Below are 69,728 nucleotides of genomic sequence, written 5' to 3' on the forward strand. Positions count from 1 at the left end.
GTCCGGAGTATCCGGGTGTATATCCGGAGTATCCGGACAAGAGCGCCTGAAACCCTAAGTTTCAAGAATCTAAGAGTTTGACCATGGGATTTGGATGAAATTTTAGCCAAAGGTTCCTACACATGCTAGGAAGAGATGCTCTAAAGATTTTTCAAAGAAACCTACGACATTGGGAGATCGGGCGATCCGAAGTTCAAAAGTACCTTTGAGACCGTTGAGAGCGCGGGAACTTCAAATCCAAGACTTCCCCGGAGTTTCCGGAGGGGAGGAGAGTCTTCCTTCAAAGATTTACGAGTTCTTGATGCTTGGAAGAGTGAAATCGCTCCTAGGGCGTGAGAGGGAGAGTAGAGAGGAGAGGGGGCGGCGGCTGTGGTAAAAGGAGTGAAGGTAACCGTTTACCCCGACCCCCCACAGGTATATATAGTAAAAACCAGATATCCGGAGTATCCGGCCCCAGGGCCGGAGTATCCGGATAGTCCGGAGTTTCCGGGCCATGGGCCGGAGTCTCCGGCTCCCCCTGAGACTGAGCAGAAAGAAGTTCAAAAGAACTTGATCTAGATGGATTTGGCTAAGATAGATTTTGAAGATCTAATGGTGTGAGAGAAATTACTCAACTTGAGATCAGCCAACAAATAAACAATGGAAACAATGATCTCAAGTGAGTAAAGTGAAGAACCAAGCCTTTTATAAACACAAAATCACCCAAATTTTTGAAAGTTTTTAAGAACTTTTCATTTTGATAAACACTTAATCTATGATCACTCAAGTGTATGCAGTAATTCAAGCTAGGTTACGAGAATCCAAGATGTTAAGTTCACTTCTCAAAGCACAAAACCTTGACTCATCTAGAGGCTTAGTAAAGATATCGGCAAGTTGCCCGTCGGTGCTTACATGTTGTAAAGCAATATCTCCCTTAGCCTCATGATCCCTTAAGAAGTGATGACGAATGTCTATGTGCTTTGTTCGGGAGTGTTGTACCGGGTTGTTTGCTAATTTGATTGCACTCTCATTGTCACAAAATAGAGGAATTGCATCAAAATGACAACCAAAGTCACTCAACGTTTGTCTCATCCACAAAAGTTGTGCACAACACGCACCGGCGGCGACATATTCGGCCTCCGCCGTGGACAAGGCAACCGAGTTTTGCTTCTTGGAGCTCCAAGCTACTAAAGACCGGCCAAGAAATTGACAAGTCCCCGTAGTGCTCTTTCGATCCACTTTGCAACCGACATAATCCGAATCGGAATAGCCAAGTAAATCGAAAGAAGAGCCCTTGGGATACCATAAACCAAGGTTAGGAGTGAAAACCAAAAATCTTAGGATTCTCTTAACCGCCATCAAATGACATTCTTTCGGATTAGCTTGAAATCTTGCACACATGCACACACTAAGCATAATATCGGGCCTAGATGCACAAAGGTAAAGAAGGGATCCAATCATGGAGCGATATACCTTTTGATCCACGGCCTTGCCATCTTCATTGAGATCGAGATGCCCATTGGTTGGCATGGGTGTTTTGATGGGCTTGGCATTTTCCATATCAAATTTCTTGAGCATATCCTTGATGTACTTGGTTTGACTAATGAAAGTGCCATCCTTGAGTTGCTTGATTTGAAATCCGAGGAAGAAGGTCAACTCGCCCATCATAGACATCTCAAATCTCTTAGTCATAATCCTACTAAAATCATCGCACCAAGTTTTGTTAGTAGAGCCAAATATAATGTCATCGACATATATTTGGCACGCAAATATATCTTTATCAACTTTGCGAGTGAAAAGAGTAGGATCGGCTTTGCCTATTTCAAAGCCTTTCCTTAAGAGAAAGTCCTTAAGGCATTCATACCATGCTCTAGGGGCTTGCTTGAGCCCATAGAGTGCCTTATGGAGCAAGTAGACGTGGTTTGGGAATTTTGGATCTTCAAAGCCCGGTGGTTGCTCAACATATACCAATTCGGAGATTGGTCCATTAAGGAAAGCACTCTTCACGTCCATTTGATATAGCTTAAATTCATGGTGAGTAGCATAGGCAAGCAAAATACGAATTGATTCAAGCCTAGCTACGGGAGCATAAGTCTCACCAAAATCCAAACCTTCTATCTGTGTGTAGCCTTGAGCAACCAACCTTGCTTTGTTTCTTGTCACCACGCCATGTTCATCTTGTTTGTTTCGAAAGACCCATTTGGTTCCAATGATATTTTGCTTGGGTCTTTCTACTAAGGACCAGACTTCATTCCGTGTGAAGTTGTTCAATTTCTCTTGCATAGCCATCACCCAATCCGTATCATCTAATGCTTCTTCCACGTTAAGAGGTTCCAAAGAAGAAACAAACGAGTAATATTCACAAAAAGTAGCCAAACGAGATCGAGTGGTTACCCCTTTACTTATACTTCCAAGGATATTATCCACGGGATGATCCTTTTGAATTATGTGATGAACTCTTGGATGTAGAATGGAGGATTGATATTGGATTGGTTCAGCTTTTCTATCATCTTGAGACTGATCTTGATGTTGAATTGATGCCTCAGCTTGAGTGTCCCGGAAACTCCGGCCTGGAGTCCGGATACTCCGGTCAATATGTCTGGAGTCTCCGGCTTCATATCCGGAGTTTCCGGATTTTGCAGTGGATGTAGAGGTAGATGGCCTTTGAAACATCAAAACATCATCATTGTCATTGTCCACTTGTTCTTGAGGTTTTATTTCACCAATCGCCAACTTCTTGATAGCTTGACTTGATGATTCTTCCATTCCTACAACATTTTCAACTTGCTCCCCTTGAGAGCCATTAGATTCATCAAATGTCACGTCACACGCTATTTCAACACAACCAGAGGTTTTGTTGAAAACACGATAGCCATGAGCATTTGAGGCATAACCAAGAAGAAAACCTTCATCAACTTTAGGTGCAAATTTAGAGTTCTTGGGCTTCTTGTTAAGAATGAAGCACTTACTTCCAAAAACTCTAAAGTAAGATACATTAGGCTTTTTACCAAGTAGGAGCTCGTATGCCGTCTTGTTCAAGATCTTGTGAAGATATAGGCGGTTGATTGCATGACATGCCGTGTTGATTGCTTCCGCCCAAAATTTATCCGAGATCTTGTACTCATCTAGCATTGTTCTTGCGGCCTCGATGAGAGTTCTATTTTTCCTCTCAACAATTCCATTTTGTTGAGGAGTGTATGGAACCGAAAATTCGTGACCAATGCCCTCTTCATCTAGAAATTCTTCTACATTAGTGTTCTTGAATTCGGTCCCGTTGTCACTTCTCACTTTTTTGATCTTAGTCTCAAATTCATTTTGAGCTCTTTTTGCAAACTTCTTGAAGGTCTCTTGCACTACACTTTTGTCATGCAAAAAGAATACCCAAGTGAAACGAGAATAATCATCAACAATGACAAGACCATATTTGTTACCACCAATGCTTATATACGCCACCGGGCCAAAGAGATCCATATGTAGAAGTTCAAATGGCTTGACGGTGGTGACGATGCTCTTTGATGGATGTGGAACACCAACTTGCTTCCCGGCTTGGCATGCACTACATACACGATCTTTCTCAAAAGAAACATTTGTTAGTCCTAGGATGTGATCCCCCTTTAGAAGCTTGTTGAGATTTCTCATCCCAACATGAGCTAGTCGGCGATGCCATAACCAACCCAAGCTAGACTTTGCTATCAAGCAAGCATCAAGTTGAGCCCTCTCTTGAGAAAAATCCACGAGATAGAGCTTTCCCTTGAGCACCCCCTTGAAAGCAACGGAGTCATCGCTTCTTCTAATGACGGTCACACCCTCGTTAGTGAACAAACAATTGAAGCCCGAATCACAAAGTTGTGAGATGGACAACAAATTGTAACCAAGTGACTCAACTAAAAGAACTTTTGAGAGAGTGAACTTTGAGTTTAGATTAATGTTACCGGTACCAAGCACTCTTCCCTTTTGATTTCCCGCAAAAGTAATGAAATGATCTCCACTTGATGCGGTTATTGTTTCGAACATACTTCTTTCTCCGGTCATATGATTTGTGCATCCACTATCAATCACCCAAGTTGATCCACCGGAGGAGTATCCCTACAAAACAAAATTACTCTTTTCTTTTAGGTACCCAACAATACTTGGGTCCTTTAATGTTAGTCACAAGAACTTTGGGCACCCATACATGCTTTTTCACTTTTGTATTCCACGTACGGTGTCCTACAAACTTGGCAACCACTTTACCACGGTGGTTCCTTGTCAATACATAATCGGCATAAAAGGATACATGAGATGATTCTTGTGCCTTGATCTTAGTTGGGTTAGAGGCCTTGAACTTATCTTCTTTGAATGAGGATGCAACGATCTTAGCACCCTCATCACATGTTGTGCCTCTCTTGATGAAGTTGACATGACCACTTTCTTGAATTACATCATTTGTCTTATGAATGGGAGTGGTCATGTTCACTAGACATCCTTGTGCACCCAAGGCGGTCTTGTTCTTGTTCTTGGTAAATGGAATGGCATGTGGGGTTCCTTGCCCATTCCTACCAAGTCCCTTACCCACTTCAAACCCAAACTTGCTCATGTATCTTGACCCAAATCCCTTGGTGTGTTTCTCAAATTCACCTACCCTTGTAAAGGGAATTTTCTTTGGGACTTGAGTATATGATGGAGTCTCTTCTTGCAACAAGTGAGTGAGTCTAGAGATTTCTTTCTTCATTGCATTCATCTCAACATGGTTAGTAGCACAAGTTTGAATATCAATATTAAAGCACCGTGCACATCCGATACTTGTAGAAGGACTAGATGAATTAGATGTGTCTTTAGTCTTAGAAGTACTTTCCCAAAGAGTATTAAAATGAACCTCAAGTGCCGTGTGATTAGCTTGTAAGCTTGTCATGCTCTCTTGAAGTTTCTCATTATCCTTCCTTAGGAAAGTGTTAGTGTCATTGACAAAAGAAAATTTTCTAGTCAAATCATCCACTTTTTCTTTTTCACTAGAGAGTGACTCTTTTAATTCAAGAAGAGTGCCATCCTTGACTTTGATTGAGTTCACGAGCATCTTGTTTTCCTCCCTTTCATAGGCGAGGTCCTTTTCAAGAGCCTTGAATTTCTCTCTCTCAAGTCTAAGCAATTCTTCTTGTGTTTCAAGAGTCTCATCCGCTTCATCTAGTTTCATAACTAATTTCATCATTTTAGTTGCGGCCTCTTTACCATATTTCTTGATTAGTTTACCAACTTCTACTTCATTATCCAATTCATCATCCGATGTGTTTGGAGATGTTACCTTGGAGTTTTTAGCCATGAGGCACATCATAGGAGCTTCATCTTCATCATCGGTGAGATCTTCAAACAAGCTTGTAGGATGTGGAGATGATGCCTTGAAAGCCATGGTTGCAACATCTTCTTTTTCGGACTCACTTTCTTGTTGTGAATCCCATTCTTGACCAAGATGAGCTTCTCCGGCTTGCTTCTTGTATCTTGATTTATCTCTCTTGGATGTGTTTTCTTTGGTGTCTTTGTTTTTCTTCTTCTCTTCCGGGCAATCGGCAATGAAATGACCAACTTTGTTACACCCAAAACATGGCCTATTAGACCTTCTTCTTGGCTCATACTTCTTGTTCTTTCCAAAGTTTCTAAAGTTGCCTCTCTTTAATACTCTTGTGAAGTTCTTGATAAAGAAAGCCATTTGCTCATCATTAAGTTCATCATCATCATCACTACTAGTGCTTTCATTTTTTGAGGATTGGTTTGCCTTTTCTTTGCCTTTTAACTTAGCTTGAAGTGCCAACCCACTATTCTTGGCCGCTTGTTCTTGAAGCTCGGCTAGATCTTGGTTGATTTTGACTCTCTTCAATTGATCATGGTGAGCTTCAATTCTTCCAAGAACATTCTCGGCGGTGAAGTGTTTGAATCCCCTTTTGGCTCTAATCAAGCTAGGTAGAGTAACATCCCTAGCCATATACACGGTCAAAAGCTTGTCCACAATCTCACGGTCACCCCACTTGTCACCACCAAGAGATTTGATTTGATTTGTGATTTTCTTCATGCGGTTGTACATCTCTTTCACGCCTTCATCCTTCTTCATGGAGAACAAGCTCAATTCATCTTCTAAAGTTTTGATTCTTGATTCTCGTACTTTCCTTGATCCTTGATGGTTCACTAGTAGAGTGTCCCAAGCATCTTTGGCGGTTGGTGCATCCTCTATCTTGTCAAACTCTTCGGGACTCACGGATGTGTGTAGGATGTTCAATGCTTGGAAATTCCGTTGTAGCACATATGCTTGAACCGGGGTTGGAGTTTCATCTTCATCCGGAATTTCACACCCAACTTCCACAACTTTCCAAAGATCCTTGTGGATTGCATTCATGTAACCGAACATCTTAGTTTTCCATTGATTATATCTGGTACCATCAAAGAAAGGTGACTTGCCCATATGAATTGATGCATTGTGCTCACTAGGTAGAGAAAAAGTGTAATCATGAGCAACTCTTCGATAATCACCTTTGCCTTTTGATTTTGATGAGCTGCCCTTGTTTGAAGAGCGTGAGGCTCTTCTCTTGGAATCGGTGTCGGAGTCATCACTAGAATCAATGATAACTCGGGAGCTAGTCTTCTTCTTCCTTTGCTCCTTCTTCTTTTTCCTCCATGCCTTCCACTCCTCATAAGACATCTCATCATCGGATGTCTCTTCTTCACTTTCTATTCCACCATTCTTTTTCTTTCCCTTCTTGTTGTTGTTGGATGGCTCTACATTCTTGTCTTTGTCTCTTTTGTCAATAGGATCACCTTTTTCACCTTCATTAACCGGAATCTCTTGATTCTTTTCATCATCCGACATCTTGACCTCTCCGGACGGTTAAGCCCTTTGAATGGAGAGCCAAGCTCTGATACCAATTGAAAGGATCTTAAGATGCCTAGAGGAGGGGTGAATAGGCAATCTGCAATTTAAAAACACTTAACAAAAGAGTCAGACACAGACTAGCCCGGATACTCCGGGTATGTGCCCGGATACTCCGGGTTTGGTGGTCCGGAGTATCCGGAGCTATATCCGGAGTCTCCGGGTTTGAACAACCTGAAACGAAACAGCAAGTATCTCTGCAGGAAAAGTAGATCGAGCTAGATAAAAAGTACCAGGGATTCCTTAAGGTTGATTTCCAACAAACGAAGTTCACTAGAAACTCGTGAGTGAGTAGATCGAGCTCAAACCTATGGATTCCTCGGCGAGGAATGAAGATTACAAACTTCTTGTGCAGCTCACAATCTTGGTTGAGCAATCACAAGCACACCTAGCCGTCTAGGAGCACAAGGCTCCAAGAGTAGCAAACTTGAATCCGCGGGCTTGACCAAAACCAAGCGCTCAAGAGATGGGAATGAGGCTCACTCGCTTGAATCCTTGCTCTTGCTTGCTTCTCACTCAAATCCCTCAAGGGAATCACTCAAGAATGGAGAAGGGAGAGTGAAGGAGCTCTCTTTGGCTTAGGTTTTAGTTCTGTTCGTCCAAAGGGGCAAGAGAGAGGGCTGAAGGGGTATGGAGAGAGTATTTATAGTCTTCAGCCCAAAAGTAGCCGTTGGGCGAAAGGGTACCCGGAGACTCCGGGTATATGCCCGGAGACTCCGGGCAACCCTGATTTTTCAGCCCAGAAACAGCACCCGGACACTCCGGGCAATGGGGTCCGGAGTATCCGGCCCTATACCCGGAGTATCCGGGTAAGGCAGGGAAAAACTTCGGTTTATGGCTCCTTTGAGTTGTTTTGTGGCTCACAAATGTTTGTATAGGTTCTCTTGAGCACAAGATCTAAATCAAAACCCTTGAACCAAGTCCCTCTTGATAGTACGGCGTTCCTATACTCAAATTTCAAATTCAAAATCTAATTTCTCGAGTAAACTTGAACTCCGCTTTTTCATTTCCTTTTTGAGGGTCGTATATCGTCACTTGATTCACCTATACAAGTTCACCACCTGCACACATGCTCAATTACACGATTAAACGCACATGTGTTATGTCATTAACCACCAAAACCCACTTAGGGGCCTAGATCGCTTTCACCATGGTACTAAACTGAGTCCCTCCGTGAGGTTGGTAAGGTGGGTGTGCATCACATGTATGCACTGAGAGTTAATTGTTGGCTTCGAAGTAGGAAGTTAGTAAGTATCCTCACGTACCTGGATAATGCTGCTGAGACCAATAAGGTGCTTGGGAAGACTGCTGCTGTGTGGGACCACAAGGAAACGAGGTCGAGGCTTGAGACGAACCGTACGAGTCATCGTACGATGTCCGGCTACCAAAGGCTTCAAGCATGGAATGGGCTCTTTGTGAAACTCGGGTCCAGGCCGACTCTTGCTCATTCCTATCCATCATAGATACCCCTCGAATCCTCATCAAATTCGCCCTGGCATCTAAGTCCATCAACCTGCACATTTCAAACTGCAAGCAAGAAAAAAAAAGACATTAACACTGTAATCCAAAGTATTTGAAAAGCGATGATAACTTTGACTCACCGCCCCAGCTAATGCTTCATCCCTATGTCGTGCGTACCCATCCTGTGCTGTCGCAACATGCGGCTGTGGTTGCATGTCAGCATATATCAAGCGGCAACGAGTCTGAGGCTGGTACCAGCTCAGGTACGCCCTGTACGAAGCCTCCGTGTGTGCAGGGGTCGCAAGCGCCACGTTCTCCTCTGCCTGGTCCCAGGCATCGACCCAAGGCTGCACCCTTGTCACCCACATGTTGGAGAAGGGTTGCCCAGTCCTCGATAAACTAAATATTGAAAACAATTTAGTCAAATATGATTAGTTAACCATACAATGCATAGTCACTGAAATAGTATATGAATTGTTACCTGTGGTCATGGTGTTCGACCCGATCCAATGCTGACGGCACAGGATACAACTGCCTTTGACCGAACTGTCTCCTGACTCTGTCCGGGCAGTGAGCCTCAATGTAAACGTCGTACACCAACGCTGTAGTTGTCATCCATAAGGCCTGGTCCTGAAAGCAAACCGAAGATATCCCGATCGGTGCACGAGTGTTTATAGCCAACTCGGAGTAGGGCTCCCACACGACGTCTTCAGGTGTCAACCGATCAAACTCAGCCACAAAATCAGGATAGGCCCGACGAGACTGTACGTGGGCCCACCTCTTCTACACAAAATTAATAATAATATGTATAAATAAGAAATACAAAGAGGGTAAAACAAAGCAACAGAATTGCCAACAGAATAGTACGAGTAGCAGTCATTTCCGTACCTGACGAGCATACCAGACAGTCCCCATGGTGGGCCTATCGTCCTCGGTGTCACCGTACATATCCAGCTCATACGGTGAGTGGTCGACAAGCGGGCGACCAATTGCTATCCTCTCGTACGACCAAAGCTGTAGCAGAATTGGACATCCTGTAAGAATTGCATTGTGCTTATTTTGCACCGATACCTTACAGAGGCCACGGTACGTGGCTGCAAGTACCGCTGCACCCCAACTGTATTGAGGCATTTCCTCCACAGCTGCCTCTGCGATCTCCAGTGCGTAAGGCACAAGCACCCTATCCACATAGGCCCCGTGTGAGTTGTTGAACATTATGTATCCAAACAACCACAACAGGTATGCCTCAAGGGATCGAGTGACGCTATCATCATCAGCATCATGTGCCAAATTGTCGGGCTGCATAGAAAAGATGAACATTTATGAGTACGAGATCAATTATAAAATAAAACCATATTTGCACTAGTCAAAAGCATAACTCTAACATTAATCGTAACAAAATAAGGTATGTACCTGGAACTGGAGGATCCATGCCTTGGCAGGGCCTGTTGCTTTTGGGTGCTCTTCTACATCAATCGCGATGTCAATATTTGCAAAACGCTCTTCTAGATCGTCCAACCACGTAGGCGGGACGACACGAGGCCCTACGGCATCCCCACTGATAGGAAGACCCAGCAGCATCGCAACGTCCTGTAGGGTCGGTGTCATCTCCCCACAAGGGAAGTGGAAGGTGTTTGTCTCAGGCCTCCATCTATCAACTAGAGCCGTCAGTAGGGACCTGTCCAGCTGTACTAAACCACTCTCAGCAAGACGACCTATAGTAAGAAGACCAGCCTCATTCAACCTGAAAAATAGAACGATCAAATGTAAGTACATTATGTATGAAACATGTACGAAACATATACGAAACAAACGAATTTTTAAAAACATAATCCGACGACATATCACCTGGGCACCCATCGTGGCTCAACAGGAATAAACTCCGCTGGTGGACGTGGACGCAGCACGTTAAGTTTCACGCGCTGAACCACAGCAAGAAAGGACCGGTGCGACGAGTCTATGACTCCGTCAAGTAGAGCTGGTGTATCTCCGGCCATACCTAATACAAAAAAATATAAGTTTTCTGTATTTTCTACAATTTTTCTGCATTTTTCTAATATTTTCTAAATTTTTCTGCATTTCTTACAATTTATCTGAATGTTTCATATACTTTTCTAACATTTTCTACAATTTATCTAAATTTTTCTGCATTTTCTACAATTTTTCTGCATTTTTCTACAATTTATCTTAAATTTTCATAAACTTTTCTAACAATTTCTTGCATTTCCTACTATTTTTGTACAATATAATTTTATAAATATATTTTTCTAATATTTTCTCGTATTAAACAACTACTCAATACCATAAAATTTGTTGGTAAACCTAATTGGTTTTTCTAAAAACTAATCTTAATTCTACCTAAATTATATTAAAAACATTACCTAAATCGCTAAAATATCATTACTGCTGTTTACACTAATTATAGAATTAAACATACAATAAATTTAGATCGAGAAAGTTGAGAAATATTTATTACCTGCGGTTAGGATCCAAAATCCGGCAGGGCTTCGCCGTTACAACTCCCTCCCTCACCCCTCCTCTCTCCCTCCCGCTCTCTGGATGTCGTGGGAAGCAAATGAGGGGGGAGGGGGGAGGGGAAACCTTTTATACAGATGGGGGGAGCCTGCCGCCCTCCTGCCGGGCGGCAGGGGGCCTGCCGCCCAGTGGAGTGGCGGCATGGGGCCTGCCGCCCGGCAGGGGGGCGGCAGGCTCCCGCCAAGGGCATCCGCGCAAATAAATTTTTTTTATTTATAAATAAGTCTCTACCGCCCTCCTGGAGGGCGGTAGGGGTACAAAACTATAAATTGTAATATTGAAAATATATTTTTATAAAAAACGAAAATAAAAAATATAAAAATAAAAAAAGCTCTCGCTGGTGGTGCCAGTGTGCACGTTTTGGGCCTGGCCTTATAATAAATACTCCATCCGTTTCAAAATATAAATTGTTTTGATTTATAGCAGTTAGCAGAGCAAGGGAGCAATGATTAAATACTGGGTGGGTGTGTGAGAAGAAGAGTGGCATCAAATCAAAGATTTGATGGGAGAGGCACAACCTCTAGCTGCGACTGACCCATGCACGGATCCAAATCAAATCCAATCCAGCCGACAGAATTCGAGGTAAATGCGTCTCCGCCGATGGATAGGAATTATGAAAGGCAGGTGATGCGATGGTACGTCGATCGTGGTGCTTACCGTGCCCTTTGATCATGGCTTCAATAACGTCGTCTCAACCAACAACCTGAGTAAACGAGAATCAGTTGCATTGGGAGCCAACATTATTGATAGTGTCTTCAAAAGAGACGAACACTACAATAGTGCGTAGAGCGAAGAGGTAGTAAACACAAGGAAACAGAAGCGGTCTTAAGGCTATTGCTCGATATTCTCTTCTTGTATTCAATGTCCCATCAATAAGTATTACATGGGTATTTATATGTGGCGGTTTATCTACCGGTCTTTTAAATTACACTGTAATGCCTTCTAACGGCTAGATTCCTAGAATATCCTAGGACATTCTAGTAATTTTATTCTCAGTAGTGGATTACAGCCAGATTCCCACTGGGGCGCGTCGCAGGCTCTCTTGCTGACGTCCTCAGTGACGTCACGCCGATCTTTGACTCCTTCGCCGAAACCTGGGTCTTGGGGCCATTCGCGGTCTTGCCTGCATTCGTCTCCCGCCTCTTCGCCCTGGCCGCCGGAGGTCTTCGCCCTCCACGGCGAAGCGGTCGGGGTCTTCGCTCCATCTCCACCTGGTGGCTCTTTGCGGGATGAAGATCTAGTTTTTCGAGGCCTTCTTCCCGTCTTGTCTCGACCCGTGCGCTTGACTCGGGGCCTTCAGTGCGGGGGCTGAAGGTGGCGTCCCCAACAAACAAACATGTTTACAGTTTAGGTGACTGCGGCCGCGGCTGGTCTTTCTTCTCAGGTGACAAGCAAGTTCATGTGTGTTTGTCTAATTTTTCTTCTCTAGTGAAAACCTTAACTACGAAATATTAGCCGAAAAGTAAAATCGCTCGAATTACCACCATCACAATTTCCCCCCGCAGTTCATCTCCGTCCACGGAGGGAGTACTAACTTTTCATTTGACTGTACGAAGAAAATCAGAGGACTCATGACACGAGCGTGATTTTGAAAGGGAGAAATGGCAGCCCAAAACCAGAGTGTCTGACACGTGTCGTGGTCCGGGTCACGAACCGGGCGATGAAATCGCACCGGGAAAATAGATCAGCCGCGAACACGGGACCGGGAGCTTTTTGGCGATTTAGCGCTTCAAATATTGTCGCTTGCTTGTCTAGCCACTCAGCCTACCCTTGGCCTCACCTATCATATCTTTCTTCCCCGTCTCGTCCACCTCTGCTAAGCTTTTGTTTAGTTTCCTTCAAAATTCCAAAATTTTATAAAATTTCCCATCACATCGAATCTTTTAACGCATGCATAGAATATTAAATATAGTTAAACAAAATAACTAATTACACAGTTTGTCTATAATTTACGAGACAAATCTTTTAAACCTGGTTAACTCATGACGAAACAATAATTATCAAATACAAACAAAAATACTATAATACTTTACACCCAACTAAACAAGACCTTAAATCGGCAAAAAGCTCCCCTCGTCTCTCTCGTTGCTTCCGTCAAGTTGAGAACAGCCACTTCCTCTCTGACCGCTCATCCTCGCCGGTGCTCGCGGCGCTGCCCAAGAGCTCGCTCACCGCCACGCAGCTGCCGGCGGAAAGGGGCAGGGGCCGCACCGCCGTCGCGCCCCCGCTCCTCTCGCTCACCGCCGCCGTGCTCGTTGCCGCGCAGCAGCTGTCGCAGAGAGGGCAGGGCCCCCCGCTCCCCGCGGCCGTGCTCGCTGCCGTGCAGAAGCCGGCGCAGAGGGGCTGGGCTCGTCACCGCCGGTCTGGGGCAGATAGGGAGGAGATGGCCGGAGAAGAAAGATCTGACGGGTGGGGCCAGGGGTAGAGTGGTCTCTGTGGCTGGATAATCGAAGTGCAAGTGTTTTGGATGGTAAATGGGCGAAGCTGATCTTAGACGTGATAAATCGGCGAAGCCACTTGTTTGGACTGGTAAATTGGCAAAAAGCTCCGGGACCGGCCCCTCCTGCGCTTCTACTCGCCGCGCTCCCTCTGCGCGCGCGCCTGTCACCTGCTCGACGAATCGCCCCTTCCGTCCCCTCCGCGATGCCGCCGCCCCTCGCCGCCGCCGCGGCGCTGCTGGTCGTGCCCGTCTCCCCCGCGCCGCGGGTGCGGCTCGGGCCGTCCCGTCGCGCGCGTCCGGCCGCGGTCCGGGCCGCCGCCGCGCTCCGCGCCCTGCCGCGGCGCCTCGAGCTCTGGCCGCAGCGCCTCGCGGCGGTCGAGAGCACGCCGCCGCCGTCCTCCGCGCCGGCGCCGGACTCCAGCTCAGGTGGGGTGGCCGCCTCGCTTGATTGCGCCTGCTGGCGCTGATGGTGCTTGAAATGAGCGTTCGTTCCTCGCGACAGGTCTTGATGCGGGCTCCGGGGGTGGTGGCAGTGGTGGCGACGGAGGACGCGGCGGCGCTGATCTCGGGTGGCTGAAGGTGTTCCCGCACGTGCTCACCGCGTCCATGGCCAATTTCCTCTTCGGCTACCACATTGGGTGCGTGCTCCATTATTTCACCTGCAACTGAAGCAATGCTCCCTTGAATCTGCCATTCGTGTCTCGGATTGGGAGTTATGTATCTTTGGTTAGCTATCTAAACCGATTGTACAGTATTTGTGTTCATTCTTCCCAGTTCCCACTGCATGACATTAGATTCGAGCATGATTGTTTCCTAAATGGTTAAATCTCTGTCATTCGAAAAGAACTTTGACAGCAACATTTTCACTGTCACCTGCACGACTAGCTGAATATGGTGTGTTTTCACTGAAAGAATATGCCAATTGTAATAATGTGAAAACTAATTTGGTACATATCCTGAATTATGCACATTTGATTCTGGTGGACAGCGGCATAATATGCATTTTACAGTTTTCTGTTAAGCATCCAACTGATGTCTTGCATGATATGGTTGCAGGGTCATGAATGGTCCAATAGAGGGTATTGCGCGAGAGCTTGGTTTTCAAGGAAATCCCTTCCTCCAAGGTCTTGTGGTCAGTATATTCATTGTTGGTGCCTTTTTTGGGAGCCTAGGCTCTTCTGCACTAGTTGATAAATTTGGTTGTAAGAGGACCCTTCAAATTGATAGTATTCCATTGATTATTGGGGCTCTTCTGAGGTATTTAGTCTCGCTGTTACAGTGTTTCTGTTGACTAGTGTAGTATGTTGTTCCATTCTTTTACATATAAAACAATCATACAGTGCGCAGGCAGATTCATTGGATGAGATGCTTTTGGGAAGGTTTCTTGTTGGCATTGGAATTGGTGTAAATACCGTTCTTGTTCCTCTATATATCTCTGAGGTACTTGCTATTTTTGGGAATTGATCATTGACATTATCCTTGTGCTTGCTATCGCAAAACTTTTCGATTCACTCTTTACTCACTTGATTCTAGGTTGCTCCAACAAAATATAGGGGTTCTTTGGGGACTCTTTGTCAAATTGGAACATGTTTAGGAATTATTGGTGCACTTTCCTTGGGGATACCTTCTGAAAGCGACCTGCATTGGTGAGGCATCTCTCGTTGGCATTTCTGCATCTTAATAATGTAAGTCATCGTTTGATTAAATTTTCTGCTGTGCTATGGCATAATTATGGAAAAGTTAACGACCTACACACCAAAGATGATGCATTACGTTTTGTTCATGTAACTTCCATTGTATAGAAGAATAAAACTAAGATATGTTAATATAATCGTTAATGACATATAAAGTGTACACAACAGTTGATAAGTCAAATTTCATATAGTTAAATACTAAACCCTGAGGTTCATCACATCGATTAAGCATTCTTCAATGTAAAGTTGTAAACTCTGCGAACTATTTTGAGAAGAAACAATAGGTGAGACCCCCTACTGTAGTAAATATGCTATGATATGTTAAAAAAAGCTGTGCAAAAGAATAGTCCAAAGAAAAAAGAAAGAACAAAAAAGAGTTAGAGTTAAGAGCAGTTAAGAGCAGTTAAGTGAGACTGTCTAGCTGAGCCAAGCCATGATTAGTTAGAGTTCTAGTATCTCTGCAAACTGTTTGATGCTGAGATGCTTTGTATAAACAGATTACTGAAGGCCTGTTTCTGTTCGTAGGTGGCGAACGATGCTTTATGCTGCCTGCATACCTGGTTTTCTTATTGTTGTTGGAATGCAATTTGCTGTTGAGAGTCCACGCTGGCTTGCCAAGGTAACTTATGACTTACTTTGGGGTACAATCTTGTTATTCAAGGTCATTGTTTACATCAGAAAGCCATATATTGTAGGTTGGAAGGTTTGATGATGCTAGAAAAGTTGTAGAGAGTCTTTGGGAACCTTCTGAAGTCGATAAGTCCATGGAAGAGATCAAAGCTGTCGTTGCAAATGATGATTCACAGTCCAGCTGGTCAGAACTTCTGGTGGAGCCCCACAATAGAGGTACTTCTATTCATCAGAATATGCTTTTCTTTTTGGCACTCATTACTGCTTTCATGGAAACTAAAGGATATCATGCTTACGACCTAGATTCCAAGAATGGCGAGTTGTATGTCTATGTGCATGTTCATAAATTTGCATGCATGTGCAGTTGGTTGTTGAACTGCTGATGCATGTCTGCTTGTACCCTGAGACATTCATTTGATGTGTTCATACTTTAACAGCCTTGTACCTGATGGTTTATCTGGGGCACTAAATTTACTGAAGAAGTCTGAGATGTGTAGTATGCAAGCTTTTGCACCACCAGTGAGGAACCAGCCCAAGTTGATCCCGTTTAATTAAGTTGTCGTCCATTGATCAACTAGATTAAAAAGGGCCAACCCCGGTAGTCCTTGGAATATGTCATGAGCACCGTCCAGGATTTAAACACACTCCACTCGCACGACATGTGGACATCATCACACAAGCACAACCGTACATAGAGTTTAAATTACATAAAGAGATTCAAGTACAAGGACATCATGTTTCAGAGTTTTTGCAGCGAAAAGTTCTACGTCGCTTCACTTCATACATAGTACAAAATAAGAAGGTTAACACTATATGCCGATAGTGCCCTTCCAATAGCCGCCAGCCATCTACTCCTCACCCGCACCTCCGTCCGCAGGGTGGAAGTACCCAAAGACGGCCTCCGACTGCGGATCACCTGCAACAACTTTAACGATAGCACCATGAGTACAAAGGGTACTCGTAGGACTTATCCAATATGGGTATATACTATCCCGACCTCAAGGAGAATGCATTTGGTTAGTAGAAAGGATAGGGTAAGGTATTTAACTTTTGCAATAAAAGCGTCTACTTTGATCAAGTTGTAATAAGCAAAAGACATAGCATCTATGATCTCTAAAGCATGCGTCAAACAATTGCATAAGTAAAGTGTTCATAATCATAACCTCAATCTTCCATGAACTTACTCGGTAACACTACGTTAAAGTCCAAGTACAAGAGCGTGCTCAATGACCGAGAGCGCTGCTATTGCAATAGATTAAATACCCTGCAGGGGTGTACAACTTTTCCCACACGAGAACAAGACCAACGACCATACCCACGGCCAAGGATAAGTGTTGATTCATGCCTCAACCTTTCACACAAACACAACTGACTATGAGCGAACGGTCGGAAAGGACAAGTGCACCGGAAACGCCGATCACACTCCATCACAACTCGCACCGAATCCGATAAAGGCAAGGTGTGACTCATGCTAGTTGGCTTATCATCCCATTATAAAGTATGTGGTTTGTACGGAGAAGTGCTCAAGTATCACAGCGATAACGACCGGTCCTTAATCAACTCAAGCAAGACTAACCATGTGAGCTCCATCCCAACATGGCCCTACCATACTTGCCCAAGTCCGAATCATCTTTCATATTTGCTCAATTTTTAACCATTCTTGACTAATCATGTAAAATTAATCAAACATCCTATAGCTCGCGAGTGGTGGTGACCTTGCCACCTCTCGTCTTGTACCGTAGCTAAGCATGGCTCAGCATATAGTTCGTGACACCTATTCAAGCATACTCATCTAAGGAGGATATCCTAATCAAGGTTGATAATGCATCAAATAGGTTCTAAGCAATCAATGATATATATATATAATTATATATAGTAACTCATGCGCAAACAAGACGCATATACTTCATTGATCCAAAATAGGGTGTAAGAAATGCTTAGGTGCCTGCCTTGAGTCTCAACGGAAGTGGAGTCTCCAACGATCTCCGGTTCAAGCTCCTCTTGCTCCGGCGTCACGGTCTCTACACGAGTGCAATGATGCATGATAAATAAATATGCCATGAATGATTGACATGGTGTGCAAATGGTATGAGAAGGTATGATTTAACATTGCAAAACTATGATAAAAGAGGCTAGACATGTAGTGCATATGTGGATTAATCATAGCTAAGTGTAGGGGTGATAGACCACTAAACGCGGACCGTCCGGCTTAGAAGAAGCGGACCGTCCGGCTCTAAACGGCGGACCATTTGGTGGACCGTCCGCCGGCCAACCGCGGACCATTCTAGGTCAAAAACATGGTTTTTGGGTGTTTCTGTGTAAGGCTGAAAAATGACATGCGGACCGTCCGCCCCTAGGGGGGAGACCGTCCGCCTCACAAATTTTTGGAAGGCCGAAAAGTGTCCAGAAATGCTATGGGTCGGGTCGGGTGACTAGCGGACTGCCCGCCCATGATGGGGAGACCGTCCGCACCCCGGTCGAGGCTCACCGGCAAGTTCGCCGCCGGCGATTCCGGCCATGGTTTGGGATGGGGTTTGTTTCTAAGGGTTCCTGGGAGTGTAGGGATTTCATTTTGGTAGCTAAAACCCACATGCATTAGGGTCTCAAAGCTCTAGACCATCAATGGTGAAAGTGATCTAGGAGGGCTTCATGGCTTGCAACCTAGGGCAATGGGGAGTAGATCGGGGAGGGGATGAGCTTACCAGCGATGGGTGGAACACCGGCAAGGGCTTCAAGATGAGGTAGAGGGCTTGGTGAAGCTCGAGCTCGTTCTCCTTGCTTGAAGCTTGAGGAAGGGAAAGGGGATGGAGGGAGAAGCTTGGGAAGCTCCTAGCTCCAAGGAAGAAGATGAAGTCGAGGTGGTGTAGCTCGTCGGCGTCGATCTCCGGTGTCCTCTGGCGATGCTCCGGCGAGGTGGAGGGGCTTCAATGGTGGAGGAGAGGGTGGTGGAGCTCCTCCATGGCTTTGGTAGGGAGAGAGTGGAGTTTGAGTGAATGAGGAGGGCGAGAGAGAGAGCAACGGTGCTCTGGTGGACAAGAAACTCGGACTGACGCATGGGACCGGGAGGGGGTACGTGGCGCGAAGTTTCTGCGCGTTGGACACGCACGGAGGTGCACTGGCGGACCGTCCGCGGGTGGGTGGCGAACCGTCCGCGGGTGGGGCGCGGACCGTCCGGGGTGTTGACGTGGCATGACTTGACTTGGTCGTGGTTGACTAAAAAGGGGGCTGTGCTGATGAACTGAGGACGGTCCGCCCTATAGGGGGAGACCGTCCGCCCTTATAAATTTTAGAGGGCTTAGCCCCAAAATTTTATCACTCCTAAGTGTAATCTAATCATGGTTAATGATTGATGATGCACATGATGACATGATTAACCTCCTAATTAGTTTAGGGATGTTACAACCAGGTCTACATAATATCTGCACTTTTTATTTAGATAGTGAGTTAGAGCTTATCTCCCATGGATCTGCAGAAATGAACCCAGGTTCCCCAATACTTCTGTGCACTATTTCTGCCAAGTTGCGATAAGTTTCTCATGCATTTATGTGACTTTTCTACAGCAAATAAGCAAAGCCTTGTTCCTTTTATGTGGCCAAATAAGCTTCCCTATTGATCGTCCTCTTCTGTGTGCCACCTGAAAAAAAAAATATGAAACTCAGAAACCTTTGTAATTTCTGTACTTGAGGCAAAGAGTCCTTGAAATATTGGTGGCTTATATTAGTTGTTATTGTATATGCAGTTGCATTGATTGGAGGGTCCCTTTTCTTTCTGCAACAGTTTGCTGGAATAAATGGTGTTCTTTACTTTTCATCATTAACATTCCGTGATGTTGGTATTACAAGTGGTGCTTTAGCGAGCTTATATGTAGGAATAACCAACTTTGGAGGTGAGTAAACTTGTTTGTCATGTTTTATGTTCTATGGTGACTTTTTCATAAACTCAATAACCATATTTTTTGGATATTAGGGGCACTTGTTGCTTCAAATTTAATGGATAAGCAAGGGCGAAAAAAACTTTTGATAGGAAGCTATCTTGGAATGGTACACACTATGTAGCCTTCTCTTATGTGCTATCTCAAAGTATTGATACTGTGCTAACTATTTTTACGCCTCAGCAAAGTCTCTGCATTTAATTTATTTTTTGTTCTTTCTGCAGGCACTCGCAATGTTCCTTATAGTATGTGGTATCAGCTTCCCCCTTGATGAAGGAGTTGTCCACAGCTTGTCAATTGCTGGAACTCTTTTGTATGTACTTTCACCTCCTATTTTCTCTTGCAAATTCTTACAGTTCAATCCACTATAGATGATATGTTATTGCCAGGAGCTTCAAAATTTGAGGGGCAAACACTTGTTGCAGTATAATAGCTTGATGGACCTTTATAAAAGACATTATTTTGCATATTCAGTGTGATTCTGTTCTTGATGGAGGCTACTGATTACTGAAGCGACTGGTGTATAATTTTTATTTTCCATTTACCAGAAGGCTTTCTTGACATTTGGGGAAATTACATCTGTTGGATTTCTCAATGTACAGAAGCCATTTAACTTCTTATGGATAATTATAGTATTTGACTATTTTCTATCATATTCTCTGCATCATGATATGATAAAAGAATTAATTGCATATATTTATGGATCTTTCACCTTGTTAGTTCGTATTGAAATGTACATCAGAATGCTGCTTAGAAATTTCTCTTGCTCATAATGGGTCGGGATTTAGGAATTCTATTAGTTATCAGATTTTATGCTGACAATTGCAGGTACATTTTCACTTTTGCCCTTGGCGCTGGACCAGTTACAGGTATCATTATACCAGAGCTGAGCAGTGCTCGTACACGATCAAAAGTTATGGGCTTCAGCTTCACTGTACATTGGGTATGTACTTTCTAACCCTATATGCCACCTCAAAACTGCTTTTGTAGTAGTTTGCATGCATTCAACAGTTTTACTTGATATAGAAAATGTTGTTTAACATTTTAAATTGCTTTCAGATATGCAATTTTCTTGTGGGACTATATTTTCTGGAGCTTGTGAACAAGTTTGGGGTTGGAGCAGTCTATGCAGGTTTCGGTGGGGTTTCCTTGCTTACAGCCCTTTTCGCTTATAAGTTCATAGTTGAAACAAAAGGACGCTCTCTCGAGGAAATTGAGATGTCTTTGAGCCCAGCTACTCCTGGCAAGCAGGAGTGAAACATGCTCGTCCATTCAGTTATGTGACAATAACTGAACTGTGCAGCTGCCTGGAGGAATTAGAGCAGAGGGGCACACATTCAATCCAAGGCAGTTTGGTATCTATTGACCTAACCTGTGTACATGTAAATAGGCTAGTGGCTATGCAAAAGCATTTTCACGTCAGTCTTGAGCAGTAGCAGTTTATTGCGAATGACTTCCCTGTCTGTAGTGATGCTTATGTATACAAAGATAGGTTGTACTTTTGGTAAACCTAATATACTATGTAAATAAAGGAAAACAAGATGCACGGTAATTTTTGTTGCATGAGTGGTGAATTTGGAATGTTTGAATCCTGTCTTGCGTCATTAAGATTCGTCGTTGCTGAACACTTCAAATTCGAGTATGCAACTTGTGAACTGCAAAGCTCCCGCCGAGCTCGCTCGTGCGCGGCGACGGAGCTGCACACACGCGGCGAAGCTCCCGCCGAGCTCGCTTGCCCGTGCAGCCGGCCGAGATCCCGCTCGCGCGGCTGCGGTTCTCACACGGCGGTGCTCCCCCTGGTGACATTCGAGCCCGCGGGGAGCATTGCAGCGGCGCAGCAGGAGCACACTGCGCTGGCTAGAGGAGGTGACAAGACGGAGATCTCACCGGTTAGAAAGATGCGGTGACGCCACTCACAGATCCAAGCAAACCAAACAAAACTAAATGAAACCAGGCTTGAGCCGGCCTGGTTCCAGATTGCCAGGCTAGAATGAGCAATGAACCAAACAGACCCATATTTACGAGAGATTGTGCCATAGCGACCGTTTGGTTTAGCACAAGTAGTACAAAAATTTTGACTAATAATTAGGGGTACTAAATAAAGATAATTTACAAAACTAACTCCACAGCCTTGTGCTACTTCTCGAGACGAACCTAATGAGGTTTTTAACCGTACGATTAGAGGATGGTTACTGTAGCATCACTGTGGCCAATCATCGATTAATTACTATCATTAGATTCGCCGTGAAAAGTTACACCCATCCGTGAAAAGGTTTTGCAAATAAATTTCGTTTAGTACTCCATGCATGTAAGATTTTTTTCTCAGAAATCGTGTGCGATATGTATGATAGGGAAACCAAACAGGACCAGCCACTAGTGAACCTGTGCAGGAGGGCAACCACTCAACCTGTGCATCTTTTGCTGAATGTTAGGCGGAGAAGGAACAAATGTCAACCAACGCAGGGCACTGCTTTCAGATCAGTCGCTTTATTTGATCAGTGGTTGTGGGGGCTTCGCCATCCAAGGAACTAGGTCTGTGGCACACCCTGTCCCAGATATTCTCTTCTGTTTTGTGGTCTCAAACTAGAGTAGGAAATTTCCAGGTCAAATGAGATAATTTTCTCCATGTGTTTTTTGCCCATCGTCAATCCCCTTTGATTTTTGAATCTTTTGCTAAGTTTAGGTCCAAAGAACAGTAATGTCGAAATAGGGAGAAAGATACACTTCATCTTGACTTCTCAACATTGACTGTTGCAATAATTGGACAGTAGTCTTTGTTTTTCTGAAGATGCTTTTAGTTCGCGGCTGTAATGTTTAGTAGCATTTCTCGGTAGCTTTGGACTTCTGTATCCACAGTGTTCATACATGCGTGTGACCTTGGTTCTAACCAGTGGCTGAGCTAGATCACAAGTCAAGAGTGGTCTGTTGCTCAATATGTTTACTGTTAAATTTTTTAAGCACCAATTACTCAATTAGTAGTTGGTTAATGGGTTTTGCACTGAGCCGGGGGGGTGGGGGGGGGGGCGCATGTTTGGATTGTAAAGCAGGGTTCATTCCTGACGGTGCTATCGATAAACACCCTATCGATAATTCGACAATAGTATTTTTATATACTTTTCAGTTTTTTCCCTGATAGGGTGCTTTTACTTTTTACTTTTCAGTTGAAAGCAAGATCACTGCCATGTCAGTGACAACACTGGTCCATCTCAGTCCTACTTGACAATACCTTTTGCCTTGTTGCTCCAATGAAGAAAATAATTGACGCTGCACAAGTACAACAAGCACTTCAGTTAACCAATAAGCTCACCCCACTATATTATATACCGAAGGGCCACATATAGAACCTCGGTAACTTCCTTAATCACCCCTCTTTGGTGGTTCCTAGGGGTATAAGATAAGGAGTAGGTAATGCTGATATAGCATTGCTAAAGTATGCATAATAAACTTTTCAAAAAAAATGCATAAATATGCAACGACGAGACGTCATTTTTGGATCGTATCCTCTTGTGCTTTCTCACTCGTTTCCTTATCATAAGTATTAACTCACTCTTTTTTAATCACCTTTTTTGTTTGATTTCTTTTCATGGATGAAATAAGCACTAATTTGTGGCCCTATTGTGCCTCCTTGGTTCATTATTTTTTAATAGAAACAGAAGTGTGGTGTGACATGCTGGAAAAATTATTGAATAGGCCAACACCTTAGTAATGAGATGGAAACATTTCTTTCTTCACCTTTAGGAAAGATTAGTCCACTACAATGGCAAGTACAGGAAAGTTACCTCAGCATATTTATGCGATGTTCACTTTTTTGACAGTAACATCAGTGCTGTTGCTTATCTTGACAAATCTTTGCCATGTCATTTCGCTGTTAATTAGTTGACCAATTGGACTGGCCTGCAGAAATGAGCTATCTTTAGCTGCCCATCATATTCTATTCCACGTGTAAATGCATGAACGAGCCACTGTTTGATTTTTGTCTCTATTGTTTTTTATTTCTACTTTATCAAGTTTGTGGTTCAGATTTTGTCTCTATTATTTTCTTATTTCTACTTTATTATCAAGTTTGTGGTTCGGATTTCCGAGGGTAATGTATCCATCATGCATGTTCCAAATCAGAGTTCGACACGTGTTAGTGATCCAACATCTAGAGCTTGCCATTGCACCCTTGTTGAGCTTTTAGGTAATGTACAGATACCAATTTTAGAGAGAGGAAAGATATGCACACACGATATTCTTCCAGTATATACCAGCATAATGCTGGAAGAGATAAAAGCCGAAAGCCCTGAATAAACAAATTTTAGAAGAGAAAAAAGGAATATTTGAACAGCGCCACTAATAAAACAAACGAAAATCTGCGCCTCTTCTCTGAACCTGTTTTTGTTTGTTCTTTTTCTTTTTTTGTTTGAGGGCATCTTCTCTGAACCTGTTAAACTGGCCCAAGTATCATTCATGTAATCTAGTTGCACACAGCCCAACCAGCGTTCCAAAAATTCTCATCCTCCCCAGGAAAAGCAATTTCATATTCATCTCTGGAGATATTTCTTGGTTACTCGCTTGGTCATGTCTCCCGTCCAATTCTTGATTTGACGCTCAGCGTCCGTGCGAACACTCTTTGGTAGGCTTCTCTACATCAGTCGCTCGCGGAGTTCAGCATGGATTCTGGCCGTTTACTTTTGCACCCCCTCTGATAGTGATACGTCACATTCGGCGTGGAAAACTGCTCTCACTGGCCGGTGATCCGATAACCTGTAGTTGCATGTCTCGTATTGGACTTGCTTCAGTCCCTTGCCCCGCCATAGAATACGATCGCACCTGCACAAAGGTAAATACCTCGATCTGAGGTCACATTCACCACTCCACAAATCATGCCATTTGCAGGATTCATTGTATAAGACTCAGAAGCTGCACAGCAGCAAGGTTGAAATTTCTATTGCATAATGCAAAAAATATTTCTCAAAAAAGGAAGATGTGTGGGGCTTTTCAGCTCACCATGCTGGCGCACGCTTCTTCTGGCCCCGGGCACCATCGAAGCACCGGTAGTACTGATCGGAGTTGGGGTGGTACTTGTAGGTGGGGGAGAACGTGATCAACCCTTCCTGCCACCCCTCGAAATGCCGCCCCCTAGAGAACTCAGATAGTAGCTGCGATTGAACGAGAGAGACACCACGGCGTTCAATATCTTCAGGAAATGATTCAGATGACAAGTTGAACTTGTTTGGCAAAGAAAGTATACCTGATCGTTTTCTAACAAGATGGCCCAGTTCTTGGCTTTCACCAGCGACCTTGTTTCGGCCCCTTCCAAGGAGATCCTATAATTCAAGTCACCGAGCAAAACTACTTGACTGCACAAATGGTAAAGAAAACACAGGAGTCGCATAAACAAATTGTTCGGATAAACTAGCCAGAAAGAAGTGATGCACTGGATGATGCATGCAATTATGGACGATACCATTTTGATACCTTATACCAGGTCCTGATTCTCAGCAGGGATACCCCTTTCGTTTTCATTTACAAAGGAGACGATGTACATTTACCAAAATTTTAAACATGTCACATCAAACTAAGAAATAGTGAGCATAATCATATCAGAATCTAATCCTACGTTTAGAGACCACGTATAATGATTAGTACTGGATAGAATCCATACTCTAGGAGATGCTTAGGCACTGTTATTTGACTTATTGTAGAAATCTTAAAGAGCTGATTGTTGACTAGTTGGCCAAAACTTAAAAAACTGGAAAAAAAAAAGAGGTTATTGATCTAAGCTGATGTACACCTACTCATGATCAAGGATTTTCTCTGGCAAATCCTGAGTTGCCCGACCTGGGAACCATGTCCTAGCAAGTATGTCCGCGACATCCAAGTTCCTCAGCAGAACATCCCCTTCTTTGCCACCTGAGGCCAGGTGACAACAGACAAAGCAAAAGCTCGTCTCATGCAACACAAATCGGATTGAAACAGAACCCTGCAAACAACACATACACATGCATGGTCATATCATTCACATATACAGAATACATGTGCTTCTGTATGCATCCTAAGCTTACCTTGTTCCCTAGGCAGCCCATGATACCTGAACCAATGCATGACGCATCTAGATGGTGAATGAATGGCCTAAGGTTGCTTCTCACCCAAATTGAGGTAAAGAGGCCAACCATCTGCTTGCTCCTGATGCATCTGAAACCTTCTCCCTGCATAGAACCCTCCATTGCACTGCTATATGTAGATTCTTGGTTCAACTCTGCGCCTTCTTTTCTTTCCTTTTTGTTGAGTGCCTCCTCAATCAGAGAGTTCCACTTTGCAGATATACAGCTCTTCGTAGGACCAAGCACGTTTCTTGCATTTAGTGGCACTATCTCCTGGAACCTAAAGCACCAACAGAACAGATCTTATTCAGGAGGAACAAAACATCACTTTTACAACAGATGAGTTAACTGGTTGAACTGAGCAGGCTACCCTAGAACATAGATGTCACAGGTGTTGGCCCTTGTACCCAACCAATCCTCCAAGTCCAAATCATCAGATGGTGCAATGCCACCAACATTCCAGGTACTAGCAAACACCCTTTTTATGCCAAAAACAAATAAAAGATCAGAAATGAAATGCTATGAAGTAGGAACAAACTCTAATTTCTGAAATACAAGGTAGTGCAAGTTACCTGTATACAAAAGTATCTTTGTGGATATTCAAGGGTCTCTTTCCCAAGTTTTCATCCACTATGCTCGAAACCTCAGAGACAGATCCATGACCATGCAGCTGTTGGCGGTGCAGTAGCTTGCTTGTTACTAACCTTGGCAGGATGATCTAGAATAAGAGCAGAGATGTTATATGCTTCAACTCTGCTTCAGAGACACGAGAAAAATAGCTATAGGTGCATGCCTGCTCACTTGTCTCACCTTTCTGTTTTCTCCCATGTTGCAGTGGAGACGGAAGAGATCACCTCCCTGTCTAATAGTAGCATGCAGGAGGATTCATGCACGAGCATGTAATAACCAAACATGGCGAAGTGCTGCATGTTATATAACTAAGGAAATGGGCAGGAAAGAAAGGAGTAAACAGTAGCTGTGATGTTGACAGAATTGCAAGGAGAGCTTTTCATTGTGTCCAATAATTATATTCAAGACATTTGCACATCACAGTGCATGTCAGGCTTTTTATGGACCAGAAGGTTTACTGCCGGTTTCCATCATAACAAACAAACAAAGACAGCAGCTATAATTTAATTTTCAGCGTTTCCTGTGTAGATGGCTCTATTACAAACACTGTTGTACAAATACATTAAGATCAACTTCAAGACACAGGAGACTACTTTTTATCAAGTGGTCAAAAATTAATGTGAATATGCAATCCAGAGTGTTCTGATTGGCAACCTACTGTCATGCTTGTTTTTTTTTTTGATGGGTGTCATGCTTGTGGTTTGGCTGGGTAAGAAACCAACCCCTGTTAAGTAAAGGCTGGGTGGGAAGAGACAAAGGCACACTTGTGCAAGTTGCCTACCTAATATTTATTGTTATTATTATCTGTTTGCTACACACTTGTGCTGCCCTTGGGTTTTTGGCAGAGAAAGATCTCAATGTCATATCAGCTTCTGTGCTGTGCTCGACCGCATGGATAGATCTTCTAGGCAGCATAGGCTTTATAGACCTGAAAAACAATTCTGCTAGGGTGTTAATGCGCTTAATTATGTGCAGTTTTATAACACAAGTGTGATAACAACCTTACCTCCCCCTGAGCCCTAAAAGGAAGATATTCTAGTCCATGGTTATCAGGTTGTGCTTCTATCCTCGGGGGGGGGGGGGGGGGGGGGGGGGGGGGTTAACTGCAGGATGGTGAATTCCGGGCCTCCTGGCCCACCTACTAGAGATGTATAAAAAATGAAAAAAAACATCTCATTCAGCTTTATATTTTGGCTCTTCAGGTATGGAGAGTTGTAGGCACCATAAACTAGTGATTTGACAGAAGTGCAGTCTAGGAATAAAAGAAGGATAAAAAGGAAGGACATGAAAAGAGTCAGGCATGCACATCTAGGCAGGATCAGTGCACACCGTTCATTTTTCCTCAATCAAATTGGTGCTTGCCACATTTTTCTTCATACGACAAGTAACCAGTCTCATGAAACCACCATGGTTCCTTTTTGGCAGTACAAGGAGCTAAGGAAGGATGGTCCCAAATCAGAATAGGAGAAATGCTGTCCGTGCATTTCTCTGATAGACATACCTACACACTGGCATGCAGCTATGCACAGCTGTGGAAAGTTGAAATCTATGACGCCACATTTGGCAAGATCTTTGTAAATGCCTGAATGGGCTTTATTGCCCGAGTGGTCTAGACTCTACACCCAGGTTCCAACGGTGCTAGTGCCAGTAGAAGCAATTTGGACTAATAAGATGATGCAGCAGTTACACAATTGCCCAATTTTATGAAATGCCCATATGGGAATTAATAAGTAGCAGGTGATTGGTAAATCAATCATTGTGATCTTCCAAAAAACTGACTAGGTTTTCTCATTTCTGACCCTGGTGCAAATGATTATCACGACAGAATCTGGAACTTAATCCTTACACAAAAGAAGAATGGTGCCATAGTACTCATACTCGTCACAGACTAACAGGTACAACGTACAAAACTTTTTGGTTATTAAAACCAAAACTCTGATGAATGCTGAGTAATTGCAAACCTCACCTCTCTTTACAGTAAGATTAACCATTCTAATAGGTATCACTATCAAGAGAACTGAAATAAACATGAATTACATTTTATTGGCTTTGTCTACCTTTGAGGTCATGATCAGTTAAAGTATGACATAATCTATCCTGTGTTGACTCTTTTCCAACTGCAATACAAACTAACCATCAGGTCACAAGCACTATTAAGTGCGAACTTATACTACATTAAATTTAACAATTTACAAGTCAGTAGGCTCTTTCCATAACTGGAATCACATCCATGTGAAATTGGACATTCTCAGTAAACTAAATATCACAATTCGGATATCTCCTCTTGGCTTTGCACTTTCTCTGCCATCACAGATATGCATTATTTCACAAGCATAAAGTGCTGAATTCGATAATTAGTATCCATGATTAATCAGTTCATATTTCGTTCATTTATATAGAAGATTCTTTTCTATCACAATTGATGCAATGATTATAAAGGTATCTACGTACAAGAGAGAATATCCAGTGTAACCTCATTTCTGCATATATCAATTGGATTAAAAATTCAAATTTGTGCATACTGAACATGCACAAATAAAACTTCACCACGAATACCACATCACATGATGAAACTAGCTGCAAACTTTATAAAGTCTAGAGAAAGTACAAAGTGGTGCCAGCTCACCACAGTGGTATGGCCATAACAATCGATTCAATCTAGGCACGCGGCGCACGCCTCTGCTTTAAGAGGTGGAAAGACAGATTATAACACATTAAAAACAAAGAACCAGGGACTCAATATGCTACAGCAGAGCAGTATCATGTGCTCAAAAATTTCGAATAGTGTAATTCTAATCGTAGATACTTGCCAAATCAATGCGGTAGTACAGATTAATGGTTTTGTGCACATGTGAACTGTGCAAAAGTGTACTTTGTCCAAGATGAGAAGATAACTTATATTGCACACATTTGTGAACAAACTTGTTTCTTCGTAAGGTGTTGAAATCAATCTAATTTTTGCACCCCTTCTTTAACAGAATTTTCAAATTAATTAGGTGGAGCTGCAACCAAGGGAACTTTTGACTTTCCCCATAACCGCAGTGCTTGTTACCTGATCTGCAATGAGCTTCTACGAATTTTCCCAGTTAATGTAATGTTTTCATTCTTGTTATAACAGCAGTTAAGGACTGACAGTAGTAAAGTGGTAACCAATTTACATAGTAATTAGAAATAAGCAGTGCTCAGCATATTTGAAATAGTTTCAGCGACAAATCTAGCTGCATAAAATTGGCAAGTCAATCTGACATGATAAGAAAAACTAATGTGTACACATTACGTTCTGAGTGAGGTTTCAGTGGCCCCCAAGAATAAATAATGTAACCACCATGACTGCTTTATATAGATGACAGACACAAATTATTTATAATGATACACCTCCAATGCACCTCAATTTAGCACTTGGCACTGAACCAGATCACAAATCAGATTCTAGGCAAACTTATGCGCGATACTTTACTTTTGCAAGATACTATCAATATTTGTCTGCTTGTGTGGCAATGCAATAGCCACGAAGGCATCATACAAGCATGTAACCAAAAGACAATATCCAGTGTGCTTATATATCAATACCCACCCTCCATAGTTTAATGAGTGCCAGACCAATAATTGATCATGAACAATTTGAAGTATATGTGCAAGTTGATACAGATCTTCCCTAACAGATAATAGGAACAACTGAACAATTGATGAGCAGTTGGATCACTCTATTTACTCTTTTCATCTAGTTACAGATCTAAAAGCTGCAGTATTTCTAGCACATCTTGCTAACAGTGTTATTTAAATAGGCATGAATGTTCAGACCATACTGGTATATTATGAAAGGAGATAATGATAATACGCACATGCATGTTGCAGTATTTTAACCTCAACCTTCTCAAAGAGAAGTGCAATAGCCAAACTCTTTGACTTATCAATGAATACCAGCAAACATTGTGAAACACTGAAACACTAAGATCAAAGGGGAAAACGAAATGAGTACCTTGAACAGACATTTTTGGTTAAGAACTTCTTTTAGAACAAGCTTTGATCAACTGAACCTGCAATAGTATAAAGAAACCGGAACAAGTATGTTATATGTGCAATGTTACATGCTTACATCATATGAGCAATGTTACAGGCTTACAGAAAATACAGAAAACTAAGAAAATATCACTTTTGCCACAAATGACATGGCAACCATTTAAATACATTTTAAAAGAGGTATATAGCTCAGTCAGGGCAGCCAATAAAAAGGAACCTCGAAGGATTGGAGCATAACCTGGCTGGCGTAAAGGCTAAAGGAAATATTGAATTTTACATCACCTTTGCCTCCAAATAGCAGTAGCACAAATGCATAAAACAAGAGCTTTAGGAGATGAGTTCAGTATACTGAATATGTGCACAAGCATGCAGCTAAGCAGTAGAACAATTGCTTACAACTTGAAATAAAAACAGCCACTCATAAAACAACTTGTGACCAAACCAAACAAAAAGTGCTATTTAACAAAAAATAGTTTATGAATAGAAACACATAATTGCTGTCTTAAATCACCTTTCAATGGCACATCAAGTCTTCATCATCCTTGTCTTAGTTTCAGAAACACCTACTCCACACATTTACAAAGAAGCAAGCAACCTTCTTATAGATAGTTCCACCTTCCATGCCTTGTTTCTAGTAATAAGTACTAAATTATGCAGCATGACTAGATGAACAAATTTCAGTACAGATATATCATCCAAATTTTTCCATTTCATGAAACGAAATAAAGAAAAGGAGAATACTTTTTTGTAACAAACAGCACAACAGCTTAGAAGTAATAAACTATTCAAAAATATACTATAAATCCTAAGTGCTACTGAATTTGCAACATTTTCAGTAGAAAAAAAAAGCATTCACTGTAGTTTTTGCTGTACAGAAAATTGGCAATGGACTATTACCGTCAGCAACCAAGGTCAATTGCGATTTCTTATTGACGCAAAGCAAAAGCAACATATCTGTAAAACTGCACATCGACAATACAATTTGGATCTATGCTTACAGTATTAGTCCCTGACATATTCACCTGGCGAATCGATCAGGATTAAGAGAAAAAGGAGAGAGAAAGAGAATTACCAAGGTCAATTCATTAAAAAAAAGATCCAAACTTTTCCTTTCAAAGCATCAATGAGAAAATACAGATCATCAGATACATTATGTTCCACAACTCCAATATTACTTACATTTTCACATAGGCTCTTTTCTATCCTCAAACAACAGAAGAGAAATGACCATGATGGCAGGAAAGGAAGATAAACATCCTGACACATCCTATTTTACAATTATATTCTATACTCTATATTAAGTATCCAGTTCCACAAACTGGCATAAGTAGAAGGACCTTGTAGCTGATTCACCTCACCTTCTCTCAAGAACATCAAGTCTTGCGCTCAACCAATTGATGATGTCATTTGCGATATCATCCCTTTCTGGTTCAAAGAGAAGATCATGCAAATATCCATCATATAGTTTTATTGATTTATTTGTTGACATCGATGTATGGTATAGTCGCTGGGATGCTGTCGGATCAGTTATCGTGTCGGCTGTACCATGTAGAACTAGAAAAGGAACAGTAACTCTGCTCAAGTTTCTTTGCAAATATGATGATATGCGGAGTATTTCATTGCCAGTTCTAACTCTAATTGGTCCAGTATACACAAGGGGATCTGAATACTTCATCTTCAGAGCCTCTGGATCACGGGAAACAGGAGGTCCTCTCTTATGTAAGGCACTAACTCGATATTTTGGAGTTAGCACAGAGAATATTGGTGCAACAACCTGATGTTTGAGAAATGAAAACATATAAGCATCTGGGAACTGAAAATTCTTGTTGGAACATTACAATTCAAAGAATAAATCAACTACATACAGGCACTCCCACAAGTTAAGAAATCATTGTCTATATTAGCATTGTTATGACTGATGACGCAAGAATACAACTCCACAATTTTCTGAGATCAGACATGACCAGATGGAACAATCAAAATTTTGCACTTCAATAAGTAAACCGAGTGATGTGCCATTGCCCCCTTAAAATTCCTTGTACGTGCACAACCAACAGAGCTAGATAAGCATACAAGATTATCATGGATGGCAGATACTACAAACAAAATTCTACATGTAACCATAGACCAATAAATAGACAGGTAAATGTCAAAAATTCTTTGCATTGACAGGTAAAACACTTGTTAATTTCATTTATTTTTCTCGGCCACGAGGAGAGACTCACTGGGTGCTTTCTATAAAGCTAGAGGAGTACTGAACCCTGGCTGGCCAGGAAACTCATTGAAACAAGATTCTCAAAGAGGTAACCACAAATTGGTGAGCCCCAGGTTTGAGCCCAGGCAGTTGTCTCTCAACTGGAGGCACTAACCAACTGAGATAGTTCTTTGATTTCATCACTTTATTAAGAATACATTAAACATATCTGTATTCCACGAATAGTCCGATGGCATTACACAGAAAATAAAGGCAGGAAAGGGTATATATTTTTTTAATACAAACAGCTATGCTGTCAAGCAACCACTAAAACGATACCCATACAAAAGGATTGTGCTTACTTTGATGATTGGATGAGATGGTTGAACATGAATAGCTGGCGATGTTAAGACCACACCTTCTACATGAAGTTTTACACAAGGATCTAGAGCTGCCTTCAGACATTCATGGAAACAGTAAAAAGAATTGAAGTTAGAATCCTGCATGTGTGGCCCTACGGTCTCACTACGATGAGGGTTAATTACACTAAAAAACTTTATCTTACCTTCAAAACAATAGCTCCACCTGTGGAGTGCCCAAATAAGAAGCATGGCAAACCATGGTTTTCCTCCAATACAATATCCTCAAGAAATTCTTTCTGTGCAGGAAGGAATTTTGAGAAGATCAAGAGAAATCTACGACAAGAAAAAATCCACAACTTGATATTTCTATATCTATGCACTTATTCTGTATGTAAGAAACAGTACCAAGTCACCAATAGCATGATCAAGAGATGAAACATATCCATGAACCCCATCACTTCCACCGTGTCCTTAGGAGACAAAATACAAGACAAAAATCAGATAACTCCAAAATGTATGCATAAAAAATAGCAGGCCAGGAATGCAACTACAAATCCATGAAGTAGTATAGCAGAGAAAGGGCAAATTATGTGTAGGATAGGTAGGCAATATTGAGTCAATGATATGTTACGGAGCTGCTACATATGAACATTTTTATTGTTCATCAACGTAACATTAATAGCAGATACTGAAAATAAAGTCTAGAATCAGACTCAACTCTGCTAGCGTATTTTGTTTGAAACATTTTAAAATAGGTTTGTATTGAACCACACCACCACAATGCGCAAACATGAAATTAAAGAGAGGGCACGCGTGGCATTATGGACCTAAAAATTATTTTTCAGCAGTATACATAATAGATTATGGTTGTGCTCTTAGATTGAAGATATTTACGTCTCAAATCTCATATTGACTTAGAAGCGGTTGATTTACCACTTTACCAGATTTTGATGAGAGCACTAAAAGCAATGAGAAGATCATACCAAATCAACACTCAACTACTTGAGCAGTAATACGTCACAGTAACTCACCAATCCAGTCCATGGCATAAACTTTAAGCCCTTGATCATTCAACAGTTTTGCGAAATGGCTGTACCTTCCACTGCAGATCACTGCTGTCAGCAAAAGCCACTATGAAAAGCAATCCTGGAATATCTGCAGGATATGGTGTACCTATGCTCGTTTAGACCATGCAACAGAACAACAACACCCCTACATATTTGAAAAGCAAAAAAAAAAGTAAAAGAAGAGATTAATTTGTTAGGATAAAATGTCACAAATTTATACAAGCATTCAAGGTACTAGTATACCATCCAACATGTGGAATTGATAACTATTTCAGCATGAATGCACAGTTCAACATATAATGCCTCCAGCAGATTGATAGCTTCCTGAACATATAGAGAGAGCAGGACATGATGTCTAAACTCTAAAGCATGCACAGGCGTAGCTATATGTAAATCAAGTCTTGTTTGCTAGTGCATGGCTGTATACATGCATCACTCGAAAAGGTACCAACAATACTTCAATTCCAAAAGAACTGATACTTAGCAAATCTCTAGGACTCTAGTATTATTTTCATCATTACAAATACAAAGATACAAAGAAATCCCCAAATGAGAAGGTGTCAGGTGGTCCAATATAATGCTGTCCCCCTTTTACAATCCGGTCCAAGCACATGAGAACCTACCTCTACTTTAATCGGTACAAAAACTGATAACCAACCAAATTTCGTTGTAGTAAGTAGTAATTGCATGATCCAATCCCTAAGCAAGCTCCTAGAGGGACAAAGCTTACGCTTCAGTAGAGCAAGCCATATTTCCCATGCCCCCTTCACTACAGGACAAATTGATCCACCCTCCTAAAGCAAACAACAAAAAAACAAAGGCCCTTGAATTATGCAACGGCTCTATACTACCAACGCCACCAAACCACCAATCAAATTAATCCCACCAAAATAATTTTCTCGGCATGTCAGGTTTCAATAGCCAACCGCTCCATCTCATCACGTCCCAACAGTAACAATAGGGTCTCGCATTCACGCGCAGTCACGTCCATTCCAAGAGGACGCGCCAGAGGTCAGCGGATTCTCCGTAGATTAAAAAAAAAAAGCAAGAGCAAGTTCGCCGGGTAAGTGGAGGGGTAGGGAGGTGTGAATACCTGACGCGGTCCGCGGCGGCCGGAGTCCACGACTGCGTGAAGAGCGCGTCGCCCCTGGCGGTCTCGAACACGGCGAAGTCCCTCCTGCTCCGCCCCGCCCCCGTCCCGGCCTCGCTCGCGTCCGCGTCCGCCTCCTCCCGCAGCCTCCGGATCGCCAGCTCCCGCCGCACCGCCGCGTCCATCTCCACCGCCTCCGTCCTCCCCGTCTCCGCCTCCACCACCACCACCACCTCCTCCTCCTCCTCCTCTTCCTCCCCGTCAGCGCCCGCGGAGGCCATCTCCGACGCGGGCGGCGGCACCGCGAGGCACAGCCGCCGCCGCGGCTGCTCCCGCTGCGTCCGCGCCGCGACAGGCGGCGCGACGAGGACGCGGACCACCGCGGCCCGCGACGGCCGCCGCAGAAGCGAGGGGGTCGCCCCCGCCGCAGCCGGCGATGCCGCGGGTGGGGCCCACATGCCGGCGAGGCCGCTGGAGGCAGGAGGGAAGGAAGGGGGGCAAGGGATCTCGGAATGGAAGCTTCTGCGACGGTGGTTACGAAATGGAGAAATTTCCCATCGAATCTTTCTCGCGGCCGTTATTATTATACGCTCCACCCCGTATTAAAACACGAGCGGGGCGGAAACGAATTTGGGATTCCTCGCGCCGCTGGCCTAATCCCAGGTGGCCGCGCCGGGACGCGTGTCGATGGCTGCAATGACACGTGGGGCCGTGTGCGGGAGTTGGACGGCCCGTGCCGGGATGTCAGTGTATGTAGGTGGAGGGGAGCTAGGTGCGAAGCGACGCAGGGGACGACGTATTTCTAGGCGGCATGGTGCACACGTGGCGCGGCGCTAGTGGTAGCTTGGCCGGCGCCCGTTGGTGGTGCACGGGTGCCCGTCGTAGACCGGGTGTATTGGGTACATTGAGGCACACTCGGCCAGTCAGTGGAAGTTTTACGAGCACAGATATCTAGACAGAGAACTAGGTAATCATGTCAGATAAGTTTTGTGGTGATGAAATTCTGCTCACACCCCATAAAATTTCATCATTCTTTCTCCTTGCCATGCTAGCAAAATTGATGGTATTTAATGCCATAAAACTTCCATTGAAATAGTGAGAGTGTCATTAACACAGTTACCTAGACTAGAATCTTAAGAACTGTGCCAGTGGAATGTCGTGGTGATGACACTCATCTTACATTTCATGACACTCATCTTCTCTCTCCTCATACTATTGGTACACGTTAGCAAATTTAATGTCTATGACACTCTTATGACACTTCCATTGAGATTGGCCTAAGTGCATCACCACACTCACGAGAGTTTTCCCTTCTACTAAGGGCTATCCCAATAGAAAAAATGAAAAAAACTGATACGATTTTCATAACACAGTAATTATTTATAAAAACCATCTTCCACAATAAAGAGTATCTTCGAATAATAAATATTTTTTCTTTCTCTCTCCTAACTCTATCTTCTTCCTCCAATAGTAAGCGAGTATGAACCCCCTAGAAACTAGTGGTTTATCCCCAATGATGATTTTATGGTTTTTTGGTGCATTGGGTGAAGAGAAAACTTGGTTTCTTCATCAAGAAACTGTTTCTAGAATTTGTTTTCTCTTTCTTCATTAATTATGTTGCCATGTCAATATTTTGCTTAGGTGGCAAGTCTTTTAACGAGAATAGAAATCATCATGAATACACCATTGGGACTGCCCTAAGGCCAGTCTCAATGGAGTTTCATGGAATATTTCATGACATTAAATACTATCAATTTTGCTGATATGACAAAGAGAGAAGGATGAAGTTTATGGGCACAGTTATCTAGACTGAGAACTAGATAATTGTAACAGATAAGTTTCATGGTGATAAAACGTTTCTGATATCTTATGAAACTCCATTCTTTTTTATCATGTTAGTAAAATTTATGGTATTTAATGTTGTGAAACTTTCTATAAAACTCTATTAAGAGGTCTAATGGAAAAAAAATGCATGGCTGTGTGGAAGAAGATCTCGCAAATGCTTACGGTTGGGTTCATCTTTGCAGTAGCTATGCATAAATTTGAGTTTTTCTTTCTACGGTGGTATATTTGAGTTTATGGATCCACGTATCGGCATATTGATATTTAGTGCATGAACTTGGTGCATGATGTGATGTCACATGAACGTGCCAGTGTTACTAGGGCTTTGTTTAGATGTAAAATTTAAAATTTTAAAACTATATTGCGGCACATTCATGAAGTATTGAATCTAGATAAAATAAAAAATTAATTTCATAGTTTATTTGTAAATTACGAGACGAATCTAATAAATCTAAGGGTATCTAATTAGATCATGTTTAGACAATAAATTGCTAAAGTAAAACTATAGTAAACATGTGCTAATGATAGATTAATTAGTCTTAATAAAGTTATCTCATAGTTTATAAACAAGTTTTATAATTAGTTTTATATTAATATATATTTAATATTTTAAATGTACAATGATTCCGTTTCAAAAACTTTAGGCCTTGCATCTAAACAAGGCCTATATAACATAATATGTCTAGGGTGCAGAAGATCCATTGTGCATTGTGGGCTTGTGGCCAAAGTCACGGGTGTGGGACATAATGAATTGAGATAGTATTTTATCTGCTACATTGTTGCGCCGGCCAAGCTATGTCCTCCTTTAGATAGAATGCTCATATTTTTCTTGTTTGTTTTCTACCTTTATTTATCTGGAAAAATGGTTTGCGTTGGTTTTCAATGCACAGAGAATAAAAAATCGGAATGTGAGCTCTTGAACTAAACAAACAATATAACAAGCAAAGATACTTAGACAAAAAAAAATAGAAAGGCAACACATGCCAGATTGCCATCCGTTTGGCAACGCAAACGTGAAAAAGTGTTGCTTAGCTCAGTTAAATGGAATAAGGGAACGGGACGGCACGGCCCTGGGCCTGGTCGCCGCGTGTCAAGTTGCAGACTCCGTCGTCGGTGGACCGGGTCGATGTTTGCAGTTGTGAGGCACAGAGCCAGGGTAACGGGAAAAACATGCAGAGAGGCACAGACCCGGTCCACTGACGACGGAGTCTGCAACCTGACACGCGGCGACCAGGCCCAGGGCCGTGCCGTCCCGTTCGACGAGGACAGACCGCGCCCAGGGCGGCAGCCGGCAGAACCCGGTCCACGCTTTGGCTCCTCCCACCCACCGAGCCAAATCCTCCTTCCATTTAACGCAAAGCGCGCCCTAAATCGTACCTATCCATTTCCCAAATCGCTAATCACCATCCCCGAGCCGGCCAAATCGAATCGCGGGGAGCGAGCGAGCGCGCACGCGCACCGATCGCCGGCGATGGCCAGCCTCACCCTGCCGCCGGCGCCCCCCAACCCGCGCCAGGACGCCATCGACCTCCACAAGGCCTTCAAAGGTCCGCTCCGCCACCGCTTTCCCCTCGCCCCAATATCCGTTCCCCCCCGCAATTCCCCGCATCCTACGCGGCGCCTGCTGTTCGATTTCGGTTGGATATACAAGGCCGAACGGGCAGGCGAGTGTGGTGTAAAGGGATTGTATGTTTGCGGGCGGTCGCCTGCCCTAATTCGATTATCCGCGCATGTGAGGTTGGGGTGTGTGTTGAGCAGCTGGACGGAGCTCGAATTCGGTGTTGCAGGGGCTGGCCGGATTGGGTCCACGCGGCAGATGGGGAGGAGGTGGTCGGTTGGAACCTCTTATGGATTTTGTTGATGCCTTACGGTTGAGGAGGGTTGTTTGTTAAGAGAGGCTTATATAGGCCATGGGAAATTTCCTTGAGGGGAATTGACTGAGGTTGCTATGTTACGAATTGGGTATAGGTCGACCTGGATGCAGTGATGGTCAATGCATGGATTAAGACATTTTTGTTTTTCTCTGACTACAATTTGGGGTCAAGTGGGTCGCGTTTAATCCAAGGGGCAGTCAGAACTGGGTTTGATAATCTGTTCTTGGGGTCAACGACCACAGTTGTGTAATTTCTGGTAGCTAACATATGCTATATAATTAAATTGGTGGCTGAGGGAAATGAATAAAATTTTTGCTTCTACGAAAGTCTGAGTGGTTTCATATACAATAGTTGTGATTAAAGGAATCTTGGCTGCCTGGTATGCAAGTTGATGTATTCGCTAATTATTTTATTCGTTTGGTTCATTTCTATTCTGTGAGAGTGCTCAGAGTTCCAGTGTCCTCAGAATATCTTAAGAGTGCTGAGCTCCAACTACCAGAAAAAGCCGAAATTCAGGTCTACTGCTTCTAGCCTTCTAAGAACTCATATGTTATGAAGAGCAAGTCTTCTAACTAAATGATTTACCCTCTTGTACTCGCTCCCTCTTTTCCATTTGTTGTTTCTGATCTTTTACGGCTTAGAAATGCTGCTTTAGCCATTACTTCTTGTAAATTTATCTGAGCGTTACTTTGTGTGTTCTGTATATATAAATTGAAGGTGTTTGTTTTCTCAAGTACTATCAATTGTTGCTTAGAGTAAGTTGGCCTTGGTATGCTTGAATGATGTCTGGCTCCTGTAAGTAAGTGAGCACAACTGCACAAATAGTTGAACTTGGACTTGACTTTTAGTAATAGAATGTTGCACAATGCTTTTACGTAATTATAAAAGCTTTTTGTCCTTTTTGAATCCCATTACCTGACTTTCAGGTAGGCTAACATGCTGACATTGTTTTTAATTTTGTCTTGGTTGATGGTCTTCCAGGTTTTGGTTGTGACAATACAGCTGTGATAAACATACTTACTCATCGCGATTCAGTGCAACGTGGATATATTCAACAGGAATACAAGGCTATGTATCATGAGGAACTCTCCCAGCGTATTTCATCTGAACTCAGTGGACACCACAAGGCACGAAAAGTTTTCAAAGAATTTTCTCTTTATTAAATAAGTCAAATTGATAAGCTAGCTGGAGAAATATGTTTAATCAACCGTACTAGATCTTCACCATGTAGAATTAACGATTTAATGAATTATCTAAAAATGTTAATATGTGTTGCTTCAATTCTAAGTCGAGTTGAATTACTTAAAATCATTGTGTTAAATGTCAACTTTGTCTTATTTGATTCCAGAAAGCTATGTTGCTGTGGATTCTTGATCCTGCTGGACGTGATGCAACTGTTTTGAGAGAAGCTCTAAGTGGTGACACTATGGATCTGAGAGCAGCCACTGAGATAATATGTTCCAGGACACCATCACAGTTGCAAATAATGAAACAAACTTATTTGGCAAGATTCGGTACTTATCTTGAGCATGACATTGGTCACCACACATCTGGCGATCACCAGAAGGTCCTGATTCTTAGTAGAGTATCTTCCTTGCATTTTTTCTATTTCTTCACCTAATGCTTGATACGCTGAAGTTACTTTCTATTCAATTTTTAGTTTTACACCGCTCAGCTTTAGCAATAAGAACGTTTGGCTATAATTTTCTTTGCAACAACTTCAATATGCCATTGAATGTGTACGGAATCTGCCATTGTGAGTCTGACATGGTTGGTAGGATCACACATGTCTGTGGACATCCTCACATCTAGTGTCTCTGTGCTGTATGACTGATGAGAAAGTGTTTCAATTGCTTTTCTGTAATCTTTTATAGTTCTAACCTGATGCATAAGGAGATCTGTAGCATGAACTCCCTGTGCAGCATGTCAATCAGTATTCTTTACATGAAGTAGTAGTTATCTGTCTGAATTTAAGTTGGGATTTTTTTTTTCTGCCAGAAGTAACGAATGCTAATATGATATAATGGATGTTTCAGATTTTACTTGCCTATGTGGGGATCCCACGCTATGAAGGCCCTGAGGTTGATCCTACTATTGTGACACATGATGCGAAGGACTTGTACAAAGCTGGTGAGAAAAGGCTTGGTACAGATGAGAAGACTTTCATCCGCATTTTCACTGAACGCAGTTGGGCACACATAGCATCTGTTTCTTCTGCTTACCATCATATGTATGACCGGAAATTAGAGAAGGTAACATTTCTGTTCAGTACTCTTCTCACATAAACATTTTCTGTTCTCTTGGAGTGCATCACAGAGTGATCTTTATATATATATGATAGGTTATCAAGAGCGAAACATCTGGAAACTTTGCATTCGCACTTTTAACTATCCTCAGATGTGCAGAGAATCCGGCAAAGTATTTTGCTAAGGTATTGCACTCTGCTGTCCTCGATAAAGAAGTATTGTAGCTTCTGATAAGTATAGGCACCGTGACTTATAGCTTGCTGTACCATCTGGAGTTGATATTTGTATACATTATTTTTTTTTAACTCTATGCAGGTTGCCACCATTCGAAAGTGTCATTTTCTGCTAATGCTGCCAAAATAGCACATGCTAGATTGCTCATGTATATTTGATGCCCATGACGCCCCTTCTCCTATTAGCCTAGACCCTAGTATCTTAAATATGTGAATGTTGTCAGAATATGTTGTTAACCTGAGTTCATGTGGCACTTTGTTTTATGGTTATTCCAGTTTTCATTTTCTGCGGAGATTAGGACAGCATCCTCAGACCAACAACTCTCTGCCTGTTGTCTTTTTTAAGAAATCTCTCTGCCTGTTGTCTTTTTTGTTAAATCCCCCTTCTATTCAACATTAAGGACATCTAATAATAGTTGAAGGCCTCTGTTTACTTGGCTTCATACTTGCAAGTGACCAATCTTATCTGAATGACCTGAATACAGGTCCTGCGGAAGGCCATGAAAGGTCTAGGCACCGATGACAAAACCCTTATAAGGGTCGTGGTGACAAGGACTGAGATTGATATGCAATATATCAAGGCAGAGTACTTCAAGAAGTATAAGAAGCCGTTAGCTGAGGCTATCAACTCTGAAACATCTGGAAACTATCGGACGTTCCTTCTCTCACTTGTCGGCCATGGCCACTAGGTTTGACCCCTGTTGCAACTTTGATTATTTCTTTTCCAAATTGGTCTCATATTTACTCCTCTGTTTTGCTCTGCTTTTATAACAGGCTTTGCTTCGACCATGGGGCATGATATTCCATCGATCCACCCTAAATGCAGCGAGATACCTGGAAAACGTATGATATCGCCATTTATCTGTTGTGACTTGGCAACCTGTCTAACTGCGACATATGAGATCCTAGTATGCTTGTGCAAACCATTCGTGTATATACATGCGTATCTGGGATTTGTGTTGGAGAATTCTGGACGGAGCACTAGGGCTATAGCAGGTTGCAGTGGGCTTGTCGTGTGTCTCCATAACACTAATAATATGATGTCATGTTTGTGTGTGCTCACCCCATTTCCTCCGTCAGTGGATGTAGTAGTATATTTGGCTATTCCGTTGTAGTATATTTCCTCTCGTATCATTGTTGTTCCTATCATAGTTCACGGAGGACGTGAGAGGCCGTGTTCAGTTCTTTTTTGGCGTAAATTTTCTTTTGGCGTAAATGTTTTTAAAAGAGAATTTTGCTATTTCAGAGTACTAAATAAAATCTATTTACAAAACTTTTTGTATTGATGAGTTATAAATCGCGAGATGAATCTAATTATTCTAATTAATTTATAATTAGTGAATGTTTACTGTAGTATTATTGTTGTAAATTATGGATTAAGTATTTAAGTAGACTCATTAGATTCGTTTCGCGATTTACAATTCATTTGTGTATAAAATTTTGTAAACAGATTTTATTTAATATTTTATGCATGTATTTAAATGTTTGATGTGATGGATTTTAGAATAATTTTTTTTGATCTAAACACGGCGTATTCTCACGAGCGCATCCTGTAAATATGTGAATGCCTCGAGCTGTATTTCCAGACGCAGATTGAAATATACACCTGTTCAATAAACTGTCATCTCATTGAAGATCTTGAGAAAGGAGCTGAGCTCATGAATCACGCACCGCACCATTCAACAACTTGAGTGATCTTATGTTGCAAACTAATAATAAACTAGTAAATCAGTAGCCGGCATGGCCTTCAAAGTCTAAATCGAGCCGAAGTAGTCTAACTCGCGAGTCACGCTGTATCTACGTGTCCAGGTCCTGTGCCACCGGCGCGGCGCGCGGCAGAACAGCGGCGGCCGGCGCGGCGGCTAGCAGCCTCTTGAGCAGCTGGAGCAGGGCCTGCGCGACCTGCGCGGCGTGCCCGGCCCTCGCGGTCGCGGCGCTCCCGACGAACTCGGCGTGCGCGCGCGCGGCGTCCTCGAGCCCGACGCCCCGGCGCGCGGCCTCGTCCTTGATGGCCTCCGCGCAGAGGCCGCACACCCAGGCCCCGCCGAACTGCGCGGCCACCCGGGCCACGTACCGCGCCGTGCACTCCTCCCCGATGCCGCAGCACGCGCACGTCGCCACCGCCGCCGTCGTCGCCTCCGCCGCCTCGGCGCCGCCACCGCTCTCCGTGTCTGCCGCCGCCGATCCCATCGCCGCTAGCTCGTGAGGTCTGCCTCCTCGACTGGGAACTGAGCTGCCGGCTCGCTGGCCAAACGAATGCAAGCTAGAAGCTACAGAAACCGCCGCCGGCCGGCCTCGCTTTTCGCGTAGGACGGACCGCGGAGGCGCTGGTGGAGGCGTTGCCCTCGCGGCGCTCAGCTCCGACCCGAGACGACAGGCGCGGCCTCGCCTTTTGTAGTTGCAGTTGTAAAAGTAATTGGAACGGCTTACCTTTAAGGGTGGCGTCGTGTGCATGTCCTTTATCATGTCGGACTGGCTCAAGCCAAGTCCAAAACGTTGTTAATTAAGAACTCTAGAGGAGTTTGTGTTACTTACAAGTTACAACTAACGATGTGTGCTAATAATAATCCTACTCGGACTACTGTTTAACTACTCGATCTGTAGTCTCTTTTACGACGGGGTGGAACGCGAGGGCAAAGCGTCAGCGTCGCCCACGGTACCAGCTCGCGCGACCCCCACCAACGCTTGGACAGCATGCACGTCCTGGGGAGCGGGGACTGACCAACCTCGGCGCCTGGCTTGCTCGGGCTAGCTGCAGACTTTGCAGCCTGCAAAAGCTGGCGAGAAAAGGAGCTGTGTGCAACAGTGCCATGCGCTCGGGCACCGTGAGTTTAGCCCTTCGATGGAACTCGTGGATGTAGCGGCGAGCCGTTTGCTTGTTTAGGATGATCGTGGGAGGCTGGGATCCTTAGCTTGCATGCCTTGCCTTCACCCATCCAGCCCTGGCCCTGCGCGCATCCATGATCCATCCACGGTTTTTCTCCTACATGCATGTCTTGGTCGTGGAAACTGACAGGGTTTTGCAATAACCACGGTGAAACGGTTGCGGTTGTTACCACTGACCAGTGACCACGGCGAGCGGTAGCGGTAGTCGTTTTGGATAAGGATCTGGCCAGACTTATTAACTTTAACTATCATCTGTGTTTAATTGTATAAAAATTCCTTCAAGTCATTTGTATACTCTTTACTCTATTTTATCAGCTTGTGTGCTGAGAATTTTGTAAAAAAAATGGCTGTGTGCGGCTGTGGAGGCCGGAGTTGTTTTCTTTATCTAAAAAAATTGTATAAAAATATTGTAATATAAAATCGCGGTTAAAGCTGCATCTTAGAGAAAGCCACGAGTATTATTTGCAATGCAGAAGCATGAGTTGATCAACGACTAGCTAGTTGATAGAATGAAAATCCTATTTTAATTTCACTATTTGAGCATTTTATTAATCCCTCTCCAAATACAGTAATAAAATGCAGGTGGTCAAGAATTGTGTTATTCAGACTGAACAATGAAGCAGCTGTAGCATCATATTCATATCTGCTTGCTTTGCTTGTAGTTTTTTCTTTTGAAACATATACGCTTGCTCAGGACAAATTGCGTCGTCAATTGCGATTCCTCAGTTTGAAAAGGTGGTTAAGTGATTCTGATTTGCTTAGATAAATTTTGCGATTCAGAGTTTTAGTCGATAAATTCAGTGATTCAGATCAATCCTGAGCCCAACTGCGCCAAGGCCCAACAAAATGGCTGAAGTAGCAGGCCTTTTCCAAACATCAAAGATCTAAATACACCCGCATGGGACATTAACTTTTCTTTTTTCCTTATTTCTTCTACTACCAGGAAAACAAAATGGAATTATTTACACGTAGCAAGGTGCATGCGAGACACAGCTAACTGCAATACCATCTTGTCAGAGGTAAGATGTACATGCTGAGATCACGGGATTGTCGCGCCGGTCGTCCACCGCTTGGTCGTCAGGTTCAGGCATTCTCTGGCGCCAAACCAAACAACCCAGAAGAATGCAGCCCAACCTGAAACGCGTACGAAGCACGGTTCAGACCCGACACCGGAGTTAGTTGCAGAAGCAAGTAGCCTCTCAACAGGCAATTTTGGGACTGACGACTTGCAGCTTGCAAAGGAGCAGAAGGCAGAAGCTGTGTTGCGGCCTGAAGAACGTACCAGACGCGATCGTGATGGCGATGACTGTTACAACGGTCGTGGCAGAGATGACGAGGACGGCAACTGACAGAGCGCAGACATACGCCGCGGCAAGGAGAGCCAGCAGCACGGCCAGGAATGCCCCGGCGGCGGTCATGGACACTAGGACGGAGAACGCGACGGCGTTCGTCGCCGCCGCGGCCACGAAGACGACGACGATCAGGAGGCCGGTTAGAGCTGCGAGCGCCACGGATCCGACCTACGAATCACGGACCACAGGAACCCGATCAGATCGAACAACGAACCGCAGAAGAATGCAACGGGTCGAACGGTCGATCGGCCGATCATCCCCCGACCCTGGATCGTCGAGGCTCACCGACACGACGACCAGAGGGCGGGGCGCGCCGCCCTGCCTGATCCACGCGACGAGGTCCCGCGCCGCGCTGTCGCACGCCTGGCGCAGCCTTGGTGCGCCGGCGCGCGCGGCCGCCCAGAGCCGCCGCGGTGTCCGCTGGCCGACGCTGGCGGCTGGTGGAGCGCGCGCGCCGTGGCCGCGACACTGGTCCTCGAACGCGTGCTCCTCGGCGCCGGACAACGACGACGAGGAGGAAGAGGAGGAGGAGGAAGCGGCAGCAGCGCCGTCGTGGACGGGTTCGCCCATCTCCATGGCGCGGCCGCGCGGGGCGCAGAGGCCCGGCGATCGAGTCAAGCGCGCGCTCTGACGTCAGATGGCCGGGAGGACACCCAAGCCCGAGACTCGCGGACATGCTTGAGAGGTGGACCGATCCAACGGAACGCGGTTTACCGTTGATCGCGCTGACCTGGCAGCTCAGGCTAGTGGACACATATGTCTTTGACCTTGACGTAGGGCATTATCCTCTGCTCCCTCCATCCCAAAATATAGTTCCATCCCAAATTTTAAATTTTTAAAATCAATTTGTTTAACTTTGATCAATAATATTTCTAAGAATAAATTATTTCAGACAGAAAAATTACATGTTATAATAGTTGATTTCACATTAAATCTACTACCATAATTTTTATTAGCCTCTTTGTTCATTTTGCTATTTGTAGTTCCGTTAACTTTGAAAAAGTCTAAAGGTAGATATACTCTGGAACGGAAGAAATATATTTAGTTATTCTCGATTAATAGGCAGACTACAAGGCTCTAACCCTAAACATCTCTACACATTTTTAGAGGTGTTGGGATCCCAGTGCTAGTGTCCAAAAGTATTAAATTTTAATAATACCTATGGAAACAGAAGTGCTGATAGATGGGCTAAACTTTAGCCAAGATTTTAAAATTAAAAATTTTAACAAAATTATGAGTACTAATAGATGCTAAAATTTAGCACTCAATTTTAGTCCATCCAAGCAATTCCTCATCAATACAACGGATCTGGTCATCAATGTGTAATGAAGGGGATTTAGCACCGCAAATGCACAATTTAATGAATTTACTATTGCTTTGCTGAAAAGAAACTTTCAAAATGATATACATAATGGGCCGACTGGCCGAGGGCCTGCCTAGGTGAACCTAACTGTGCGATTAAGGTCAATCTTAGTGAGAAGTATCATCGCACTATTATCAAGACTAGAAATTTGATACTTTACCAAAGGAGTGTTACGGTGATACATATTATTGATACATATGATATTACTAATAAGTGATTCTGTCAACAAACTTGTTGATACATATGATATTTAGGCCAGTCTCAGTAGAAGTTTTATGGACACAGTTATGTAGACCGAGAAGTAGGTAAAATGAGTTTCATGGTGATGAAACTCTTCTCACATCACACCTCATGAAACTCCATCATTCTCTTTTCTTGCAATGTCAGCAAAAGTAATGGTATTTAATATCATAAAATACTCCATGAAACTTCCAAAGATACTGATTTTAGTGTTTATGATATTATTAGAATGCTTTCATTGAGATTGGCCTAACACGTGCAAAAGGTAAAATCTTACTAGCCTGGTGCCTGAAAATGTCGGGTACGCGTTCTCCTCCTCACAAGCCACAAAGCGCAAACCGGCCCGCGCCGCCAAAGCGGTGACAGAGCCAGCCCCGCCGCCAATCTTGTGGTCTCGGCCTAGATAGAGCTATTGGCCCAGCCTCAGCCTGCCATCACTCGGCCTAGCCCATATAGTACAATGGGCCAGGCAGGCCTCTCCTCTGCGCGGGCTGGACCCAACCCGGCCCAAAAAGACCAACATTCCTCTTGGACCATTGAAGAAAAAGGCCGGTCACGACCAGTCAACGCGTCCGTCCTCCCCGGTTGGTCGGTCACGTTACGTCGCAGGTGGGTCAAAGCCCCGCCGCCTTCGTAACGGCCGCCGAGCCACTTACTCCGTACACCAATCATCGCCTGGTTTCCGTTCCGTTGAACACCTACCTGCTGGTACACCGTACCTATACTCCAGAGCTAGGTCTACCCCAGGTGCGCTGCAGTGATTCAGTGAGGGGTAGTAGTAGAGTACTACCTCTCGCATTCACACCCTATGCGCCCGGCCTACCAGACGATGAGCGTACGCTAATGATCTGGGATGAGGCGCTGATGGCGCAGCGGCTCGTCCCTGTTCTTGCGTAGCCTGCGTCCCTGGCCATAGATCTTGCGTTGCGTTTAATTAGAAAACACCAAGAAAGCTTTTAGAGCAAGCATATAACAAGAAACAGACTGACTTGCTTCATCCGGCCGAATACAAACTCCAATAATTTGACGAGAGAACGAGAGAAGAAAGATGAATCATATATTAATGATGCAGTCTCCATGTATATAGCCAAGCTAGCTACTATGCGAGCTGGCTTTTAGAAGTTTAGAACTGTGAAAGATGATATATATGGCAATAAGCCAATAAGATTATATATAAAATTAAAGCTGATTAAATTATTAACTTTGCTCTTAATCGACCGTCGGGCTCACATACATCTCGCACGAGCAATGCATGCCCTAGTGGGGGTCCCAACAGGTGGCGGTCCTTTATTGTCTTATTAACGCACGTCTAAAATAGTGCTTAATAATGCGTTGCAACCCAAGGTGTACGTGGACGTAATAATAACATAGTCACTCTCTGTCTCTACCATATTTTTTCCCGGCCCCTCTTGGTTCACGTTGTATTGTATCAGCGTGGGAGATAGTTGTGCGTGTTTGGATCCGGTAAATAAAGATTGTGCATTGTATTTAAGGTACAATAATGTATTATTGGTCCTCTTGGATGAAGTTAGAGCAAGTATAGTAACTGGCGAAAAGCGAGCGAAATCCGACATGGGTGAGAGAGAAAGTAGGAAAGAGAAAAAAACAAGCAAGTCGCGAGACGCTTGCTTGAGCCTGCGACGTGCACTATTTGACAGCAGAATCGCCCGCTCGCCGGCTCGTCTGCTTCCACGTCGCAGTGAGGAGTTAAAGCCGGCGGGGTCCACCAGTTTCGCTAAGCAGCTCATCCGAGCTGAAGCGCGAGACGCCCGCGAGCATTCGAATTCATTAAACTTGCTCTTAGAGGTTTTGAAAGCCCCCAATGCTCAAGTTGGTAAATATCTTAGAGAAACACATGTTGCGGTAACGTAAGCTATACCAAAACTTGGAACTCCCTCTATTCCATAATACAGCTATTTTAGATTTTTTGTTCCAAATCAAACCTTTTAAACTTTGAATATAGATGATGTAAAAAAACTATAAAGTTTGGTAGCATAAAAATAATATTATTTTATTTATAAGAAAATCAACTATTGGTCAAAGTTGAAAATGTTTAATTTTAACCAAGTCTAAAAGTGATGATCAACAATTTTGAACCGATCTAAACAAGACCTTAGCCCTTTCTTAGTTGCAAAATTTAAAATTCTAAAACTATTACAACGAATGAGAATCTTACATGCATGAAGTATTAAATCTAGACGAAATAAAAAACTAATTTGCATAGTTTGCTTGTAAATTACGAGAAGAGTCTAATGAGTGTAATTAGACCATGATTAGACACTAAATTGCTACAGTACCATGCACTAAAGACGAATTAGTTAGTCTTAATAAATTCATCTCGTAGTTTACAGACGAGTTCTATAATTAGTTTTATGATTATTCTATATTTAATATTTCAAATGTCAAAAGATTCTATTTCAAAAAATTTACACGCGCAACTAAACAAAGCCTTAGTCCGTCTTTTAGAATGATTCTCAAAATGGATACATTAGGACACCGTACCCATGGATATATAATTATATATTCAAATTCCGTGTAAGTCCAAAAATTCTGCCCTCTTTTTTTATGGACGATGAATTCCCTAATTTCTCTCCGTGAATTTCAGGGTGACGAGCAAGAGGAGGACACAACCGTTTCACGACAGGAGAGGGCGGCTAGCAGCACAGTAGGTCATCCGGTGATGAATGGCGCACAGTCCACGGGGGGCTGGGTGGTCCAAGGAAGGAACGGGCAACCTCCCATCTGCACGGGTCCGAAAGGCCCCCATGCAAATAAATGCCCAGTTCGGAGTGGCAGTGCCCTGCCCTGCCCTGCCCTGCCCTCCTCTTCTCTCTCTCATTCTAGGCCGCACAGTGCAACAGGAACTAGGCCACGCCCTCCCCCGGGGGGCCCACTCTACAGTGTCGGAGAGGCCGAGCGAGGGCGCTAGAGCGAGAGAGGACAGGGAGGAAGGACGACAGGGCATTGAAGCGGCCACAGGGGCTCTTTAATTTTTTTCTTACAGTACCTCTCTCTCTCTTGCCCGGTTGCCCCCTTTTTTTTATTCCTGCTCCTCTTTAATAAACCTCATTTTTTTCTCTCTGCTTTTCTCTCTCCTCTCTCTCTTGTCAGGCGCAGACGGTGAAGGGCGAGGGAGGAAAGGCGCGGCCGACGAAGAGAAGAGGGAACAATAGAATGACTTGAATGAGGGGACAGAGAAACATGGGGGGACTCTGCTCGCTGCATTTGCCACTGCGTCCAAATCATTTCGCAATCCATTGCTTTATCATTGCCCCGGCCGCCTCTTTTCCGTTTTACCCCCCGTTCTTCCGAATTTCCTTTTCGCCGCCCACCCACACCCATCATCTCTCTGCTTGGAATCTTTGCTGTTGCTTGGTTGCAGGCGCACCGTACTGTTGCAATGCCCTGAGGATCAGTGCTGCTGATGCTCGGTTACGGACTAGTAATTGCGTCGGTTAACCAGTCCCGTGATGTGATGTCAAATCGTAACTACCACTAGTCCTCCTAATAATCCTAGTGTGTGTTACAGGGAGGCACCGGCCGGCACTGGCAGTCAGAACGAAGATCATAGGCTAGCTAGCCAGTTGCCCTGTGTGAACCCACACTTTCCGTGGAGCTTTGTGAAGCAAGCCTACTGTTGTCAGCAGCAGCAGCAGCACGTAAAGGCTGTTGCCTATTCTTTGCCCTGGCCTACTTGTTGTGGTTAACAACTTATTATTAAGATGAAGAACTAATAATTAGCACCAAGCATAGAGAAAAGGTAATCGATTTATATATTAATATTAAGCTTCTTCGTTAGTTCATTCCGCAGAGAGAGAGCAAGGAATGAACACACAGGCAGGCCGGGCAGCCTCAAGAAAAGGCTACTACGTACTAGGCTGCTGCCTCCATCTATCTATCTATCCCCGGCCATGCATCTCTTGGAATGTAATGTCGTTGGCACACAGGAGCATGTTAGCCTGGCCTGGCGTGGCTCCCAGGTGAAGGGATGTCGCCGCGCTCTCACGGAGTCACGGGAGGTGCCGTCCGGCGGCCGGCCGCCTTGATCCCTAGCCTTTCCCCAATCAGAGGCTCGCACACATCCTCATCAATCATCCGAGCTAAGCCCTGGACTAGCAAGAGCATCATCCATCCATCGATCAGTACACGAGATCCTCCGCTCCGTCGAGACGCTACCCTATCAATCTCAGGTTGGCACCAAACGTCCACCAGTCCGTCGATCTCGCCGGCCGGTGATGAGCGACGAGCGAGTACGGCGGCGATATATCTCCCGGCCGGCCGGCTGCTGTCGCCGCGCGGAAAGAAGCAGGAAAAAAAAACACCTGTACGACAGGACCAGATGTTTCGTTCGTCCATGGGCAGACGCAGCAGGAGAGGACTAGTGATTCAGTGAGAGAGGGAGCGGGCGAGAACGAAGGGGTCGTCCGTCTCGCAGTCTGGCAGCAGCAGCAGGCAGACGGTTGCGTCGATTGGGGTTTATTGTGCGTGGCATGTACTTGACCAGTGCCCCTCCCCCCTGCCCGGCCCGGCCTAGCTACCTCCCTCTCTCTTGCATTGGACCACCATGGATGGATCCATCGGACCATTCAGCTAGCTAGCCATGCACATGAATCATTGACGGGGTGTGGTACCGGAATTGATTGTAGCTAGGGAGAGATGCATGCTTGCCAAGAGCACAAACAAAACTCTCAAATCTTTTAATACAGAAAAGGCGGCCGCTTTATTAGTTTGCTGCTTTGCTTGGTCGATCTCGATCGGGTTGATGGGAATGGGAGTGCTTGCAATCAGCTTAGTGTAAAAGTAATAAATGGCCTTTAGCTAAAATATTCGGTGGTCAAGGTTTCACACCTGCGTGCTGGAAAAGTGCAGGCAGGCAGAGGCAGGTCGTGTCAAGCAAGCTAGTGAGATGCTAACTGACACGGGCAAGAACCTGCAGGGACCTGAAGCGACTAAAGACGAGATCAACAAAGGAGAGATCACACACACACACACGCACATGCACGAAAAAGGGTGAAATCTTCACCTTCAGTTAGATTGCTTCATGATAACTCATTCCCTTTTCTTTCTTTTCTCCTTTCCAACTTTCCATGTGCTAATGATACGCTAGCTAGCTAGCTCCACACACACACACGCGCACACCACCAGGCCAACATCAACCTCACCAAACATGGACAAACGCACACGGCTCCATCGGCTCTGGCCATCACCGTCATCTGCTACTACTATCCCTGCGCGGCCAGCATCGTGGCCGCTCGGGTCGCCACGGCAGGCACAAGGAAACAAAAAGAGAGAAGCAAGAAAGAAAAGGAAATCAGGAACATGGGCAATCTAAGGAACCACCCAAAGGCTGAGAGAGACCCGCCGGTAAAGTCTTTAAAATTCCCGGTGCTCCCGGACTCCATCTCCGGACCGGTACGGTAAAAATGCTGCTGCTGCTGCTGCTGCTTGCGTTTCTTCTTTCTTCCCTGACGAAAACTTGTCGTTGTCGCGGAGCTTGGGGACGATCAAGCTAGCAAGCATGATATCAGTACTGCTACCTGTATATATATCTCTCAATGAAGAAATTAGCCTTCTAGGTTCTTGTGAGCTTGGCGATGATGGTGGCTACTGGCTAGTCATGATCCGCACCCTGCCAGTCCGGTCTCCCGAGCGTGAACTCCAGGCTCGGGCTGCTCAGCTCGTGGTTGGACACCTGCGAGCTGCTCGATCGGCAAGGCTCTGCATTCTGAAACACATGCACACATTTGCAGATCCAAGAATTAATGATGAGCACATCGATCGATCGTATATGATTCTGCACACACATGCATGCCAATGAGACTTGCACATATAGGCCGGGGATGCTGGTAGACAGCGAGCAACCATTAACAGCTACATATATATGCCTACCTCAATTGGAGAAGACAGTCCTGCCAAGCGGTGAGCGTCCATGTTGCATGAATTCGACGACAGCCATGGGTCCCTGAACAAGAGAATTTTTCCATTTAGCAAATCTGTTACAAACTTTCTAAAGATTCCATGTCCAATTTGCGAAGCTAGCAGAATATGGTAAACTGGGTATTGCAGTGCTACAATTGGCCAGTTTTCTTCTTTGAGCCAGCTGGGAACTAATTAGTTATCAGGTAGTATATATGGTAACATTACTATATATATAGGTAGGAAGAAGGGCATTCATACACAATCCCCAGTTAGCTTTATCTAAAGTGAGTAGCAACGTAACAGTTGCTCTTCATGATCAGTTAGTTACATAGCTCCTTTCTAGGCAACAAATCTCTTAAAAGACGTTCCGGTTCAGTACAGTAGTCCTGAAAATGGCACAGGGAGCTGATGAGCAAGCTCCTGTCTTGAGAATTCAAGGAAAACAAAGGCTGAAGATAAATAAACATGTACATTTGTGGAAACGCAAGAAGAAATTGGAAGCATCAAACATATTCACTCATGCAGTTTCCAGTTCGCGTAAATGCGTCGCGTCAAAAAACGATTCCTAAATACTAATTCTAGTAGTAACAGGCAGATATGCAATACACATATATAATTGCAGGCTTGAATGTTCATAGAGAGGAAACATGTTTGTGCATGCCCACAGATGCTGGAGACCATGAAATAGCTTAGCTGGCTGTCCATTTCTTTTCTTCCTTTTTGTCATTAGTGATTTTGGTGTATCAGGAAAAGTGCCCTTCCTTTACCACTACTCTATCAACATAATACCAACTACTTACTACCAAACCCTTCTAAAGTGCTTTTGTGTTGATTGGAACAAATGTATACTATTAAGCATTATGAAGAACCAGTGGACTTCTAATGTATACCGTCAATCATCGTAGATATTAGATATACTACTTATTATGTGCTCAAAGTTATGTCTGAATGTTTTCCAACTGAGGAGATCGAATCAATAGAGTTAATAAAACAGCCACATTAAAAGATCAAATAAAATGCACAAAGCACAATAGTTTCTCCCTTTTTAAGAAAATAACTAGTGTTATATTCTTGATCCAAGCATGTTCTGTTGTTCAGTACAAATACTTTGACCATCAGCACGGTACTGGTCAATAATATAAGATTATAGCATGTTCTGTATTTTTTTTTCAAATTTGATTAGTTCACTGGCTATTACTAGCTAGTTTTGTGTAGAGCAGTTCCAACAAAATGCCCAACAAACTCTGGTAGTCAAAGCAAACAAAATGTGCAGCTCGTTATAAAAGAAAAGAAAGCATTATTGCATTTCCTTTCCAAAAAGGCAGATATGGTTGCCATTTACTACCATGCATTGTAGTGTCACCACATACTCTTCCAAAAAAATGTGACGTGTATATATATTCATTATTTGACTCGAACGGCATCAATTAACAACAAAGATAAGGTAGCAAAAGGAAGATATTTTCAAAATCTGAAGACTTTTGTTGTCATAAGCAAAAATGAATTGTTTTTAACCAAGGATGCTGGCCTGCTGGGGAAGCATGTGCCAGAGAGAGAGAGAGAGAGAGAGAGAGAGAGAGAGAGAGGGAGTGAGGGAGCTGTATCATCTGAGTTGGCAATGGAAAGTGGAAACTGAGAGAGAAAAAAACAAGAAATCAAAAGAATGCAAGTATGACAAAAGATGGGATATGACAATAAAGATGGAGTGAAGAAAGAGAAAAGCGAGTATATATAGCCAAAAGACAGGCTCACCTGTACTCCTACTTGCTTCCAAGGTGCTTCAGAAGTCATGTTTTCTACCCATAATCTTTGGTAAAAATGTAGAATCACGTATATAAAGAAACCCAAACTGGTGAGACAAATCTAGCAGCAACTAGTAACAGACATTGTGCAAGTACGTCTTTTTTGGAGCTATACTAGACTTGCTCAACCTAGTAAGATTTAGTAAATCATAATGTACTACTGGTAGTCTGGTACTGCTACACCATCAGGCTTCAGAACCTAAAACTAGAGAGAGAAAGAGCGTATGAGTGCAAATAATTTCAAAAGGAAAAAAAAGTCATTGAAGAGATTGACGATGGGAAAGAACGAAGGGTCCTTGGTTACATATTCCTAGGCAATAGGGCATGTCAGGTCAATACCCCATCCCCCCTGGAATCAGAGCCATGCATTTATAAGAAAAGATAATGGAGCCCCCGGCCTACTACTACCCTAGTACATCTAGGATTGAGAGGGAGAGAGAGAAACAGGAGAGAAAGAGGACAAGGACAGAGCCCAAGAACCTACACACACAATGACACAGCACACAATGTGTTATGGTAGGAGAAGCAGTCAAGCAGAGCTGTATTTCTTTTTTCGTAAATCCACATAAACCAAAACACAGAGCAGAATCCACATAAACCAAAACACAGAGCAGAAGCTCAAGTCAATGGAGGTCTGGTCATGGGGTGCGCGGCTTTTTGGTCTTTTCTGCGATGACACAGCATTGCATTGGGCGCCTAGAGATAGGCAGCCCTGTGTGCACCTCTTTCTCCAGGTGTGTGTGCATGTCAGCATGTGAGTAGTGTGCGCCCCCAAAACATTCTTTTTAGCCTCTTTTTACATCCAACCGAATAGATATGTGTAATCACATGATTTGTACTACTAGTATAAGCTCATCACTTTACATGTATGCCAATGCATGCTAAGTTCCAAAGTTTGGTGGTGTCTTTGGGATTAAGTTAGCAATTAGACAAAAGAAGATCATGCTGTGTTATCCCATGGCATTGTCATTATTATTATCTGAAGAAAGATCAGCAAAGCAAACGTGCGGGTGTGTACTGGTTGGGGAACAATGCAAACAAAGGGGGCCTTCCTTCAGGTCATCAGATGTGTGCAAAACATGATGCTGTCATTTAGCAGCAGCGCCAATACAGGAGCGAGGGGGTGGGTACCTTGACGAGTTGCTCCACCTGGTGCTCGTGTTCCCGGCCGAGGACTGGTCCATGTCGCCGCCGCCGCCGCCCACCGAGCTCGCGGCGCCCTCGGAGGTGGACCGGTGGTGCTCGCCGAACGGCCTCGCGCCGCTGCCGCACATGTTGTCGCCGCCGGACGCGGCCTGGCCGGCGCCGGGGAAGTCCTCGTCGCCGGAGCCGCCGTCGTTCGGCCCTGGACGCGCGCAATAATGCCAGCAGGCCCCAGGCCATTAGATTAGCAGGAGGACCAGGATTAGTGAGCTAGCAAGCAAATCAGGAGGACGAATGGAAATGCGGGTTAACTACAAGTTAACTAGCATAGCAGCGGGAGAGAGAGAGAGAGAGAGAGAGAGAGAGAGAGAGAGAGTACCTGATGACGCCGCAGGCTTGTCAGTGCTCTTGACGGTCCGATACATCTGAAAGGGGAAGCGAGGAAAGCACACCAAAAAAAGCAAAGCGATCAGCTCACAGAGTCACAGGCTAACAAGCCAGTGATGAGTGGTGTGGAGGGGAGGGAAGAGAGACAAGCTAGCAAATGGATGAGCAGGTGGATCGGCGCGCAAGAGAACACCAGGAAATGGACACATGGAAATACTATGATGCATGCCATGCTCTCTCTCCTCTCTCCTCTGGGTCTCTGGGAGGCCATGGTTCTTTGGAGCTGAGTGCTTTGGGCCGTGCGCGCGCACACCTACACACATACGCTAACTAGGCGCGGATGCACATACATTGCATTATTGTGTAATGATGCAACTTTTTCTCTCTCACTCGCACACATCCCCACACCATGCATCTCTCTCTCCTCTCTCCTCCCTCCCACCAAGAATGGCAGTTTCTTGGCTACGAGGCCCATCGGTCCGTTTCACCGTCATTCACTAACTCTGGAGTTACTGCATTGGCGTTCTTGTCTCACCGAAACAAGAGGAGGAATGGCAGGAGCGAGAGGAAGCAGAAAGCCCTCTTTCTCTGGGCTGGCGACCAATGGAGGTGATGAATTCGGAAGAGAAGCGGGTGTGTGTGGAGATGGCTGGCAATGGCGGCAGCCGGCATACCTGGAGATGGCTTTTGACGTGCGCTAGGGTCAGATCCTTCACGTCCATGAGCTCAAGCACTGATTTGGGCGTCGCCCCTGCAGGAGGGAGACACGCACGAGGTGAGATTTTCATCTCCGGGATCGAGATCGGATGGGGGAGGTGTGTGTAATTCAGGTGTGGTTGGTGGCCGATGTTCGGCACGCACTCTCGTGGCCGCCGAGGAGCTCGACGGCGTGGACGAAGCGGGCGTGGAGGGTGCTCGTCCACCGCATGCGCGGCGCGCGCATGCTGCGCTTGGCGGGGAGCTTGGGCATGAACCGGGAGCCCAGGCCGAAGGGCTGCGCGCCGTGGAGGTGGTGGTGGTGGTGCCCGCCGATGCCGCCCAGGCCGCCGCCACCGCCGCCGTAGCCGCGGAGGGTGTCGGAGAGCATGCCGTTCAGCCTGCCCGACGCCGACAGCATCCGGTGATGGTGGTGCGCGGCGGGGGAGAGGAAAGCCGACGCCGGGTCCTGAGGGGCCGGCGGCGGCGCACCCGGCGACGGCGACGTGGAGCCCAGCGAGGAAGGCCACGTGGCCGGGTGGTAGGAGCCGTAGAACCCGAGCTTCTGGTGGTGGCCGCCGTCTCCGCCGGCGGCCGGCGGCAGGAACGGGAATCCTCCCGGGCCGTTGTAGATAGGTATTCCCCGGATTGGCGCCGCCGCCGACGCGCCTCCGCCGTCGAGCGGCTGCAGCATCGGCATAGTGGGCATCAGCGCCGCGCCCGCCGAGGTGGTTGCCGCGGAGGGCGGCGCGCCCGCCGCCGACGGGCGGTGCCGCCAGGGCAGCGCGTCCGCGCGCTCCTGCTCGGCTGGCGGCGACAGCGACAGCTCCGTGGACGCCGTCGACCCGTTCAACCTCCGCCACGGGTCTCCCCCCGCGCCTCCACCGCCTCCGCCGCCTGCTCCCCCTACCGTGGCGCGCCCGCCGGACGGCCCGGACCCCGGCGCGCTGCTCGGCAGGCTGATGTGGAGCGAGAGGTCCGGCGACGCCGCCGAGCTCGCCTCCATCGCCCGCTGTCTACCTTCCGACGCGCGTCTCTATCCTGATCGCGCGCGGGCGGTTCGCACCCCTTCTCTCCTCTCTTCCTCTCCAGCTAGCTCCGAGAGCTCATGCGGTCGATGGATATATACACATATATGGAGAAGGAGATGGAGGAGAAGGTTCTTGGTGTTGTGTGGAAGAGGGGCCTCTTCTCTTGTTTGTGCTTCTGCTTTGGCCTTGGTGGGTGTCTGTGTCTCTAGTACTGGAGTTACTCTCCTTTCACTCTCCTCTCTCTTTCTCTTTCTCTCCCCTCTCTCACTCTGAAGAAGATGACTATGAGAGGCAACCAGGCATGAACTGGTCTCTTGTGCTGTCCCTCCTTATTGCTACTAGCATAAAAAGTTAGAGAGAGAGAGAAATTAAAGAGAGGGGTAGCTAGGAAGGAAAGGGGGAGAGATAGAATGTGAGGTTATCTTGTTGTTAAGGAGAGAGGCAGGGATCACCATGTATGAGAAAATGGAGCAAGTGGGAGTCAAAGGAACCATGCTTTTGTCTCCATACCTACACTACAGTACATCATCCTCACACACAATAAAGACTAGACTAAGACCGAGTCCAACAAGGTAGTGCAAAATGGGAAGGCAAAGTACCCTTTGCCTCGCGTGAACAGTAAAGGTTCGATATGCAAAAATTGGGTCACTCCAACAATGAAAAGCATTCACCGCGAGACAAAAACCGCGGGGAGGGGCGCCGGCCAGCCCATCCGCTGGCGAAGATCGATTCGGTGGCGGCGGAGCTCGAATCGGCCGCTCCGCCCCTGCTCCGCCACCTCCTCCACTGCCGCCAAGCTCCCCGTCGCCGCGGGGCTCGGTGCTCGATGCAGAGGAGCTCGGCCGCGGGGCTCGGTGCAGAGGAGGGAGAGGAGGGGCAGCCGTGACGCCGTGACGCCGCCCCCGTCAAGTGCCGCGACACAGAGGAGGGAGAGGAGGGGCTGGTGGGCTCAGCAGCCATCAAGGCGAGCACGGGGCCTTGGGGAGGAGGGGGAGGATCTGGAGGGCGGCGGCACTTGGGCTTGGACAAGTTGGGGTCGGAAGTGGGCGATGAGGTGAGGGTGCGGGACGAGCGGCGGGTGTAGCCGAGGGGCGCGGAGAGGGCGGCCTGGGAGGCGATGGCGAAGGCGAATTCGCGCTTGAGACCGGTGCGGACGCCGGAGCGTAGCATGAAGGAGTTGGCGGCGCCGTCAGGCTCGTTCTCCATGGTGGATGTGGATCCCTCCGCCGCCGCCGTGGAGGAGCTCGAATCGGAGGAGGAGGGCGCCACGCCGCCGCCGCCGTGGAGGGGCCCCCGTCGAGCGCCGCGACGCCGCTGCCGTGGAGGAGTTCGAATCGGAGGAGGATGAGGGCGCCGCGGCCGGTGGAGTAGCACGAGCTCCAACGCCGGGGCTTCTCGATCCGGGGCCGGAGATGGAGGCCGCTCCCCACTGAGGCCGCGCTCCGCGATTTGCCGCGAGGTGGAGGAGAGGGAGGAGGAGGGCGGCGCAGAGGTGAGGGAGGAGGAGGCGCTCCCTCGGAGGCGGCGGAGGCGATGCCTCGGAGGAGAGAGGGAGCACATTTTTAGCTCGCCTCTCTCCTCCGATGTAAAATGCATCCGGTGGATGCCTTCTCTGTTAGAGACGTGTATCATGATGCACAGTGTTACCGAAGAGGCATAAATGGCAATGCCTCCTCTTGTTGAAGTTAGCCTAATAAAGATGCAGGTGTATGCCATGCAGTTTTATATAATTTCCACCCAAAAATGATTACTTTATGGTATTAAAAATATGTGCTCATGGTCTTGTACTCATGTAGGGGAGTGTATATTGTAGGAGAAGACTGCATCTGATTTTCTTCTTTTGTTTTTTGCAGCAAGGACTGGTCATCTGATTTTCTTTGGGTTTGTTTGGGGGCTGAAAAGGCTGTGTGAGCTCGTGCGCCTGGGATGCTTTCCCCCCCACGCCCCCAGGGCTTGGGCACCCCTTTCTCTCTCTACAAGCCCCTCCCTTTCTCGCTCCACCCCTGCCTCTGTGCAACACTGCACCCTTTTTTTATGGGGGAGGAGTCTCTCTCTCTCTCTCTACAAGGCTTCTCAGTGATTAGGCCCACATTCTGCAGTGACACCACCGGGGCTCTCATCAATTTGCAGTGCACCCCCCATAGTAACCGAGTACTTGTGTTTGTGCAAAGTGGTGAGTTTCCTGCCAGCTGCATGTGTCAAGGTGTGTGCTCCTGGCTTCCTGCTGGCTGCCTTTTCACTTGACACATCCTCTGCAGACGCTTTGCCACCTGCATCTAGCTATCTTGTTCTTTCACACTTGATACAATGCGAGCAAGCCGCCCAGCATCAAACCAAAATGCTCACATAAGATTTTTTGGGGACACTGCGGTAGTTGGAGAAAAAAAATGTGTTTACTTATTAAATGTACTCAATAAGTGCGACAGTTGGATCAAATGTTTCGTGTTTGAACAGAGAAAAAAAACATGACGCTTGCCTAGTAGAGGATAGCTTTCATTGCAACCAAAACGGATACCCTTGATATTCATGACCTTTAATTTTGCCACATGTTCGTCAGTTTCTTCCACTGATTCTTCTGAGTTGTCGGTTTTGGCTATTTAATTGTTGCATCCTATATGGAAGTTCTTGCTACCTTTTTGTTAGATAAAGGAACATTTCAATACATAGAAAGCTCTTGCTACCTATATCTTCATCGATCTGGTTCCTGTCATAATTGGTGCGAGTAAACCATCAAATTAAAAAAATGTGTAAGGTATTTTTGTGACATGGTATGGTTTGAGGAAAAAAGTCCAATCCTTTCTGGTGCTGCGCGTATGAAAGGTTCCACGTTTGAATAAAAATAAAAGATAATCTTTGCTGCGAAACAAATACAGATACCTCAATATTCACGACACTTTTTTTTGTCACATCTTCATCAATTTTTCCTCTGATCCTTTTGAATTGTTCATATCTTCATTACATTGCAACTGGAAACAGAGTCCTTGGTATTGAAGATGTGTGCTTTGACTCCTCTTTTAGTCACCTTGACCTATTATCTGAGTTGTACATTTGAATTAACTTTAGCATGCATCTTATTCAAATTGTTTATCCTATCTGTGGTCCATAATATGTGAATGTGTCATGGTGTGTGACCCTGCCAGTTTTGGCTTTTCCATTGACACAACCACCATACAAAAAATGCTTAATGTCGGTACCCTGTATCAGGGATACCCACTTCTACTGCAACAAGGCAGGACTCGCATAGTCATCTGTGACTAACGCCATAAGGGGCAGAGCTGCCGGGCCCCACGGGTCAGGCTCCTACCCCACCGGGCCAATGGCCCCGGACCTGCTCCCCGCTCTGGGACGGGTCCGGTGACGCCACGTGTCCCAAGAGGAGGGGGAGCTCCGAACCAACGGCCGGGGGCCCAGACACCCCATAGGGGTACGGGACCTCTCCGCGCCTGCCCAGACCTCCCATGCGTGTAGAGCCAGCATACCGCCAGGGAGGTCCGGAGATTCCACGTGTCCCGCAGGTGCGGGACACGGGCACGAGTCTTCCACTGGAAGACTCGCCCACCTACCGCATTTAATGCGGATGGTTGAGGCGTGCTCTGCACCCGCTGCGCGCGGGGCAGCCTTTTTCAGGCCTCACTGTGGACCGCGTATTACCAAGGTACACAGTGCAGCTGCCTGCGCCGCACCCACGCAGAGCTCGTCTGCCACATTAATTGGATACGACGGCACGACACTTTTCCATCATGCCACCTACGCCGCAAGCTACACAGCCATCCAGCTACGTGACAAGCGACGCCGCTAGCTACGCCCGGCGCCGTTTCGACAAGACAGCACCTGGACACGCCGGACGGAGGATTCCGGGAGCAGGCAAGGAAATCCAGGAGGGAGATCTCCTTCGCCTGCGACACTTAATGTATGAACAGTACTTAGTTTATACTACATCGTTGGGCCCACCTGTCGGGAACCAACGACCATGTGCGCTCCTCCCTTGAGATATAAAAGGGAGGCGCCCGCTGTACGCAGGGGAGGTTGGACACAAGCTCTCCAGAGCACCCCAGACGCTCGCTGGACTCAGCTCCAAGCTCTTCCAAACCCAAGCAATACATCACACAGTGGACGTAGGGTATTACACTCCGGCGGCCCGAACCACTCTAAATCCTGGTGTGTTCATCGTGTTCTTGAGCGAGATCGAACTAGGACTATCTAACCCCCGAGTACACACCCTCTGGGCTTAGGCGGGTGCCTTCCGCCACCCGGCTGTGGTTTGCCACACCACGACATTTGGCGCGCCAGGTAGGGGAAGTAGCTGGTCGCAGTTCATCTCTTCCTTGTCTCCATGGTTCGTGTGGCCGATGTGGAGATGACGGAGGGTGTGGTGTCCTTTCAGTGAAGCCGGGGATCCCGAAGGCGGCGCCGCACCAAAGGTGGATGAACACCACCATTTCCTTCGGGCCATCCGACTGCCCGGGGAATATGGCAGGGGCTGGTGTATTACCTCTAGTCACCACTCCTATCATATCCAACGTGAGGCTCTATCACGTGCTGATCGACGGTGGGGCTGGCCTCAACGTCATCAGCTATGCAGCGTTCAAGCAGCTGCAGATTCCGGAGTCCAAGTTGACTCCCTCTCGCCCATTCTCCGGAGTGGGCCCACATCCGGTGTTCCCTCTGGGGAGCATCACACTGCCGGTCACGTTCGGGACCGAGGAGAACTTTCGCATAGAGAGCATTCTGTTCGATGTTACGGAGGTGAACCTCCCGTTCAACGCCATCATTGGCCGGCCGGCACTTTATCGCTTCATGGCCATTGCCCATTACGGGTATTTGGTCTTGAAGATGCCTTCCCCTGCCGGTGTCCTCACCGTGCGGGGTGACCGCACCGCAGCCGTCGCTGTAGTTGAGAGACTGCATGCTCTGGCGGCAGAGGCTGCCCGTACCGAGGAGGATCCATCCACCTCGCAACCCAGGGCGCCTGCAAAGGCTCCTAGGGTTCAGCCGTCTGATCCGGACGATGTTCCCGTGAAGACGGTGCAGATCGGGGCGGACTCCTCCAGGACCACCCGCATCGCGGGGAACCTAGAGGAGAAATAGGAAGACGCGCTCATCACTTTCCTCCGGGCAAATGTGGACGTGTTCGCCTGGGAACCGTCACAGATGCCCGGGATCCCCAGGGAAGTGATCGAGCACAATCTGAGGATCTACCCTGACGCCACGCCGGTGCGCCAGAAGCCTCGGAAGCAGTCCGTGGAGTGGCAGAACTTCATCCGCGAAGAAGTGCACAAGCTGCTGCACGCTGGCTTCATCGAGGAGGTGCACCACCCCGAGTGGTTGGCCAATCCGGTCGTCGTCCCAAAGGCCAACGGGAAGCTTCGGATGTGCATCGACTACACCAGTGTTGACGCTCCTTAGCGCCCCGATTTGTATACCGCAAGCGCACGGTTCGTGTAGTTTTTCCCTTAGAGTATTCCCCCAAGGTTTATCAATCCGTGGATCGACAAAGAACTACCTAAGGTTTTCCATCTAATCTAACGGATCTATCCTAACATGAAGCATTGATTGCATATAAAGGGTAAACCTTTGACAGATATGAGTGATGTGTAAAGGTTGATCTCATCCATGAACATAGGCTTAATCAAAGCAAAACCAAAGACATGACTAGGCCTATCGTCATCTAGTTGTAGTTTAAGCTAACGAGCAAATAAATCATGCATCTCAATCAAAAGCATCTTTAAACTCAAAATCTCCAATCCGATCCCTCGATACTCCGCCTACTCTGTGGAGACGGTCTGTCACGACGCCCCCCTTTTGAACAAAATACCCTGAAGCAAGTCGAACCCCCTTTGGTAGTTCCGCCATGAACCTCTAGCCACCATGACTACAAGATCATGCTAAGCGATCTATCTCGATAATAGATCTAAGATGAAGCAAACCCAAAGAAAAGAACGAAATTGAAAGAGAGAACATGATCGCTAATAGATTCGAAAGACATGATTATCATTACTCACATAATAGATTCGTTTGGATCGTCACCACCGAGTACATACCATTGACGACTCCAACTAGCTCATGAACTCCACCATGGCACAACCTCGCAGGGAGGCCATGGCGGCTAGGGGTGGCCTAAGCCATCTCCTAGACAACTTCGAAGACTTGCGGTGGCCGTCGTCTCCCTCCGGTCTTGGCCCTAAGTTTTCGTCGAGTTCTGGGTGGATGGATGCCTCGAGTTGAATAAGGTGCGAGCTATTTATAAGCCGAGGAAGCCACCGGTCGAAGGGGAGGCCAAACCGCCTCGAAAACGGGCTGGGCCGGCCGGCCCCATGGGCCTAGGCCGGCCGGCCTACCCTGTTTCGGTCTCGCCTCAGTCTCATTTTTCGCGTGCAGACTCCTCGCATCTTCTAGAGTTTATGTCCTTCACGATTGCATCCCTTTTGACGTCGTTATCTTGGAGATATCTTCGAGGAAAGGATAGGATAGGAAATCCTTCATTAATTCTTCATTTGCTTTGCTTAATCCCGAAGTATCTTGATCTCATCTTCGTGGGCTCGGTCCTTTGGGCTCTCTTGGAGGATGGATGTGCATGAATGAGCTTCGAATCAACATGGGCTTTGGTCCTTTCTTTGGGCTTTGGCCTTCGTCTTTCTCCGTGTTATCGCTCGATCACGGGCCTCGTCATTTCATGCTCCAAAATAGGCCAAAAACTTGCAAAAACGAAGTTCCTCCAAAATATATGTGCTAACGTGAAAATGACCAATAATTAGGCCAGGGTTAGGACGGTTAGTGATTTTGATATTAAATTCATGCCATTATCAAGGATAAACAAGGGATAAAGTGGGTACTTAAGGAGCGCCAACATTCCCCCCATACTTAAACCTTGCTCGTCCTCGAGTAAGTCCAGGAGCTTTGCTTATAAAGAAATCAGCGTTGCCCCTCAATGTCCTCTCTGCACTTAGTCATACATAACAAGACATATTGCTCTCTCAAGTATTTAGCATTTAAGTTCATGTTGTGACCGGCTACTTTTTCATTATGGAAGATAGACTAGCAATTAAAGAACAAGCCACAATAATAAATAAATGCAATGCTCTCAAACTTAAGCGAACTTCAAACCTTTACCTTGTTTCATCGTGAAGAGTTTTCAAAAGAATGCATATCAAACATAAGTGAGGTTCTCTTGTAAAAGATCATGGAAATACTCATATCATCAAGTCGCTCAAGCCTACATTAGATTGTCTTCAACCTATTCTACTCATATATAAAAGTGGAAGGGTTATGTGGAGCTTGGTAGGTAAAAACAATCCTAGCAAAACATTATATCTAAAATATTGTCAAACTAAGAGAGAGATCTATTGGATTTACTGAGACTTGTCAAAAAGGCCATTGGAAAATAATGTTGGAGAGGGAGAAAGATGAAACACACACATTTAGATAGGTGGACATGTGCAAATGGCAAATGGATGATCCCGAGACAAAAATGAAGTTCTCGTTATCAGATTGCACATGGTTGGAAGATTTGAGTATGGAATAGTTCTTCAAAGTAACGTGGAAAATTAATGAAGCCAAAAAGAGCTAAGGAGCATTTTATTCTTCTCTTTTTTTCTTTCCTTTTCTCCCTTTTTTTCATTTTTTTTCATTTTTCTCTTTCTTTCTTTTTTTCTTTCTTTTTGCTCCTTAGAACTTTTGATAGCATAGAATACTTACCCAGCCATCCCCCCATGCTTGAACGAATGCTCGTCCTTGAGTATGAATAGTGGAAGAACCAACTAGCTAGGGTAAGTATCTCAAATTCACCTTCTTCTTCGTACAACCACTTGAATCTCCGGGGAGCCTTGTCTCCCAAAACTTTTCTTTATATGGTGCCCTCGATTCTTTTGATTCCGTCGAAATGATAATCCATACTCAAATTGGGTTGTGGTCAAGGAGGTAATCACAAAAAGATATTTTTGGTTTAGGTTGGATATCCAGCGAGGTTTGCAAAATTCCCGAAGTAGAAACTCACAATGCATGGATAAATAGGCTAGCAAAAAGAAGGTTACACAAAAAAAAACGGAATGACCAGCTTCTTAGTCTCATACCAAAGAAATCAATCTTAATCCAACTCATCAAAAAATAAGTTTGCAATCTAAAGGTTTCGTCATGAAAGAATATGTATGTATAGGCTTTGGTAGGTAGAACTTTGCAAGAGATTCACAAATGTAGATAGCATAGGAATTAAGTTTTCAAATTAAACAATCACAAGGTGGAAGGTCATCGGTAGACTTAAATCAAAGAGCAACATAGAATATGTGGGTTTAGAATTTAGTCATTTAACCTCCACAAATAAAAGAGCCGGTATTTAATCATTTTAATTCCATTTAATTGAGAGCAAATGGTCAAGTCATATACAACATAGCGTAGGTAAAACAAAGCAGCAACTTTCATCATTTTTCCATAAGCATAAGGCATTGCCAAAATGTATCAATGTGGTGAGCACAAAGTGATGGTGATCCTACACTTATTGAAAACAAAAACAAAACTAGGTTGTCCTCCTAGAAGCCATGTGATAGGTTGAGAGGTATATACAAAGGTTGCATCTATGGTTGAAGTCATATATGTACAAGCATTTAGAAAAAGAGAGAGTTGAGGAAGAATTACCGTCCTTCTCGATGCTCGTAATGAAGTGTAGCGTGGCCTCCCCCATACTTAAGCATTGTGCTAAGCATGGAAGAAGAATCATGAGCATCTTGCGGCAACCATGATTATTTTACTCCATGAGATCTTTCTTCCTTGTCCACGAAATCTTCCTCCATGCTTAGCATGATGCTAGGCGTAGAAGGAGAAGATGGACCATCTTGAAATTCTTGAAGTCCTTCCCTCATGTGTATGAATATCATCTTCAATGTTTCCTCACCTTTGTTGCCTCAATTTCCTTCAACTTCTTCTTGTACTAAGTCGTGGTCCCAATCATTGCTTCACATCGTCGTCGCCTCCTTCAATTCCTCGTTGTCCCATTGCTACCTCATCTTCAAGATTTTTTTCTTTCAATTTCCAAAATAGAACATGTACTGAAACATTGCTCCATTGCGAAGTGCACGAATTTTTCTTTCCAACGAGTCCTCATTCGCCCAAAACTGATTCCGAACAAGAGAGTATGTTGATGACATTGTGGTCAAGACCAAGGTAGGGTCAACACTAGTGGAGGACCTGTCCCTCATCTTCGACCGGCTCCGCGCCACGCGCACGAAGCTGGACCCCGAGAAGTGCATCTTCGGTGTCTCAGCAGGGAAGCTACTGGGTTTCCTGGTCTCACATCGAGGCATCGAGGCAAACCCAGCCAAGATCAAGGCGATCGAAGCGATGAGGCCTCCCGGCCGCATCAAGGACGTCCAGAAGCTTACTAGATCTTTCGCCGCTCTTAGCCACTTCATATCGAGGCTGGCTGAGTGGGCCCTCCCCTTCTTCAAACTATTGAGGAGGTCCGGTCCATTCTCTTGGTCCGAAGAGGCTGAGCAAGCCTTCAAGGAACTGAAGCAGCACCTCACCTCACTGCCAGTATTGGTGGCTCTAGAGCCCGGTGAGCCGTTGTTTCTGTATCTTGCTGCGTCTGCAGAGGAATCAGCATGGTGCTGGTCGCCGAAAGGACGGAGCAACCTCGCCAGGGGGACACCAGGGTCTCCCCCGCCAAGGATGGTGAGCCGGACCCCGGACACGGGGGCCCGTCAGCCTCACCTCTACCTGAAGGTCCAGACCCCGCACAAGGGGGTCCGGAGGAGCCATGTTCCAGTGGGAACCCAGAGCCGCTGGGGACCCCAGGACCTGATGTGGTGGATAAGGGCGAGCCGGACCCGGTAACCAGGGTCCGGACCGTCCAAAAGCCAGTTTACTATGTCAGCGAAGTCCTCCACGAGGCGAAGGCCAGGTATCTTGAGACGCATAAGCTTATCTATGCCATACTTATTGCGTCCAGGAAGCTGCGCCACAACTTTCAGGCACACCGAGTTGTTGTAGTGACCTCTTATCCGCTAAGAGCGATCCTGCACAACTCCAACGCAACGGGCAATATCGCCAAGTGGGCAGCAGAGTTGGCTGAGTTCCAACTGGAATTCCAGCCTCGCCATGCAGTCAAGAGACAGATCCTGGCTAACTTCATAGCGGAATGGACTCCTTCCCCAAGTAATTCTGGGGGTCCGGACTTCAACACCGGACCCCCGGAGCCGGAAATCAGGACACCAGTCTTCATCGAGCCCCACTGGAAACTCTACTTCGACGGGTCTGCCCGCGAGAAGTGGGCCGGAGCTGGTGTGATCCTCATCGACCCAAACGGAGATCAGCTAAAGTACATGGTGCACCTTGAGTTCAAGGCCACCAACAACATGGTGGAGTACAAAGCTCTGATCTTTGGCCTGACGCAAGCCATGTCTCTGGGGGTCCGGCAGCTTCTGGTGAAGGGGGACTCACAGCTAATCATCAAGCAGGTACGAGGGGATTGTAGCTGCAACAATCCCTAGCTCGTGGCATACCTCATCCACGTGAGGAAGCTCGAGAAGGACTTCGAAGCCTTGGAACCGCAACACGTTCCCCGCGAACTCAACTCAGCAGCAGATGATCTCTCCGCGAGAGCATCTACCTGGGCATCCGTGCCCGTGGGCATCTTCGAAAGACGGTTGCTGAGACCTACCGCTCAGCCTGCCGAACTGGGTGAACAGGATCAAGCTAGCACCTCGAAGCTAGCTGTCCCGGCGGCATTCCACGTGTGGTGCCCGCCCTGGGTTGTGAGCTCTGTTGAGGATCCTGGAGACCTCATAGAGCCACTCCCACCTGCTCAAGAAGCTCCCGATGCATGGATCTCCGAGTTCCGGGACTACCTAAAAGATAATATCCTCCCTGATGACGATGTGTCCGCTGAGCGCATAGTACGATTGGCTAAACGCTACGCGGTGGTAGAAGGGGATCTCTACCGCCGTGGCGCCAATGGGGTCCTCATGTGGTGCATTTCCCAGGGAGAGGGCCGTGAGTTGCTCGCGGAGATCCATGGAGGTGAGTGTGGAAATCATTCCTCATCTCGCACGCTTGTTGGCAAAGCCTTTCGGCATGGCTTCTACTGACCGACAACACTCCATGATGCGGCTAAGCTGGTAAAGTCCTGCAAAGCATGCCAGTTCCATGCAAAGCAAATACACACACCGGCTCAAGCTCTGCAGATGATTCCGCCCTCATGGCCATTCGCCGTGTGGGGCTTGGATATCCTGGGGCCATTCCCCCGGGCCGTCGGCGGGTACCGGTTCCTCTACGTCGCCATCGACAAGTTAACAAAGTGGCCGGAGGTTACCCCTGTGGTGAACATCACCAAAAAGTCAGCAGTCGCATTCCTCAAGTCCATTGTGTGCAGATTTGGCGTATCAAACCGCATCATCGCTGACAACGGGACCCAATTCAAAAGCAGACTCTTCCAAGAGTATTGCGAGGACATCAGCATCCAGCTATGCTTTGCGTCAGTGGCACACCCCCACAGCAATGGACAGGTTGAGAGAGCGAATGCAGAGATCCTCAGGGGACTCAAGACCCGCACCTACAACTGCTTGAAGAAGCATGGTGCCAAATGGGTTGACGAGCTTCCGTGCGTACTATGGGGCAATCGGACCACACCCAGCCAAGCCACCAGGGAGACTCCATTCTTCCTGGTCTACGGGGCTGAAGCATGCCTTCCCCCAGAAATTCACCTGGGCTCAC

The 69,728-nt window shown here is 45.5% G+C and overlaps 5 protein-coding genes across 9 annotated transcripts; 2 read left to right on the top strand and 3 right to left on the bottom strand.

Moving 5' to 3' along the window:
• The first annotated feature begins 13,309 nt into the window (after nucleotides 1-13,309).
• On the top strand, nucleotides 13,310-21,125 carry LOC120678857 (probable plastidic glucose transporter 1). 2 transcript variants are annotated; one of them, XM_039960269.1, is made up of 12 exons: nucleotides 13,310-13,733; nucleotides 13,810-13,945; nucleotides 14,364-14,564; nucleotides 14,648-14,747; nucleotides 14,841-14,953; nucleotides 15,527-15,620; nucleotides 15,697-15,847; nucleotides 19,371-19,517; nucleotides 19,598-19,671; nucleotides 19,787-19,875; nucleotides 20,391-20,505; nucleotides 20,622-21,125. In XM_039960269.1, the coding sequence occupies exons 1-12, from the start codon at nucleotides 13,511-13,513 to the stop codon at nucleotides 20,817-20,819; spliced, it is 1,641 nt and encodes a 546-aa protein (XP_039816203.1). In that variant the 5' UTR covers nucleotides 13,310-13,510; the 3' UTR covers nucleotides 20,820-21,125. The 2 variants fall into 2 exon arrangements, with proteins under 2 accessions (XP_039816203.1, XP_039816211.1); XM_039960277.1 differs by having other exon boundaries at nucleotides 13,311-13,733; nucleotides 14,364-14,439; nucleotides 14,655-14,747.
• Nucleotides 21,126-23,713: 2,588 nt separating this feature from the next.
• On the bottom strand, nucleotides 23,714-27,284 carry LOC120678868 (type IV inositol polyphosphate 5-phosphatase 9-like). Of its 4 annotated transcripts, XR_005676860.1 has the most exons (9): nucleotides 26,459-27,276; nucleotides 26,221-26,366; nucleotides 26,019-26,126; nucleotides 25,610-25,928; nucleotides 25,343-25,527; nucleotides 24,796-24,904; nucleotides 24,552-24,703; nucleotides 23,986-24,374; nucleotides 23,714-23,933 (listed from the first exon to the last, which is right to left on the bottom strand). XR_005676860.1 is itself a non-coding variant. In XM_039960308.1 (8 exons), the coding sequence occupies exons 1-8, from the start codon at nucleotides 26,474-26,476 to the stop codon at nucleotides 24,230-24,232; spliced, it is 1,098 nt and encodes a 365-aa protein (XP_039816242.1). In that variant the 5' UTR covers nucleotides 26,477-27,284; the 3' UTR covers nucleotides 23,714-24,229. The 4 variants fall into 4 exon arrangements, 3 of the variants coding, with proteins under 3 accessions (XP_039816242.1, XP_039816233.1, XP_039816224.1); XM_039960308.1 differs by having other exon boundaries at nucleotides 23,714-24,374; nucleotides 25,694-25,928; nucleotides 26,459-27,284; XM_039960299.1 differs by having other exon boundaries at nucleotides 23,714-24,374; nucleotides 24,796-24,871; nucleotides 26,459-27,279.
• Nucleotides 27,285-31,371: 4,087 nt separating this feature from the next.
• On the bottom strand, nucleotides 31,372-35,582 carry LOC120678882 (monoacylglycerol lipase-like). The gene is made up of 7 exons (XM_039960322.1): nucleotides 35,015-35,582; nucleotides 34,028-34,066; nucleotides 33,886-33,956; nucleotides 33,260-33,324; nucleotides 33,058-33,150; nucleotides 32,855-32,947; nucleotides 31,372-32,072 (listed from the first exon to the last, which is right to left on the bottom strand). Exons 1-7 carry the CDS (start codon nucleotides 35,467-35,469, stop codon nucleotides 31,653-31,655), a joined length of 1,236 nt encoding a protein of 411 aa, XP_039816256.1. The 5' UTR covers nucleotides 35,470-35,582; the 3' UTR covers nucleotides 31,372-31,652.
• A 2,534-nt stretch (nucleotides 35,583-38,116) lies between these two features.
• LOC120678889 (annexin D5-like) lies at nucleotides 38,117-42,337 on the top strand. Its single transcript, XM_039960333.1, has 7 exons — nucleotides 38,117-38,400; nucleotides 39,709-39,854; nucleotides 40,076-40,294; nucleotides 40,764-40,979; nucleotides 41,069-41,158; nucleotides 41,692-41,895; nucleotides 41,981-42,337. The coding sequence occupies exons 1-6, from the start codon at nucleotides 38,325-38,327 to the stop codon at nucleotides 41,893-41,895; spliced, it is 951 nt and encodes a 316-aa protein (XP_039816267.1). The 5' UTR covers nucleotides 38,117-38,324; the 3' UTR covers nucleotides 41,981-42,337.
• Nucleotides 42,338-52,044: 9,707 nt separating this feature from the next.
• Nucleotides 52,045-58,372, bottom strand: LOC120678897 (probable transcription factor RL9). Its single transcript, XM_039960342.1, has 6 exons — nucleotides 57,160-58,372; nucleotides 56,973-57,049; nucleotides 56,291-56,336; nucleotides 55,900-56,113; nucleotides 52,937-53,009; nucleotides 52,045-52,772 (listed from the first exon to the last, which is right to left on the bottom strand). Exons 1-6 carry the CDS (start codon nucleotides 57,998-58,000, stop codon nucleotides 52,659-52,661), a joined length of 1,365 nt encoding a protein of 454 aa, XP_039816276.1. The 5' UTR covers nucleotides 58,001-58,372; the 3' UTR covers nucleotides 52,045-52,658.
• Between the last annotated feature and the right edge of the window lie 11,356 nt (nucleotides 58,373-69,728).

Source organism: Panicum virgatum, chromosome 2K, assembly GCF_016808335.1.
Source record: "Panicum virgatum strain AP13 chromosome 2K, P.virgatum_v5, whole genome shotgun sequence".
Lineage (NCBI taxonomy): Eukaryota > Viridiplantae > Streptophyta > Magnoliopsida > Poales > Poaceae > Panicum > Panicum virgatum.

Bases quoted from the DNA above. Each gene is read 5' to 3' on its own strand.
- LOC120678897 (XM_039960342.1), bottom strand. From the start codon at position 58,000: ATGGAGGCGAGCTCGGCGGCGTCGCCGGACCTCTCGCTCCACATCAGC. The intron at 57,050-57,159 runs GTGCGTGCCGAA...TCCCTCCTGCAG, and splicing joins GCTCCTCGGCGGCCACGAGA to GGGCGACGCCCAAATCAGTG. The intron at 52,773-52,936 runs GTAGGCATATAT...CATGTGTTTCAG, and splicing joins GACTGTCTTCTCCAATTGAG to AATGCAGAGCCTTGCCGATC.
- LOC120678882 (XM_039960322.1), bottom strand. From the start codon at position 35,469: ATGTGGGCCCCACCCGCGGCATCGCCGGCTGCGGCGGGGGCGACCCCC. The intron at 34,067-35,014 runs GTATTCACACCT...TCAAATATGTAG, and splicing joins GCCGCCGCGGACCGCGTCAG to GGGTGTTGTTGTTCTGTTGC. The intron at 33,151-33,259 runs GTACTGTTTCTT...CTTCCTGCACAG, and splicing joins ATCATGCTATTGGTGACTTG to AAAGAATTTCTTGAGGATAT.
- LOC120678857 (XM_039960269.1), top strand. From the start codon at position 13,511: ATGCCGCCGCCCCTCGCCGCCGCCGCGGCGCTGCTGGTCGTGCCCGTC. The intron at 14,565-14,647 runs GTATTTAGTCTC...ACAATCATACAG, and splicing joins ATTATTGGGGCTCTTCTGAG to TGCGCAGGCAGATTCATTGG. The intron at 19,876-20,390 runs GTATGTACTTTC...TGACAATTGCAG, and splicing joins TCAATTGCTGGAACTCTTTT to GTACATTTTCACTTTTGCCC.
- LOC120678889 (XM_039960333.1), top strand. From the start codon at position 38,325: ATGGCCAGCCTCACCCTGCCGCCGGCGCCCCCCAACCCGCGCCAGGAC. The intron at 39,855-40,075 runs GCACGAAAAGTT...ATTTGATTCCAG, and splicing joins AACTCAGTGGACACCACAAG to AAAGCTATGTTGCTGTGGAT. The intron at 40,295-40,763 runs GTCCTGATTCTT...TGGATGTTTCAG, and splicing joins CATCTGGCGATCACCAGAAG to ATTTTACTTGCCTATGTGGG.
- LOC120678868 (XM_039960290.1), bottom strand. The intron at 24,704-24,795 runs GTATACTTTCTT...GTTCAATCGCAG, and splicing joins TCTTGTTAGAAAACGATCAG to CTACTATCTGAGTTCTCTAG. The intron at 24,375-24,551 runs GTGAGCTGAAAA...ACCTTTGTGCAG, and splicing joins AAGAAGCGTGCGCCAGCATG to GTGCGATCGTATTCTATGGC.